General features: G+C 39.1%; 1 protein-coding gene across 1 annotated transcript; it reads left to right on the top strand.

Moving 5' to 3' along the window:
- The first annotated feature begins 37,435 nt into the window (after nt 1-37,435).
- LOC131221232 (uncharacterized) lies at nt 37,436-47,140 on the top strand. Its single transcript, XM_058216427.1, has 6 exons — nt 37,436-37,950; nt 39,189-39,306; nt 45,109-45,172; nt 45,672-45,713; nt 45,802-46,274; nt 46,442-47,140. Exons 3-5 carry the CDS (start codon nt 45,153-45,155, stop codon nt 46,244-46,246), a joined length of 507 nt encoding a protein of 168 aa, XP_058072410.1. The 5' UTR covers nt 37,436-37,950; nt 39,189-39,306; nt 45,109-45,152; the 3' UTR covers nt 46,247-46,274; nt 46,442-47,140.
- The last annotated feature ends 24,949 nt before the right edge of the window (nt 47,141-72,089 follow it).

Here is a 72,089-nt window from a genome sequence, read left to right as displayed (position 1 = left end):
TTAGGCCCATCCAATGATTAGATAGTTGTACGTTCTAAAATAATGCAAATTGAACTCTCATCACTGAAATTTGTTAGGGGCCATCCTGACGATGTATTAGATATTCAACTCATCTAGCCCATATACTGGGTTCCCTTTAGGCCATTGTCCCAAAGATCAGTCAATCTGACTTGAAATGGACTATACAATACAAGGCTTTGAGAATTAATGCCTAACCATTGAATCCAACCTAAGACCACCATGGTGTATCTATTTAATCCATGCGGACCATCCACTTCCCCATATCATTTTAGGATTTGGACTAAAATCAAAGCAGACCTAAGTCTTAAGTGGGTCACACACAACTTAACCTCATGGGAAAACACCATGAGCTCCACCTCATGGAACCCATTGTAAATTCCATTGATGTGTGGGAACAAGAATGTTAAGACCCATTTTAAGTGAATGCCATGTGGGCCCATTAGTGGTAGCTTTGTTTAGGCCAACCATTGGGCCTCTTTAAGAAGAGTTTGTAATCTCCATGTGTTGAATGGATGACGAACTGGTATTGTAATTTTTGAAATAATGATGATTAATCCCTTAAATGGGTTGATTGTGGACAACCCTTGTTCACTTGACACTTTGGTTAGAGTGTGGCCCCAAGTAATAGGATCATGTGACTTGTGTTTAAACCCTTAAGCATACTTAATTATAACAAATATGTAAACTCTGGTGTGAGGGTGTGATGTAACTATTTGGCCCATTAATCATGTGGGTATTCGATGTATGTATAGCCACCTAATCATAGATAACAGTGGAGTATATGTAGTCATCTAACTGTCTGAATTTGAAATACGTACAAGGCCACCTAACCGTATGAAATCAAGTGGCATTGATGGTCATTCAACAATGTAGGTTTGTGCTTATCGATATAAATACCGCCACTTGAATCACATATGACCAAGTTGTACACTAAACCGAATGTGATGTAGGGTTATGTTACCCAAGCTAATGCTATCAAGGTCCTGGATGCTATGCGATGCGATTTCTAAACCGTAAATGGTATGATGAAATGTGGCCCTTGGCCCTTAACCATGCGACACCGAATATGAGTCATTAACTATGTGACGTGTGAAGTGGTTGTAGTATAAGAGTTATCATAATTGGTGTAGCCTTGTATTCGTGTGTGGGATTATGATTGTTCGATTATGTTTGGATATTTTGAAATGTGGACACTAGATCATGATAGTAATCGTATATATAATAAACTATGTGAAATTGTGGTACTTACCGCCTGACCATGTGAAAGTTTAGTAAAGCGGTTGCTCCATTATGTGAGCTGTGATGTAATGAAAGTACATAACCATCTAACCTTAAGTCCCTTATTATGACTAGTAATGTGACATTTGTGTGGCCACTCAACCATATGGACTTCTGATAATGGAGTGGTCATAAGACCATGTGGGCATATGAGAATTTGTGATTACTCAGACTCATGGACTATGCTAATGGTGTAACCTCTTCTGTATGTGAACTTAGGACATGTGTCATATTGATTACGGACCCTACCTTAATGTATGTGAGTTACCTATACTATCTACTTAATGAGACCCATCATAACGTTTGTGTGTGGACCCATCTGCTTGCATGACCACTTGGAAGTAGGACCCCACTACGTTGTATGAGACAAACCCGCATTATCCAACCATGACTAACTCTTATGTGTATATTATATACCAAGTTGTTCAACTTAGGGCTCACTATATCTTATAAAGATTACCCGTGCTTTCCAAACCATTGAAGAACTTTTACAATAAGTATTTGTAAATCTAACCTACTAACAGCTCACTTGAAGGTGAAGCCCTCTACATTATATGAGTTTCACCAGCACCATCCATCCTGTGGCTCATGTTATAATTATGCCTTTCATCTCATAATCACTTGGTGCATGTACTTTGCGTCATAACCACTCATTAACCATAAAGCCCAGTTAAGGTATAACCATGTGGTCCCAATAGAAGAAAATCATGTCAGGCCAAAGTCGTTAATGGAATATTTATCTTGCGAAGGATATGGTGTAACTCTTATTACAATTAATGCTTGTGATTATGATAGTTATGGATGATATTAGTGATGTCAGTGATTATGGTTAATAGAATCATGTGATTTGATACTTGATTAATGTTGTTCCACTCCCTAGCATACTAAATTCATCTACTTAACCATGTTGATATTGATCATACTCATGTACCATGGAATTAATGGTATGTGCAAGTATACTTCAATACATTTGTTCATCTGTAAGATATGCCCTCTTCAGTTTTGTCACATGATCATGGATTGATATAGTTGATAGTGGCATATGATGATTATATATATTTTTTTGCCTTAAAGGTTAAGCAGACCCTATACTCATGACATTATATGCATACCACATGCCCTTGAACATATGCCTTATCATGATTGCTTGAATTCATGTATAATCATGACATATATGATGATCGAAATACCACAATCATGTCGTATAACATGAGTTGGATCTTGACTATGAAATGTGCATCTATAATGATGACTTGGGTTATCCCTGAAAATGAACAGGACACCGAAAGTGTGGAAATAGTAGGGGATGATGTGCCCCTTGGGTTGAAAGTCCCTAAACCCCTATCCTAGCTAGGGTTGCCTCACCATTAGGCTGAGTGGATACATGGGTCATGGATTTGACTCCCACTAACAAGGTCGAGTTGAGAAGAGGTGGGTCCAACCTGCTTAAGGGCTGAGGTGCAAACAGGGACCAGTCTGACTCGCCAGTGAGGAGAAGCGCGAATAAAATCCGCTACTGGCATGCTGGGTGGAAGTCCACCGCAGGGCGGGTATATGAGGTCGATTACTGGTGTCTGGTGCATAGGTATCAACCATGGTGTTTTCCATGATATACAGTTGGTGGAAGTCCACCGCAGGGCGGGTATGCGAGGTTGATTACTAGTGTCTGGTGTATAGGTGTCGACCATGGTGCTTCCTGAGATATACAGTTATGATATGGTATGACAATATGATGATGATGATGTGATTAGAGATGCGTGTAATACGGTTATGACTGTGGTAAAGGAGAAATGAAAACATGACTTGGTGATGCTAGTAGCATTGACTCGGAGTATTTCTATGATGTATATGCATTGCATTGGCATTGACATCATACCTTACGTGCTACACACCTTTCACATATATGATTTCCTTGTAGCATATTTATCTTGCTTGCATGTAGGACACACTGCACACACGTGTGTACTCACTAGGCTTTTTGCTTAAGCTTCCTATTTCTCATTTTTTTCAAGGCTAGAGTAGCTTGGAAGACTTAGCTTTCTCGATGCATTGTATCTATTTTTCGATTTGGCAATGTTGACGTTATGTACCTTTCATAAAGCATTATACTTGTAACCATCAGGATTTATAATGGAGAGTGTTGCTAGGTATTTTGATCATGGATCTTCATGCTCAGGTATTATTATATGTATATACAAAAAAAATAATCAATAAAAAATTTTCCTTATGGTGCGCCGAACTCGAGACTTGGTGTATGAAAATCGAGTGACGGATTTGGAGCATCACGGAAGCTGTCTGTCCCCGGATATGGGGCGTGACAGTCGCTCTATGAAGAAATCGTGTCATGTAATTCATTCGACTCATGTGTTGTGCACTTTGAGGTGTTCACGTAAATCTACGGTAGTATTGGACATGCCCGCGAATATTCGTAGTTATGGGATGCGGGTCGAGTTGGATTCTCTATGAATTATATTTCACATAATATGATCACTACGTATGATGAGCCATACATACTTTGCTAGGCATGCATCTCATGTAAGTTGTTTGCGCATACTGATATCCCTCGTAGTAGTGGAGTATGAGACGTATCAGAACCTTTACATTGCTTTTATGAATCTCTTGAATTATTGATAATCTTAAAAGATGAACATCACTATGAGTAGGGCATTAACCCTCTCCAACCATACAGATGATGCAGGTGATGTACAGAGTAAAGACTTAGAGGACCATCTCCCATGGATGATTATACAGAAAGAATATGAAGAAAGTTTTATGATTTAGTTTTATACTTCCACTGTGAACTTAATAAATGTAATAAGCTCCCATTGAGAGGGCATTTGATTAATTATTGAATTCTTTTACTCTGATGAAAGAATCAATATAGTCGATTTTATTCTCATAAATGTTATCTTTATGAATATATCTAGATATGACCTAAATAAAAAAAATAAGGTGCAAATTTTAAAGCATCCAATTTATACATTATTAACACCCGATTTCTCGGGCATGAGTACAAACTTTAGCCATGAAAATTTGGGATGTTAAACTAGGGGACCATTCTAGATGCCCACAATATTACCAAAAAAGTGGAGATGCAAGTTGATGGAATCCAACTTAAGCAAGTGGGCGGATCTACCCACTTAATACACTCACTTATCCATGCATCTCATAACATCCATGCATTTCTATTTTAATTATGATGTGCATGAACTATGATGGGTTCACTCACTAGCCTGGCCAGCTAACGTTGTACATTGATAGTCGTACAGGGACGAATGAAACAGGAAATTCAAACTAAGTGATGAAAAATGAGAGTCATTTTCCAAATGAATTGCAGGACCATTTTTGGCAAAAGATGAAGTTGCTATGATGGATTAATAACTTATTTATGAGTTTGATTTCTTTTTATATCTATTTGTACATAAATATGATTCACCATTGTTTATAAAATGATCATTTGATTTATTATTATTATTATTATTTGTTAAATGAAGTTTCAAATGAGTGAACTCAAATGATTCCTGATGTGGTTTTGAATATATGATGATGGAAATTGTAGGAAGGTAATACAAACGTGGATGAATGGATGTTAAATTTGGATGTGAACTTAGAATTTATTAAATTGTGCCTCTAGACAATTGTATAGAGAATGAATTAAGTACACTCAGTGTACGTGTCATGAGCCGAAACTCGGGTCTGAGGGTGCACACTTTGTATCTGAATTTCGGGGTGTGACATTTGATGAGTGCCTTGAGTACTTGAGTTTAGTGTTGACAAGGTGTGAAGAAAAGAACCTTGTCCTGAATTGGGAAAAGTGTCATTTTATGGTTTAAAAAGTAATTGTCCTTCGACATTTGATTTCATCTAATGGAATTAAGGTGGACAAGGTCAAAATAGATTTAATTGTAAATTTACTGGCTCTTAAAAGCATATAGGATACCTATTCTTTCTTAGGTCATGTTAGTTTTTATATGAGGTTTACTAACGAGTTCAGTCATATTTCTATACCATTAAGCAACCTCCTTCAAAAGGATGTTCCATTTGAGTGGACTGATGCTTGTCAAGAGGCTTTTATAAATCTTAAAGGCATATTGACAACCACACCAATCATGCAACCACTTGATTAGAGTGTTCCTTTTGAGATTATTTGTGACGTTAGTGACTATGTGGTTAGGGATGTGTTGGGTCAAAGGAATGACAAAAAGTCCTACATTATCTAATACGCAAGTAGAAAGCTCAATAGTGCCCAAATAAATTAGTCCACTGCAGAAAAAGGAATTCCTTGTCGTGGTCTTTGTACTTGAAAAATTTAGGTCCTACCTGATCGGATAAAAAATCATCATCTTTACCAATCATGCAGCCCTCAAGTACCTTCTTTCAAGGAAGGATGCTATGAAATTGCAGCTAAACCGCTACAAGCGAAGCTTAGAGATATGTCTAATCGTATTAGAGGGGAGTGAATAGAACTTTTTAAAAATTAAATTACTCTTTTTTGCTTGCACATACTTCTAATAAATTAAGGAAATTTAAGCAGGAACAAGTGCACAAACAAAATTAAGACAATGATATACATCGTTGCCGCATTTTATCAAACATGCATTGTGCAGGAAATGAATAAAGCATAAAGAACAATCAATTACCACACAACATGAAGCAAAGCAATCTCCACAAAACACAACGATATATAGTGCTTCGGCTACGTGCCTACTCCACTTCGGGCTGACACACACTCTCCTAGAGTGTGTCGGATTTCACTGTCTAATGGTTTTAAATGAGGTTAACTAAACCTTCACAACCTACACAAGGTTACTAATTTTGCCTACACAAGGCACTAACAAGTCGTACACAAAAAGTAACAAGTATTACATAGAACTTGAACTGTCCTACACAAGAACACACCACGTATTTTCACGTCGGAGGCCTACGCAAGGACTTAGCGATTTTGAGGTAAACAAACTCTGAATTCAAATCCTACACAAGAAACGGTTTTCTGACACAAATTAGACTCATATACTTACCTACAAGTGAGTGAGCCCCATTAGGCACATTTGTTGAAGATCTTCCAAGTTGTTGAAGAGTCTTCAACTCTCTTGAACTGCAACCAATTATTGATGCTCCAATGTTGATGTTGAAGTTAGTAGGTCAAGGGTTTTAGGAAATCCTATTTAGGTAATGATGGGTATTTATGAGCTAAAAGGAATTCCCCAAGCTAAGCATTCAATGTATCCGTCCGATAGATTTTTCTTTAAGTAGGTTTGTTGGATCATAAATGAATGTCGGAGTTCATAATTCAATCCAAGCTATGAATGTCATAATGATTGCCTTTAAGACATGGATTGAATGATGAACTCTAATTAGGAAAGAGAGCTAGAGAGGATGGGTATTTACTCCTACAACAACTCTTTTTAAGATCTCTTCAATACTCACTAATTTGTCAAGGAGCATCCTTAAAAGTTATATAAAATGAAATCCCAAGGGTAAAAGACTGGGTAGAAAATAGTTACATTTGATGTCATCGAAGTTGCCTTCTCTGCCTTTGAGCCTTCTTCGATTCCATCGAACCATAGCAACAGGATTTTCAAATAGTTATTGGATTATTTCTGTTCATGCCATCGAGTGTCTTGTTGAATGTTAAATATTACAGATTTCTCCCTGTCTATACCTTGGTTTTATGAACATGATAGCGCTTAATCGATATATTTATGCATGTTTATCTTGCGAGGTGATTTCGAGAGCTTGAAGTGAAAAGAATGCTTAAAGCATTGATTTGATGATTAAGAATTGCTAAAGTAAGGATTTGATATTTGGAGGCCAAGATTGAAGATTTCAAGAGTCCAAGATTCAAGAAAACTAAGTGAAAAACGAAGATAATTGAATTTGCAAAGCGCGAAAATTTAGAACTGCTGAACTTGACTATTCGAATGCATCGAACACGCTTCGATGCCATCGAAGCTAAGTGTTCGATGCCATCAAAGGAGGATCGATCACATCGAAAAATTTTAAAAAATTAAGTTTTTTGCTGGATAATTGGGTGTAAAGTTTGATTTTTTCGAAGACCCTTTGGGTAACATCCTGAATTTTCACGGCCAGAGTTTATGCTCGTGCTCGAGAAAATCGAGTGTTCAAAATCTATAAACTTAGATGCTTTAAAAATCTCACCTTATTTTTTTTTTTCCATTTAGATCACATCCAGTTACATCCAAAGGTAGCCATTCACGAGAATAAAACCAACTATATTGATTATTTCATTAGAGTTAAAGAATTCAGTAAAAAATCAAATGCATTCTCAACGGAAGCTTATTACATTATCAGAGTTCGCAGTGGAAGTATAAAACTAGATTATAAACTATCTTCGAAATCTTTCAGTATAGCCTTCCATAGGGAGATGGTCCTCTAGGTCTTCGATCTGTACATCACCTGCATCATCTGTACAGTTAGAGAGGGTCAACGCCCTATTCATAGTGATGGTTATCCTTTATGATTAACAATGATTTAGGAGATTCATAAAACATTGCAAGGGTTCTGATACGTCTCATATTCCACTATTACAAGGAGTATTAGTATGCACAAACAATCTACTTGAGATGCATGCGTAGCAAAGTGTGTGCGGCTCATCATACGTAGTGATCATCACAATATGGAATATGGTTCATAGAAACTCGACTCGACCCGCATCCCATAACTACGGATATTTGCCGGCATGGCTAACGCTACCATGGATTTACGTAAACACCTTGAGGCGGCACAACACATGATTCGGATGAAATATGTGACATGATTTGTTCATGGAATGACTATTTGTGACATCCAATCTCGGAAGTGATGTAACATGCATTGCGAATTACTTACATCGATTTGTGCACCATACCCAAAAACCCATGGAATTACGTGTCGACCAAGAGGGTCTCTACCTAGAGCGCATTAAGTCCATGATAAAATATTTGAATCACTAGTTGTGATGCCTCTTAATACATCACTTGCACTTATACAGAACCAAAGTCGAAGCATGAGAGTTCTGGAATATCAAGACACATGCCCAAGCCTCAAAGGTAAATAGCACAAGGCTAGCAAAATAAGAAAGAGAGTAGCAATGGCTAACTCACAAAGAGAAGAGTGACAATGGTCAACTCAATAAGAGGAGAGTAGCAATGGCTAACTCAACAAATAGAAGAGTAATAATGGCCAACTCAATAACAAGGAGAGTGGCAATGACCAACTCATTAAAGAGAAGAGTAGCAAGGGCTAACTTAGCAAATTGATGAAGGCAAGGGCAAGACCTGTATCCATCGCTCCACATAAATTCATAAAGAACATTGGTAATTAACATCATATCAAAATTCCCAAAAGGGTAGATAATTGTTGATGATAAGATATTTACAGGAAGAAAATCATAGCAACATGAAAACATAGTATGTAACAGGTAAGATAAAGCATATCAACTTAAATTACTGTAAGCTTAACGGATGAAAACCCTCACATAAATTCTAAAAGGCCATGAATGATTATTATCACTCCTTATCACTATTCCCAAAGGATAACTAGTTGGTGTTGATAAACAAATACAGGGAAAGTTCAAGTGTCATGAAAGCTTGTAAATGCTAGTATAATATTAACTCTAAATCACGTAAGCTTAAGGGAGAAAGCCCTCACATTAGTTTGATCTCAACTTGACGTTGCTAGATCTGCAATATCATATTCAAGCCTAGCGTAATTAGTTTGTTTCCTTAGATTGTAACACTAATTAAGGCCATGTGATCAAATCAAGTTAGATCTGGTTCTACTACAACGATAAGAAAGGGATTTAGATGGATAAGCAAAATATGGAATTTTAGTAGTTTTTGGGAAGGTTTTAAGAGGTTGTTACTTCACCTCTTAAGTTTGTATAGGACTGATTAAACCCGCTGTCCTTGGTGTGTTCCCGGCAGCTGCAGCAACTAGTCTCCTCTCCTCTCTCTCTCTCTCTCCTCTTCTTGTGGTGCTTTCTTGAATCACTGGGTGAGGGTACCCTTTTATAATAGTGTAGTGTGTCTTCCAGACTCTTCTTGCGAAAGCTCTCACAAGTCTGGTTTATGCAGCCTTATTTCCTGCACAACGAATACAGGGAGGATATCTTGCATTCAATCGAGATTGGAGTGATATATGATCCGACCCTTCTGATTCGACTTCTTGGAAGTGGTCAGAATCCTCCTTGCTTAGATCCATAGATGGGTCTTCTAATGTGCAGAGATGTCCGGTTTGCTCTAGAATTCCTGCCGTTCTTGTTCGCTGTAAACGGATTGATCTTGTGCAATCAGTGGGGTCATAATCACAGACATCTGGAAAATCCACTCCTTCCATTAGCTTCGTCATGACATCTTGGCCTAAGAGTAGGTGCTTTTGATTTAGGATCAGTGTGGCCTACCACATTGATCTAGCGGTGATGATCCAAACGTCTAGCAGGGTGGGGACGATCTCTGATCTTTTCCCGGCGGGGTTTGCTTGGTCTTGGTCGGTGATCTCATTCGCTTCTGATGGACGACTTAGATCTTCTAGGGTGGTTGTGATAGTGGCTCCCAATCGCGTCAACCCGAGAAGTTTCCATTTTCAGAACCCATCACATGCACCACTGTTGGCTTGTGTTTGTGCACATGCAAGTGTGCATGAACTCATATGGATGACATGGTTTTACTCGGACCGAGCCTCTCAACATGATGGACGGTTCAGATTGAATAGATGGGTGGTTCTGATGGGCCACAACATCTTCTAAACGGATGCTATCCATTCGTTGCAGACGGAAAGGAAAAATCCCTCCTTTTTTTCAGGATTTCATCATGTCAAACCTAGTTTGACCCGATGACCAGTTCAGTGCACCCTCGATGAACATGCACTGTGCACTTACATTGCAAGTGGGGTCCACTTGTGATGTTTACGAGTAAATCCACTTTGTTCATATGAAGGAAAATGCCCAACTACAACTATCTATGAGGTTTGTTCACTCGACAGACACCAAAACCAACAGTTACAGGATGATTTGTCAATTGGGTCACTTTTACAATGATCTAAGGGCTAAAATTCGACGTGTATGGCTAATTTATGATACATAGGCATGGTGTAGGATTTCACATTAAATGGATCATGGGAATCATATGATCTAAAATTTAAGGGTCTAAGTTAATGACATTTCGTAATTATTGTTGATCTGAGAGTTTTATGAAATCTAGTGGTTCTACATGGTTGTAGGCACGTTTCTAAGTAATTCTTATAAAAGAACTTATGTCTAAATTATTATGGATGAAGGGTTATTTTCCAATTCATTTAAGGGTTGGTTCATGTGTCAAATCACATGATGGAGGGTCTTGTCTTAAGATTAGTAGTCAGATGGCTTGATCTATTAAATGGAGATCATTCCCAATGGTTAGATTTGTGTCAGGAATTAGATGTAAGGTTAGGATAGTTAGATTGGTATCGTGCACATGTATGTTTTACGTTAAATTTCATGATAACACTCGAGAGCTTTCAATACTTGGGTATTGAAAAGTTTAGGTTGTTACAATTCGATCCCATCGAAGGGAAGGTTCGATGTTATCGAAGCCAATTCCATGACATGGAGAATTTTAGATTTTCAAGCTTAACTTGCTGGACTATTCCAGACCATTTTTTATTGCATCGAACACCTGTTCAATGACATTAAAGACTGTTCGATGACATTGAAGGCTGACGATGATATCGACAACTTACGCAGTGCGAAAAAGTGTGGTTTCTAAATTCAGATTGAACTTGGACTTCTACCTTCGATGACATCGAAGGTGCGTAGAGTGCGTAAATTTGAGGCGGTTTCCAAAGTCGGCCGAACAAAGCCTATATATTTAGGTTTTTCAATGGATTCTAAATGCAAATTAGGGTTTGAGGAATAGAGCCAAGGGTGTAGCATCTTCCAAGGAGTTCTTTCTTCTTTGTTAGTTGGTTTTTCATATTTTTCTTTAAGAGCATTAGATTAATCATGTCTTTGGTTGGTTAATCTCTTAGATAGAGCTAAGAGGTGAAGCTTATAGTTTATTTTGATTTAAGTTTATGTTGAACTTTCATTGATTTCTAGTTTAAATAAAGGAGTATTTTTTAATTTTCTATGATTTATTATAACAGAAATTACAGTAGATGTTGTGAAAGCTTTTGATATCTTCTTATCTATTTTGCAATCGTATGATCTGTAAAATTCATGATCCATATCGTCTATGGGCATGGTTGATGCATGAATTCCCTGCGATCATAAGATTGGTATTTCATGAGTGAACTAATTCAATGAAGTTCAGCACCACATTATAATTTAACTGCTCCATCTTCCAGCTGGATAGAATAGGACTTTGATTCCAGTTATGTTCGATTGAATTAAGTATAATAACATCATAGTAGCTGCAAGTGGATCCTTAACACTCTAGTTTTCATTACTTTGATAGATTCAATTTACAGCAATTTCGCTTTAAAATTCTAGATTTTAGTTACAAGTTCTAGTTCTAGTTATTTTTAGAATATATATATGTTAAATCCTTGTGGATTCAACCTTGGTCTCACCGAGTTATTACTATAGCGCACCCCTCCACATGGGGTTGCCAACATGTCCTTTGATGACATCGAAGGATGACTCGATGCCATCAGGATTTACCAATTAAATCACCTAAGGTTGCTGGACAAAATAGATCCAATTACGATGACAGTGAACTAACCTTCGATGTCATTGGGCAAGTCACAATATATGGCTTTAACTTGCTGGAATGATTCTTCACTTTTATGATGTCATTGAATCTAAGTTCGATGTCATCGAAGTTTATATGAATTTACCTGAAAGCTTGCTGAAGTAATATAATCCCGTTATTATGTTGTCGAACTAGGTTCTTTGTCATCATTATCCAGAATATATGAGTTTGGTTGTTGGACAGATCAGGCTCACATTCGATGTTATCGAGTTGTCTTTGATGATATCGAAGACAATTCGATGACTCCAATTTCCACTTACCTAAACATTTTTGCATACTTAACAAGGGTTATGCCTGGATATTTTTGGTCAAGTAAGGGTATGTTATGTGGGTTTTAAGTGTGGGGTTTGGCTAGTTTTGTGAAGCTAACTTACCTTATCTTGTACTTGACTCTAAGACTTAGAATTCACATTAATTGACAAACAAGGGCACTTTCAATCTCCCCCTTTGTCAATTACATGACAAAAAACCTAACAAACCATATACAACTCAAGGTACGTACTAATGTACATGACTCTAAAATTGAAATTATATTGCTTTACATTCATGAACAAAAACATAAATGGTCTTGGCTTGAGTTGGTTGATGCTCTGTAAGTGCTATAATGTTTAAAGCATACTTTGTTTGTCAAATTTCGTTTAGTCAAAGCATATTATCAAGTGATCTTCAAGTATGGTTAAATATCAAGGTTTAAGCCAAGTCTAAGTTCTAATAAAAGATCAAGCTCAAGTTCTAGTAGAAGATCAAGCTAAAAAGACAACATGAAGTCAAGATCAAATGATGTTCTAGTGAAGATCAAGCTCCATAAAGAAGTTCAAGTCTTTAATCTACTTCAAGATAAAGAAGTTCAGTCATTTTAGGTATTATAAACCTTAGAAAGACCTTAGGTTTAGGTGCCTTTAAAAACTATTTAAAATTGGGTTTTTATGCTTCTGTTTGGTTAAGTTTCAACTAACCTAAGGTTTGAATCAACAACCCTAAGTTTTACTCGGCCAGTCCTAGAACAAATCAAAGTAAAATAAAAAATCTTTTGCATTTTTGACCAGTCGAGTGGCGTGCTTGACCAGTCGAAGGGCAATCTTTGACTACCCCTAGGTTTATCGACTTGAACGCCAGTGTCACGCCTCGAACTCGGAAATTGGTTCATAGAGTTCCCGATCGCCGAATCCGGCACCAACAGCCTTCGCAGTACCCCATTCTCGGCTCCCAGCGCCTATACGCCAGATTCTGATCCTCAGATCCTACAAGGAGGATTTGTAAGTGATTTTTTTTTTTGCATAACCACAAGTGTACCCAATTCATAATGGCAACATCATCATCATATATCCACTAATAATAAATCATTGGTTACAATATTGAAAGGTAATACATGTATGTAACAGAATCTCCACAAAGCTCGACCACACGTTCCTGCTCTTTCTTAGCTACAATTGCCCAAGCGTCGCCTGCACGCATCTATCATGCATAAGCTTATAGAAACCTTAGAGGGTGGTGTAAGTGTGTGCACAAGATAAGTGCCAAGCACACAGATATCAAAGTAAACGAAAGTACTAGCAAGTGTAAGACCCGTATCCTAGCCCATACCGTTCTGTAGGATCCCGCGGTCCTCCCTATCAAATTACGACAACCCACGATGCGTAGATAACAATTGCGCATGCTCTGGAGTCACATCCTGTAAACCCGAGCTGACTCAACCCGAGAACTATGTCATTTCGACCGTATCGTCGTCGCAGTTCTGACACCATGTCTCATGCGTCAATGCGAAGCTCAGATTATGAGATCCGGCCCATGCATTATCTCGGCCATTGATCTCTTGATCGCGAGACCCACCTATCCTTGTTATTGTATTTCCCTAGAAAACCATAATTACGATGATGTCACCTAGGGGTGACATCACCCTACCCTACCCTAGCCATAACTCCTTACAAGTAACCACCCCTTCCCTTTTCCCCATAAGTCAAATTCATTAATTGCCTAGAAACCATCACCTCTCTCTCTCTCTCTCCTATCTCTCTCTCCCTCTCTCTTTCTTCCTCATTCTCCATTGCAAGAGCCATGGATGTCCAACCCATCCCAAAAATCCAACCACCGTCTACCTTAGATCCCCACCAATTCAACCTCTAAATCGTCATCTTCACCATTGAAAGAGCTTCATAGAAGCATTGGAGTATATGGGAAGAAGAAAAAGAGTAAAGTGGGTGCTTCTCTCTCTCTCTCTCTCTCTCTCTCTCTTTCCCATGTTGTGGCCCACCTTGATTGAATGAAGTTTATCCATGTTGTCCATCTAGTGGGGCAGCCCCGCTGTCCACAAATGGGACCACATTGCTGTCCGTTTGGGGCTGCATGGCCGGTCAGCCACACAAGCCCAAATGAAGGGAGAAACACAAAGATCAGTTTGGCCTAGGGCTGTGTGGCCCACCCATGTGGACCCTACCATGATGTATGTGTTGCGTATCCTGCTGCTGTCCAGGTGGCCCACTGATTTTATCCCCTAAACATGGGCCATGGATCGTCCAAACCTAGGAGATTCAGCCTTATGAGGAGCGCACTCTCCAGCGTGTCCTCCAATGCCCAACATTGTGGGGCTCACTGTAGGGTCCCATCTTGATGTATGTACCCTGTATGCACACCGTCCATCATCTGGCCATCTAACCATGGGCCAGATGGGCCGTTAATAGTTGAACTTGCTGCTGTCCAGCAGCAGGTGCTGATGAAGGAAAACACAAATAGTTGTTTGATTCAAACTGGTGGGGCTTATTGACGTGGACCCCACTTGCTGGATGTATCTCACCCACACCGTCCATCTACAACGGTGAAGATCTGGTGTTTGAGGGCTGCACTAGTAGTAGCAGCGCCGTCCGGATGGCAGGGCAAGCAAAAATCAGCTTACTGTTGACCGTCCGTTTGAAAGGAAAACGCAGATATCAGCTTGCTTCAAAGCTGTGGGCCACGTACACGTGGACCCACCTGATGTATGTTGTATCTCCACCGTTCAGCAGCTGGATGGTGGGACCTACCTTGATATATGTGCTTCATCTCCACCATCCAGTAGGGACGGTGGGCGCACCTTATGTATCTATTTCATTCCTACCGTCCACATTGACATGGACCTCACCCTGATGATTTATTGTATCTGCTCCGTCTGTCCATGGGGAGCTAGCGGGCCATGAGGGGCCGTGAGCTGCTGGACCGTCTGCTGTCCAGTAGCAGACGTTGAAGATGAAGGTAAGACGCAAGTATTTGTTAAAATAATAATAATAGTAATAATAATAATAAGTAAATAAATAAATAAATATTAAATGATATTATATATTATATTATATATATATATATAAGATGCATTGATTGGAAGCAGATTGGTTGGCGTACCTCACACCAGCGGACCGCTGGTGTGATTGATGTCAGGAAGTTCTGGTGGGCCACACCTTGATGTACGTGATATATTTGCTCCGTCCAGCAGATCTGGACGGTGGGCCACACCTTTATGTATTTATTATAACCACATCGTCCATCCCTCGATGTGGGTCCCACCTTGAAGTCATGTATTTTATATTCACACCATCCATCACAGATGGACGCACCCTGATGTATGAGGCCTGCCTTGATGTGGGTGTTGTATTCACACCGATCTGTCCACTTTGATAGACGTATGGCCCACCTTGATTGCATGTATTTTAGCCACGCCGTCCATTGAGGTAGGACGGTGGGACCTCACCATTATGTAGGTGTGTTTCACACAGTCTGTCCACGACATGGCCCACCCTACACGTGTGGGTGGGACCCTCTTGAAACACATATCCTGTATCCTCACCGTCCGTCTGAACAGTGTGGTGCACACGTGAGGCATGGGATATGTCCCAGCCATTCGTCCATCCTGGACAGGTGAGACCCACCTCGATGCAAGTGTTTTCTACCCACACCATCTGTAGCCCACCATGATATATGTCGTCCAGGGCCTCCACCTGATGCATGACCTTTATCCTTGTCGTCCGTCCCACGCACCTGCACGCTGGGAATTTATAAAATATCTTATTTAATATAATATTATGGTGGGCCCTGATGTACATGGGACCCACCTTGGAAAGCAAATTGGCTAGTGTATTTCACACCAGCTATATAGCTCAGCAAGACCCGTGGACACCACCATTATATATGTGATATTCCACACTGTCCATTGTCTGGACGGTGGACACCTCACAGTGATGTATTTGTTTCATCCACACCGTCTAGACTGTTTGGACAATGCTGGACATGTTTGGATGGTGCTGATTTACATGGGAAGTGTTGGAATGGTGCTGATTTACCTGAATAATGTTTGGACAGGGCCGATCATCATTAGTGGGCCATGTGCCCCATGGAATGATGGTGTACAGTTATACTCATGTTACACCTACAACTATTGAAATGATTTTTAGTGTGGTCCAAGCCAACTTAAGACCCATGGGTGCGGCCAATTGATACGACCCACTTGATGTGTATGAGGCCCATTAGTGCGGCCCATCGATTTAGCCCACTTGAGGCCCATTGGTGCGGCCGTTGATTTGGCCCATTTTATGTTTATGAGGCCCATTGGTGTGACCCATTGATGCGGCCCTCTTGATGTATATGAGGCTCAATGTAATGTATTTATGGCCCATGTGTCAAGGCTCATGTGATGTATGTGCGGCCCATGAGTGAGGCACATAAGTGATGTGTATTGAGCCATTGTGTGAGGCCATGGGCCCACTATATATTATATTTGGCTCTATGTGGGCCACTCCTTGGGAGCGATGTTGGTTAAATGGCCACATTGATGGGCAATGATGGTTTAATGTCCACGTTGTGACCTTCCCTTAGGCCTTGTTCGGCCCATTCTCATCGAGGCTAATTATCGATTATCGATTCCGATTATCGAGGCCGATTATCGATAGATTTCGATTGTTATGGCCGATTGCCGATTCTGATTGTAGTGGCCGATTGACCGATTAACAATGAGGTCGATTGTCGTGACCGATTGCCAATTCCAATTATCGAGGCCGATTATCGATTGATTCCGATTGTCGTGCCCGATTGCCGATTCTGATTGTCATGGCTGATTGACCGATTAGTGATCGAGGCCGATTATCATGACCGATTGCTAATTCTGATTATCGAGGTCGATTATCGATCGATTTTGATTGTCGTGGCCGATTGTCGATTTGGATTGTCGTGGCCGATTAGGATCGAGGCAGATTATCGTGACCGATTGTCGATTCTGAGTATTGAGGCTGATTATTGATCGATTCCGATTGTATAGGCTGATTTCGATTGTCAAGGCCAAGTATCGAGGCCGATTCTGATTTGTCAAGGCCGATTGTATAGGCTGATTTCGATTGTCGAGGCTGAGTATCGCAGCCGATTCCGATTGTCGAGGCCGATTGTATAGGCCGATTCCGATTGTCGAGGCCGAGTATCGAGACCGATTTCGAGTGTCGATTGTGATTGTTGAGGCCAATTTCGATTGCCGAGGCCGATTTTGATTGCCGAGGCCAATTATCGAGATCTATATGATGTATATAAGGCCCGTGTTTGAGGCCTAATGTGACGTACATGCGGCCCGTATTTGAGGCCCATTGTGATGTGTATTCAGCCTGTGTTTAAGGCCTAATGTGATGAATAGAGGTCTATGTGATGAGGCACATTGCGATGCATTTGAGGACCAGGCAATGGAGTTCATTGTGCTGTATTGTGCTATATATTAGGCCCATGTGAGAGGCCCATCTTGATTTGTATTAAGTTCTTAAGTGAGGCCCATGGTGTTGTATATTAGGTCCTTGAGTGAGGCCATGAGTCCACTATATGTTAGGCTCTATGTGGGCAATTCCTTGGGGGCAATGTTGGTTAAATGTCCACATTATCAAGGCCAATTGTTGATGTCGGTTATTGAAACCGATTATGAGTATGTGATAGCATAGCATCATGATTCATGCCCATACGCATCATCTGCATATTTGTTATGAGACATGATTGGCCATCGCATATGCCATAGTGCCGGTTGTTATGAGACTCCCTAATAGGCGGAGAATGTCTCACATGAGCGTACGGTATGCGCGGGATTGATGCATGATTGGATTGTATGACTCATGCATCTTGCATTGTGAGCTGTGATTACTGTACGCCCTAGTGGCATCAGGGTCGTAGCCTCCACAGGCATATCGTGGATGGCCAGACGGGACACCGAAAATCTGTTCTAGCATCGGGCTGCCATAGATGGCCCTGGGTGAAAATCCCTAAACTCTCTTGGTATCAGAGGACGCCCCAACGTCTAGACTAAGTGGATATATATGAACCCATGAGGACCGTATACCAGTAGGTCGCATCTTTCACTGTGTCATGGTCGGTTGGGAAGGGGTGTGACCTTACCCGCCTGAGTGAGGGGACAATATCTAGGTTGAGTTTGACCAGCTTGAGGAATGGGTCCACTATTGACGAGCCGGGCCCGATATTGGCAGGCGGATAGTGAGGTCTCTTCCACTTACCCAGTTGTGTGCTCGGATAGGGGCGACAAGCTGGCGTAGAGTGTAATAGACCCCAGTGATGATCTTAGAGATGAACTGTAATGATATGTGGACTTATTGAGTAGGAGTTGCATACTCATTCATTCATTCATTCACTATCCACTAGGGTTGGTGGTGCACAACTATTTGTTACGTATACCTTCGCAATGACCAGGATTTCAGTTGGGGCGCGCAACTAACCGAGATTAGGAGTTTACCACATTCAGTCTGACTATCCAAATTTAGGTATGAGATTGGTTTGGATAGAAGTCCCTTGTGATGGAACCCATAGCCTGCGATACTACGTACTATCATCTCGACTTCACACTCCAGCATGGTCATTCCATTCGCACCGCATATTGCATTACATCTGTGTCATACGCCATTTTGGGTTACAGTGTTTCTGCATTTATATTGTATAGATATAGCTGATGCTATTTGTGGACTCATCAAGAATTACATATTGCATCTTATCCTCAGCATCTGATATCTGGCTCTTTGTGACTCCTCATTTACATAGCTGTTCTATATTGCGTATTCTGATATTGATTGACTCATCGAATTGTCCGTATTTTTGCTTACTCTGTTATCGTATGATTTATGATCTTGTCAGTATTTCTATTTACTCTGATAATTCATGATCTTGTCAGTATTTCTGCTTATTTTGATATTGTACGATTTATGGATTACCAGTATTTTCGGTATTGTATGACGATGGCATTGTATTATATACTTGACACTTATCTTGTGCACACACTTACACCATCCTCTAAGCTTTCTATAAGCTTATAGATGATAGATGTGTGCAGGGGATGTTAGGGTGTAGCAGTGTTGAGTTTGGAGCGTGCAGCGGTCTTCTGGAGCTTGATTTTCATTTTATGTATTTCCCTTTCAGCATTGTACTCAAAAGATTATATTAGTGGATATGTGATGATGATGTTGCCTTTGTGAATTGGTAATCTTGTGGTTATGCTTATTACGAGTCAAATGTACATGAAAAAAAAATTCCTCCTTGTAGGATCCCAGGATCGGAATCTAACATATGGATGCTAGGAGCCGAGAATGGGGTACTACGGAGGCTATCGGCATCGGATTCGGTGATCGGGATTCCTGTGAATTCGATTTCCAGGTTTGGGGCATGATAACAAGTTTGTAAAAATATTACAACAATATCCAGGATATGCAATGCAAATACATAATAAGCCATTGCCGTGAACTGAGAAAGTAATGTTGATCAGCTATGCAAATGCAGAGACATAGTAAGCCAAATATTAATCACCGAGAATACAATACAATATGCAATACCTAACGAGCCACAAATACCATCGGCCTCATCCAGGCCATGCAAAAACATAGTAAACCAAATGCTATGTGCTGGGAATAGATTATATGATGTTAGAGTATGTATTGCGGATGACCAAGCTACAATGTGTAATCAAGAGGATAACGCGTAATATCGCAAGCGATGGGGGTCCATCACAAAGGACTTTTATCCAAACTAGTCCCATACCTAAATTTGGATAGCTAGACTCAATGTGTTAAGCTCTTGATCTCAGGTTAGTCGAGCGCCCAACTGAAATCCTAGTCATGGCGAAGATACACATAATGATTTAGTTGCGCATCACCAGCCCGAGTATATGGTGAATGAATGAATAAATGGATCAAGAGCTAAGTATGCAACCCCTTCTAGCAAGCCTGCATGTAACCAACGCAGTGTCTGATGTGGGACAAGGTTCCACCTCACTGTATGCACAGTAGCTTGCCAGCAAAGTAGCCTGTCAATCACTGGTAGCTCGCCTAGGCCCTTAGGCCCTGCCCACATCAGTGTCCGCCCATGTGTACCTGCCCACAAGTGTAACAGTTACGAGTCATCAAAATATCTAAAACCGTACATCTCTGGGATCACCACGGGGGTCTAGTACACTACCTGCTGACTGCCGCTCTCCAAACCGCATAGCCTAGCGAGTATAAGAGACCTCACTACCCGCCAGTGGACAACCAATCATCAACAAGGCTCGACGGTAGTAGACCCATTTACGAGCTGGTTAAAATCAGCGTAGCTATGCTCCCCTCACTCATGCGGGTAAGGCCACACCCCCTCCCAACCGACCACGCTATAGTGGGAGAGGCAGCCTAATAGTAAAGGCATTCGGGCGCTCATGTTTTCCACTCGGTATCGGCATTGGGGCATATCCTGGTACCATGGAGGTTTAGGGGCTTTCACCCAAGGACATCCTAAGTGTCCTAAATGCTCAAATAACATTTCTAGTGTCCCAATTGGCCATCCACGATATGCATGTGGAGGTCATGACCCTGATGTCGCTAGGGCGTACGGTGTTCATATCACAAAATGCTGAGGTATATGCGTCATATCGTCCAGTCATGCAATAATCCATCCAATGGCATGTGCTATGATCACTCCTCATAACACGCATATATATAATGTGTATGGCATGAAACATGAAGCTATGCATGATTATCGAACTTAACAATGATTGATCACACAATCACAATGGGCCTCATCTAGTCACAATGGGCCTCACACAATCACATCGAGTCTCGTGCCATAGGCCTCATACAAACACAATGAGCCTCATTCAAACACAATGGGCCCCATATAATCGCAATGAGCCTCAGATAAACACTATGAGCCTCACATAGTCATGATGGGCCTCATACAATCACAATGGGCCTCATATATCACAATGGGCCTCACATGGTTACGATAGGCCTCAAGTAATCACAGCAAGCCTCGTGCAATGGGCCTCATAAACTCGCAGTAGGCCTTATACCATCACAATAGACCTCACAAATCACAATGGGCCTCGTACAATCTTGATGGACCTCATGCAAACATAATGCTATGTTAACACATACCTAGTGCATATATTAACATAGTCGAAATTAATGATCGGCCTATATATGGCAGGGTCCTTAGAAGGGTAGGGGATCTAATTCATAACATGAGGATCGGTCCTCAACGATGACTATACCAAATCTGATAGCACCGATCCTACCATCTACAGTGATGATGTACTGGCCTCATAACAATGGTAAATCTAGATGGCCTACTCATGGACCTAATGATCGGCTTTTAGGTTTGGGTACTCCTACTAACAACAATGGGGACCCAAAGAATTGGGATATCCTAATAAGGTGTGGTGGATCATACTAATAATAGTGGGGGCCCATCCGTTTGGGTTAGCCCACTAAGGAGGGAATGAGAATAGGCCTAATCAATGGGCCCTGGGAGAGGATCACAAGATGGACATTTAACCACCATTGCTCTTACAATGTAGAGATTTAACCATCATTGCTCCCAAGGCTTGACCCATAGAATCTATCTCATGATAGGCGCCCAAGGCTTATACTAACCAAGAGAATGATTGGGCAAACATAGTTATAGTGGATTTACACATTACAAAGGCCTTATCACATGGGCCTCTCATATATCACATTGGGCCTCTACAAGGGTCATAAATACATCATATCGGGCCTCTCTCAAGGGCCATAAACATATCATGTTGGGCCTCACACAAGGGCCATAAACATATCATGTTGCGCCTCACACAAGGGCCTCATATACATCACAATTGGGCCACATCCCATGGGCTTCTTACAAGGTTCTCATGAAACAGCCCATGGCCCACACAAAAGCTGAAAAAAATAAATAAATGGACACAAAAGCTGAAAAAAATAAATAAATGGACATTATCCATAATATTCTACACACCATGTTAGGCTCCAAGTAATGGCCGAAGGCCTAAATACAACAAATGGGCTTCATGAGGGGCAGTCCATGGCCCAAAAACATCATGGCCATGGGGAACATTCTGCTCATGCATTATGTTGGGCTTCATGGGCAACCCACATGCCCCAATTAAATAGCCGAGGTGTAACCAACATCAACCAATGTGTGCTTTTCAATTCAGCCCAAAACTAGGCAAGTTGGGTGGGCGGCAAAGATTCAGTCACTTATATCATATTGGGCCCTGATGGGGTGGTCCATAAAATCCAACAAAATAGATGAGCAGCATGTGCAACACATACATCATAAAAAGCCCTCATGGGGCAGCCTGTGGCCAGGGAACTGATAAACAATGTGCTTCCAATACACACAATAAGGTGGGCCTCACAACTGTACAATGGGCGGCCAATCATACAACAAATGGGGCCCCTGCACATCATAAATGGCCTCACCAAAGGTGGCTGGCATGAATATGGTTCTTTCAACATGGTACGACCCAATTGGAATATGGAATCTAACACATAATGGGGTCCTCGGCCCATATACAACTGGTAAATAGATGGATATCATGTACATACTTCTTATTTATATGGCGGGCCTCACGAGGTGGCCCACTACTCCCAAATGGATGAGTAGAATGGATATAACATATTCGTTATAATGGGCCTCATAAGGCAACCCATGGCCCAGGAAAATAGATGGGCAGCATGCATATACACATAACTCATGGTGGGCCTTATAAGACCATGGGGCCCACGACCCTAAGGTTAAAAGAGCAGTGTGTGTGACACACATACATCATGGTGGGCCTGCATAAGCCAACCCATGATTGGGCACATACGTAGGGTGGGCCTCTCAAAACAGTGGGGCCCATGGCCTTAATGTAACGCCCTGAAATTCGGGGGTCGAGCATAACTCCGCTCCCGAGTTCCAAAACATCACTTATGCAACATATTTAATGGTGGATGTATGTTGACTGTATTAGTGCATAAAACATGGAATAGATTAAGCCAAAACACAGATATGATTCAGGGATAAGTGAATAAAGCAAGCGGAAGACTTATAGAAAAGTATGTGTACAAGTGTAAATCCCTGAAATACATATACAAGCCAGATCGTATGAAAGTGTTATTTAACAAAATTATAAGTATCAAGTTACATCATTTAAATTCCCAAAAATAATCCCAGAGATCCCGCGCATCAGACCAAGGCTCGCTAAAACCCGTCTGAAAACTGCATATAAGAGAACGCAGCCTCATCATCATCCAACTCCCGCTCTGCCTCAGAAGTCGATCCACATCTACAACATTAAAACCTAAGACAGAGTCTAGTGGGTGTTTAACACCGCCCCAGAAACGTGGGAGTGAGTGATCAACTCAGTGGAACAATAAGGCACTGGTTAACATGTTATCAGTTCAATCAAACAGTAATGATAAAGCAAGACAATTAAATAAATCCTAAGTACTCTTGTTAATGCAAGGATGTATGCAATATGATGCGTGCCCTCACGCGTACACCCTCAGCGTCTTCATCTTACGTTACGCATGACATCGCCTCAAAGTGCGCCACATCTACAAAGCACATGCAAATGCGGTGCATGGATATGATCACCAAGTTGTTATTAGTCCATTTCACACAGCCGGATTGGGAAGCTAAGATACCTTCCTCATGTCACCATCCAAACAATGATTCATTCTAGGGTCGTCAATCCTAGTAATCTCATACGATCATATGTTTGAGGTCGTAGCAAAGGGCTCGTCACCAATCAATGCACGCCTTTCATGCCTTTACTACCACAATTCGGCTCGTCACCTCCTTGCGATATCCAGGTATGCTCGAGGTCACTACAAAGGGCTCGTCACCAATCAATGTAGGCCAACAGCACAAATATAGTGTCCCATACCACCATAATCGGCTCACAAGTTTGATTGCTCACTGGTCACTACGGGGAGGCTCGTTACCCCAGCGTAGGCCGACAGCTCGACCACGGTGTCCCATACCACCATGTCCGGCTCATGAGTCTTAGCGGATCAAGTACCATAGTTAATAGGATTCCACTGGTAAGTTCGGTACCCTAGATTCAAACAGTAGCGTCCAATATATGGTGAACATACATCGGACAATCGGGTTACTTGACGAACTCGACTAGCACCAGCGCACGTTGAATTGAACGACATAGAGTGCGCAAACACTCCGCGTGGCCAAACCACTGCCGACAACTCTAATACGGCTCGGGTTCGTCTAATGCGTCCTACGTGGCGAAAGCAATCTCAGCCACGAACATATGGTCAATTACTGATTTCCTGGACTAGTGCATAGTCCCACACACCTTACACTACAACAGATATTAATATGGAATGTAAAACAGTAATGGAACAACAACGTAAATCATGGTACATAAGTACTTGAGGAATATCAACTTAACATAAATGTAAGCATAGGAGATGCTTGAATTTAAATAACTTGGAATGTAACTTGCATAAAGGAAATCATGCACATCAATAGGAGTGTTGAGAATCACTTCTCAACGCCCACAATTAGTGTAATAAATTACACTTTAGATCATTCATGCATTTCTACAAACACTTAGCATACATGGAACAATATACATGATGTATGTTGAAATACATGCATTTAGACAATTCCTTTTTCCAATGAGTTGTCATACAGGCATCTAGCATACATACATGACAAATAATCATGGCAAACATAAGTGCATATTTTATACGTATACGGTACTTTATAAATACACATAGAATACACAAATCTCAATATAACGCATGCATATCAGGAAAGCAACGTAAACACAACATTTGGCATGCGAAATCTCATCCATAACAAGAATAAATCATTCACTGGGATTGAAAGCCTTGAAAACCATAACCTATACACTTAAAGTCCGCACCTTAAGCAAAGAAAGAAACACCGAACTGATTTAGACGAGTTGTCTTCGTCAACGGCGGTAGGATACCCTAAAACAAGGATAGAAATGAGATACAACAACACCAAGACTAATCTAAGCTCTAACACAGGTTAGGGTTAGGTTAACTTACCCAAGATGAACTCAGAATCGTCAGAAGAACGATTCAAAGTGAAGGTTCAAAGATGAAGAAGAACAAGGAAGAATCCAAGACGATTCACCAACTTATCTCTCTCACTTTCTCTCTCTTTTCCACTCTCTTTCCAAGCTAGGGTTAGAGAAAATTCGTATGGAAAAGAGGGCTAGGGTTTAAGGACTATAAATAGGCCTCAAAATGATGGAAATAACCCTAGGGACAAGGTATACTTAGGTTATAACTAAAGCATGCCTTTCTCGATCCAACGAAGCACTTCTGGTGGGCCTATAACCACGAAAGGTCGGACTTAAGCTCCTTGACCATGGATCTAGGTCAAGCGAGTTTTCATAGCGACCGGCTCTTCAGATCAGCCGTGGCGGACCACACTCAATTCAATGGTCACGGAATCTCGATCAGGTCCACAAGCACTAGGATATGCCTCGGCCAACTATCCTGATCAGAGGGTGAAATTAGGTCAGAATCCAACGGTCAGATAGCTTAAAATCGTCGCGCAAGCGACACGACTCAGATTCCATAAAAACTTATTAAATTCCAACCGTTCTCACACTCTTCACTCCGAACTCAATCAAATCGACCCAGAACATCAGATGGACTTGATTTTCGAGGTGATGGTCAAGCCCAACTCGGTGACCGCAACAGCCTAAGATCATCGCTATCGGACTTTCGACGCGCGGTCCAGGTCCGATCCAGATCTTCCAAAAATTTCCCAGAACAACTGGATTTAGCGATGGATCTCAGATTTCAGAGTAACGTAGCGCTAACTAATCTACAAGTTTTGAGCCATGTAGATACAATTTAAAGTGATTGATGCGAATTTCACAAGCAATCAAGTATAGCGCTAATTACCCCAAAAACAACTACTTAAGGAAAGATTAGCACAAAAATTCCAAGGTCGTTACACTTAAATATGGATGAACGGTCTACATTTATCACATACATCAGACTGGGCCTTATAGGTCAGTCCATGGTCCGACAATTTGGATAGTAACCTATACATATTATGCTTACAACAAGGTGGGCTCAATGACTGGACATCCAACCCATCTGTGCCTGCTGGACACCTAACTAGGCCCATATATATGGTGGACCTGTCATGACAATGGGGGCCCATGGCCTTAGAGGTAAAAAAAAAATGGTTGGGTATTGAGTATATAATCATATTCATTATGGTGGGCCCTGAGACTTAAAATCAAGTTAATCTGTGGCTTGTGTGGGCCACACCATGCACAACAGTTGAGAGGTTTACCCTCTATTGAAGCATTCATAATTATTTATTAGGCCCACCAAGCCATAGTTCACAAATCCAGCCCATCAATTATGTGTGTCCCACTAGGTTAAGGGGTCAGACTAAGTTTTAGGTGCATCCAAATCTCAAATGGACCCCAACAAGTGCTTTTATATGATTTAGCACGTCTTCAGATGATTTTTGATGGTGTGGGCTCCCTGAGTTCCATGTACGACTGATTTTTAGGGTTTCCATCAAATGCACGATGTGGATATTTGACATACATCATGGTGGGGCCTGCTGCTTGGGTCCCACGGACCCAGCCATCCCAAGCAGCGGGACGCTACTTGCTGCAGCGTCCTCTGGACGCTAGAAGCAGCAGCATCTGACACGTATTATTATTTTTTATTTATTTTTTTCCGTGGTTTGTAATAGGTGGCGCCCACATCAGGTCGATCCACTCCGCCGGTTAGGTTACAGGGCTCGGGACAGGTTTAATGAGCCCAATATTGGATATGTTTTAAAGTATAAAAAATCACGGAGGGCGCTGACATTTTATCACTACTGAAATGATCTTTTGATGGTGTGGCCTACCAGAGATTTGGATTAGCTCCATTTTTCGGCTCAACACCTAAAATAAGCTAGGAAATAGGATGGACAGTGTGGATCAGATAAATACATCAAGGTGGGGTCCACGTGAGTCGCCCACCAGAATTTTTTTGGATCCAGCTGATACTCATGTTTTCCTTTCATGCGATCCAGTAGGTGGACGGTTCAAATGTTGTTGTGGTGCAGCCCACGAGAGAGTTGGATCTAGTCCCTTGCATATGGACGGTGTGGGTACAATACATTCCTCAAGATGGGGTCCACGTCAGTGTGGCCCACCATGTTTGAAACAAAGCTGGTATTTGAATTTTTCCTTGTCCAGACAGTCAGCAGGTAGACGGTACTGCTGCTGCTACTGTGCAGTCCACAACATGCTGGATCTGGGCCATGCAGATGGACGGCTGATGATATAGGACACATACATCAAGGTAGGGCCCCACCCCACACGTGCAGCACTTGTGGGTGGGTCCCACCATCAGGAAAAGGGGACGAATAGCATGGGTATAACGCATACCACATGATCAGCCCCAGAACTTGTTGCCGTTAAAACAGCAGCACTTTGCTGCGTGGGGCCCACTATCCCAGTCTTTTAGCTAATGTGGATATACATTACATCAAGGTGGGCCCCACCGCCTGAAATGGATGGATGAAGAGGCTAGATCACATACATCAGAGCGGGTCCCACCATCCAAGGGTCTAGACGATGTGGACGGTACATGCAGGCAGGGTGGGCTCCACCGTCCATAGCTGGACGGTGGATGAGATGGATGAAACACATACTTAATGGTGAGTCCACACGTGTGGACAGAGCACATTCATCCGGTGGATCCCACCATCATGGCTAGATGGCGTGGACTGCAATGCACACAACAAGGTAGGCCCCACAGACCAAGCAGATATTTGTGTTTCTATCTTCCAGGCTTGCTGGACATCCTCAGACCGACGACCTGGATGATCCATGGTGCGTGGTGGGGTCCATGCGGGTGGGCCACTGGCTTGAATGCAAGTTGTTATTTGTATTATTTATTATTATTCTGTTTTTAAAAAAACTATGTTGGGGCCGGTCGAAGCAGGCCACTAGTCAGTGTCAGCAATGGGGCCTACTCCTTGGACGGTGTGGATGTACATCAAGGTGGAGTCCACACATTAGTGGGCCACCCCACCTTAAAAGGTCAAGCTGATATTTACATTTTTCTCATCCGTCCAGGCCTGACCAAAGCATACAGCCAGGAAAAATTGTTGGACGGCCAGCAAGATTGGGCCGACTGGACAGTACCCCACATGATGGACGGTCAGGATATAATACATGCATCATCAAGTGGGCCAGATGTCATCACCAAAAGAAAGAAAAGAAAGAGAGAGAGAAAGAGGTACCCACCTTTCCTTCTTCTTCCTCCGTAGTGCTCCAAAGCTCCAATGAGGCTCCTTCAATGGTGGAGATGGGCTTTTAATGGCTGAATTGAAGGAGATCTAAGGTGAATGTGGCTCGAAATGGGAGGGCTGCCATGGACGTTTTTAGCTCCTTCCTTGCTAGGGAAAAATGAAGAAGAAGAAGAAGAAGAAGAAGAAGAAGAAGAAGAAGAGAGAGAGAGAGAGAGAGAGAGAGAGAGAGAGAGAGAGAGAGAGAGTGAAAGGATGGGTTGTAAGAGAGTAATAATGAGTTGTAAGGGCATAGGGAAGAGAACCTCATAAGGACTTGTGAGAGAGAGTTGACTAAATCTCTCATGAAAAATAGTACAGATAGGGTGGGTCCACCTAGAAAAACATGTGCACCCCCCAAAGTGGGCCCCGCATCAAATCAAGGGCTCAAATATTGCAAACGATACATCTTTTGAGCTACTCGTCGGATCGGTGCACGAGATGCGGCGTTGGAACTGCAGCAACGATGCGCTTGCAATGACATAGGTCTTGGGTCAACCCATCTCGAAATTACAGGATGTGGCTTAGAGTCATGCGCAAAAACCGTCTACACGTCACAGGTCATCGGAATTCGACTGGGTGAACTGCGACATCTTACAGAACGGAATGGTCATTAGGACACATGCCTGACAGCTCTCCCCTCCTAATAAAAATTTCATCCTCAAAATTTTTAACTACTCACAGGACAAACAGAAAAGAGAGAACAAGGGGTCTATCAGCCTTGAGAACCCTCAAAAGCACATACGATAGGGAGCTATATCAAAAGTTTCTATGTTATTCAAACCCGTGGATCTAATCATTATAAGTTCTCAACAATCATGCAGTGAAGGGTACTTATCAGTAGATATGTGATGTTATCCTCAGGTATTCCCAAGTTATGCTCTGATAACAACAACTGTCACGCCCCGAACTCGAAAATCAGGCTTACAGAGTTCTCAATCACCGAATCTGGCGCCAACAGCCTCTGTAGTACCCCATTCTCGGCTCCCAGCGCCTATACGCCAGATTCCGATCCTCGAATCCTACAAGGAAGATTTGTAAGTGATTTTTTTTTTACATAACCACGAGTGTACCTAATTCATAATGGCAACATCATCATCTTATATCCACTAATAATAAATCGTTGATTACATTATTGAAAGGCGATACATGTATAGAACAGAATCTCCACAAAGCTCGGCCGCACGCTCCTGCTCTTACTCAGCTACGATTGCCCAAGCGTCGCTTGCATGCATCTAACATGCATAAGCTTATAGAAAGCTTAGAGGGTGGTGTAAGTGTGTACGTAAGATAAGTGTCAAGCACACAAGTATTAAAGTAAGCGAAAGCACTAGCAAGTCTGTAGAAATATTACAATAATATCTAGGATATGCAATGCAAATACATAATAAGCCAGTGCCATAAACTGAGAAAGTAATGTAGATCAGCTATGCAAATGTAGAGACATAGTAAGCCAAATATTAATCACTGAGAATACAATACAAAATGCAATACCTAACGAGCAATAAATACCATCGGCCTCATCTAGGCCATGTAAAAACATAGTAAACCAAATGCTATGTGCTGAGGATAGATCATATGATGTTAGAGTATGTAATGCGGATGACCAAGCTGCAGTGTGTAATCAGGTGGATAGTGTGTAATATCGCAAGCGATGGGGGTCCATCACAAAGGACTTCTATCCAAACTAGTCCCATACCTAAATTTGGATAGCTAGACTCAATGTGGTAAACTCCTGATCTCAGGTTGGTCACGCGCCCAATCGAAATCTCGGTCATTGCGAAGATACACATAATGATTTGGTTGCGCATCACCAGCCCGAGTGTATGGTAAATGAATGAATAAATGGATCAAGAGCTAAGTATGCAACCCCTTCTAGCAAGCCTGCATATGACCACCACAGTGTCTGATGTGGGATAAGGTTCTGCCTCACTGTATGCACAGTAGCCTGCAGCACAGTAGCCTGCCAATCACTGGTAGCTCGCCTAGGCCCTTAGGCCCTGCCCACATCAGCGTCCACCCTTGTGTACCTGCCCACATGTGTAACAGTGACGAGTCATCACAATATCTAAAACCATACATCTCTAAGATCACCACCGGGGTCTAGTACACTACCTGCTGACTGATGCTCTCCAAGCCACCAGCCTAACGAGCGTAAGAGACCTCATTACCCGCCTGTGGATAGCCAATCACCAACAAGGCTCGATGGTAGCGGACCCATTTACGAGCTGGTCAAACTCAGCCTAGCTATGCCCCCCTCACTCAGGTAGGTAAGGCTACACCCCCTCTCAACCGACCACGCTATAGTGGGAGACGTGACCTAATAGTAAAGGCATTCGGGTGCTCATGTTTTCCACTCGGTCTCGGCATTGGGGCGTCTCCTGATACCATGGAGGTTTAGGGGCTTTCACTCAAGGATATCCTAAGTGCCTTAAATGCTCAAATAACATTTCTGGTGTCCCAACTCGCCATCCACGACATGCATGTGGAGGCCATGACCTTAATGTCGCTAGGGCGTATGGTGTTCATATCACAAAATGCTGAGGTATATGCGTCATATCGTCCAATCATGCACTAATCCGTCCAATGGCATATGCTATGATCACTCCTCATAACACGCATACATATAATGTGTATGGCATGAAACATGAAGCTATACATGATTATCGAACTTAACAATGATTGATCACACAATCACAATGGGCCTCATCTAGTCACAATGAGCCTCACACAATCACATCGAGTCTCATGCCATAGGCCTCATACAAACACAATGGGCCCCATATAATTGCAATGAGCCTCAGATAAACACTATGGGCCTCACATAGTCACGATGGGCATCATACAATCACAATGGGCCTCATATATCACAATGGGCCTCACATGGTTATGATAGGCCTTAAGTAATCACAACGAGCCTTGTGCAATGGGCCTCATATATTCGCAATAGGCCTCATACCATCACAATAGACCTCATACAATCACAATGGGCCTCGTACAATCCTGATGGACCTCATGCATACATAATGCTATGTTAACACATACCCTGTGTGTATACTAACATAGTCGAAATTAATGATCGGCCTATATATGGCGGGGTCTTTAGAAGGACAGGGGATCTAATTCATAATATGAGGATCGGTCCTCAACGATGGATATACCAAATCTGATACCACCGATCCTACCATCTACAGTGATGAGGTATTGGCCTCATAACAATGGTAAATCTAGATGGCCTACTCATGGACCTAATGATCGGCTTCCAGGTTTGGGTACTCCTACTAACAACAATGGGGACCCAAAGATTGGGATAACTCAATAAGGTGGGGTGGATCATACTAATAATAGTGGGGGCCCATCCGTTTGGGTTAGCCCACTAAGGAGGGAATGAGAATAGGCCTAATCAATGGGCCCTGGGAGAGGATCACAAGATGGACATTTAACTACCATTGCTCTTACAATGTAGAGATTTAACCATCATTGCTCCCAAGGCATAGCCCATAGAATCTATCTCATGATGAGGGCCCAAGGCTTATACTAACCAAGAGAATGATTGGGTAAACATAATTATAGTGGATTTACACATTACAAAGGCCTCATCACATGGGCCTCTCATATATCGCATTGGGCCTCGACAAGGGTCATAAATACATCATATCGGGCCTCTCTCAAGGGCTATAAACATATCATGTTGGGCCTCACACAAGGGCCATAAACACATCATGTTGGGCCTCACACAAGGGCCATAAACATATCATGTTGGGCCTCACACAAGAGCCATAAACATATCATGTTGGGCCTCATACAAGGGCCTCATATACTTCACATTTGGGCCACATCCCATGGGCTTCATACAAGGTTCTTATGAAACAGCCCATGGCCCACACAAAAGCTGGAAAATAAATAAATAAATGGGCATTATCCACAATATTCTACACACCATGTTGGGCTCCAAGTAATGGCCGAAGGCCTAAATACAACAAATGGGCTTCATGAGGGGCAGCTCATGGCCCAAAAACATCATGGCCATCGGGAACATCCTGCTCATGTATTATGTTGGACTTCATGGGCAACCCACATGCCCCAATTAAATAGCCAAGGTGTAACCAACATCCACTAATGTGTGCTTTTCAATTCAGCCCAAAACTAGGCAAGTTTGGTGGGCGGCAAAGATTCAGTCACTTATATCATATTGGGCCCTCATGGGGCGGTCCATAAAATCCAACAAAATAGATGAGTAGCATGTGCAACACATACATCATAATAGGCCCTCATGGGGCAGCCCTTGGCCAGGGAACTGATAAACAATGTGTTTCCAATACACACAATAAGGTGGGCCTCACAACTATACAATGGGTAGCCAATCATACAACAAACGGGGCCCCTGCACATCTTAAATGGCCTCACCAAAGGTGGCCGGCATGAATATGGTACATTCAACATGGCACGACCCAATTGGAATATGGAATCTAACTCATAATGGGGTCCACGGCCCATACACAACTGGTAAACAGATGGATAGCATGTACATACTTCTTATTTATATGGCGGGCCTCACGACGTGGCCCACTACTCCCAAATGGATGAGTAGAATGGATATAACATATTCGTTATAGTGGGCCTCATAAGGCAACCCATGGCCCAGGAAAATAGATGTGCAACATGCATATACACATAACTCATGGTGGGCCTTATAAGACCATGGGGCCCATGACCCTAAGGACAAAAGAACAGTGTGTGTGAGACACATATATCATGGTAGGCCTACATAAGGCAGCCCATGATAGGGCACATACGTAGGGTGGGCCTCTCAAAATAGTGGGGCCCACGGCCCTAAATATGGATGAACGGTCTACATTTATCATAAACATCATAGTGGGCCTTATAGGTCAGTCCATGGTCCGGCAATTTGGATGGTAACCTATACATATTATGCTTACAACAAGGTGGGCTCGATGACTGGACGTCTAGCCCATCTGTACCTGCTGGACGTCCAGCAATCTGGACACCTAACTGGGCTCATATATAAGGTGGACCTGTCATGGCAATGGGGGCCCATTGCCTTATAGGTAAAAAAAAAATAGTTGGGTATTGAGTATATAATCATATTCATCATGATGGGCCCTAGGACTTAAAATCAAGTCAATCTGTGGCTTGTGTGGGCCACACCATGCACAACAGTTGAGAGGTTTACCCTCCATTGAAGCATTCGTAATTATTTGTTGGGCCCACCAAGCCATGGTTCACAAATCCAGCCCATCAATTATGTGTGTCCCACTAGGTTAAGGGGTCAGACTAAGTTTTAAGTGCATCCAAATCTCAAATGGACCCCAGCAAGTTCTTTTATATGATTTAGTACGTCTTCAGAAGATTTTTGATGGTGTGGACCCTTGAGTTCCATATACGACTGATTTTTGGGGTGTCCCAATTTCTGAAGGGGACCCATCAAATGCACGTTGTGGATATTTGACATACATCATGTGGGGGTTCTGTTGCTGGGTCCCACGGAGCTAGCCATCCTAAGCAGCTGGACGCTGGAAGCAACATCGTCTGATACCTATTATTTTTTCCATGGTTTTTAATAGGTGGGGCTCACATCAGGCCGATCCACTCCGCCGGTTAGGTTACAGGGCTCGGGACAGGTTCAATGAGCCCAATATTGGATATGTTTTGAAGTATAAAAAATTTGAAAGGCCCTGACAGTTTATCACTATTGAAATGATCTTTTAATGGTGTGGCCTACCAGAGATTTGGATTAGCTCCATTTTTCGGCTCTATGCCTAAAATAAGCTAGGAAATAGGATGGACGGTGTGGATCAGATAAATACACAAGGTGGGGTCCACGTGAGTGGCCCACCAGAATTCTTTTAGATCCAGCTGATACTCTGTTTTCCTTTCATGCGATCCATCAGGTGGACGGTTCAACTGTTGCTGTGGTGCAGCCCACGAGAGAGTTGGATCTAGTCCCTTGCATATGGACAGTGTGGGTACAATACATTCCTCAAGGTGGGGTCCACGTCAGTGTGGCTCACCATGTTTGAAACAAAGCTGGAATTTACGTTTTTCCTTGTCCAGACAGTCAGCAAGTGGACGGTACTGCTGCTGCTACTGTGCAGTCCACAACATGCTGGGTCTGGGCCGTACAGATGGACAGCTAAGGATATAGGAACATACATCAAGGTAGGGCCCCATCCCACACGTGCAACACATGTGGGTGGGTCCCACCATCAGGAAAAGGGGACGGACGACATGGGTATAACGCATTCCACATGATCAGCCCCAGAACTTGTTGCCGTTAACACAGCAGCACTTTGCTGCGTGGGACCCACTGTCGCAGTCTGACAGACAGTGTGGATATACATTACATCAAGTTGGGCCCCACTTCCTGAAATGGTTGGACAGAGAGGCTAGATCACATACATCAGAGCGGGTCCCACCGTCCAGGGGTCTGGACGGTGTGGATGGTACATGCAGACAGGGTGGGCTCCACCATCCATAGCTGGACGGTGGATGAGATGGATGAAACGCATACTTAATGGTGAGTCCACACGTGTGGATAGAACACATTCATTTGGTGGATTTCACCATCATGGTTAGACGGTGTGGACTGCAATGCACACAACAAGGTAGGCCCCACAGACCAAGCAGATATTTGTGTTTGTATCTTCCAGGCTTGCTGGACATCCTCAGACGGACGGCCTGGATGATCTCATGGTGCGTGGTGGGGTCCACGCGGGTGGGCCACCGGCTTGAATGCAAGTTGTTATTTGTATTATTTATTATTATTATTGTTATTATTATTATTATTATTTTAACTACGTTGGGGCCAGTCCAAGCAGGCCACTGGTCAGCGTAAGCAATGGGGTTTACTCCTTGGATGGTGTGGATGTACATCAAGGTGGAGTCCACACATCAGTGGGCCACCCCACCTTAAAAGATCAAGTTGATATCTACATTTTTCTCATCCGTCCAGGCCTGACCAAAGCATGCGGCCAGGAAAAACTGCTGGACGGCTAGCAAGATTGGGCCGACTGGACAGTACCCCACATGATGGACGGTCAGGATATAATGTATGCATCATCAAGTGGGCCATACGTCATCACCAAAAGAAAGGAAAAAAGAGAGAGAGAAAGAAGCACCCACCTTTCCTTCTTCTTCCTCCGTAGTGCTCCAAAGTTTTAATGAGGCTCCTTCAATCGTGGAGATGGGCTTTTAATGGCTGGATTGAAGGAGATCTAAGGTGAATGTGGCTGGAAATGGGAGGGCTGCCATGGACATTTTTAGTTCCTTCCTTGCTAGGGAAAAATGAAGAAGAAGAAGAAGAAGAAGAGAGAGAGAGAGAGAGAGAGAGAGAGAGAGAGAGAGTGAAAGGATGGGTCGTAAGAGAGTAATAATGAGTTGTAAGAGCATAGGGAAGAGAACCTCATAATGACTTGTGAGAGAGAGTTGGCTAAAGCTCTCATGGGAAATAGTACAGCTAGGGTGGGTCCACCTAGAAAAATGCGTGCACCCCCCAAAGTGGGCCCTGCATTAATTAAGGCTCAAATATAGCAAACGATACATCTTTTGATCTACTCATCGGATCGGCGCACGAGATGCGGCGTTGTAACTGCAGTGACGATGCGGTCGCAATGAAATAGGTCTTGGGTCAAGCCGTCTTGGAATTACAAGATGTGGCTTAGAGTTATGCACAAGCTCCGTCTACGCGTCGCAGGTTACCGAAATTCGACTGGGTGAACCGTGAGATCTTACGGAACGGAATGGTCATTAGGACACATGCCTGACAGCCAGCAACTAAATCAGTTCAGATTTGGCACCTTCGGCCAGTCGAAGACCACCTTTGACTAGTCAAAGCCCACACTCGATCAGTCGAACAGGGCCTTCGACTAGTTGAAGATTTGTTAAATCTTATCCCGCTCAAATCTGAAAATCCGTTGGAACTAAATCCGGTGCTTGGGCCAGTCAAAGACTTTCTTAGGCCATTCGAAGAACCAACTTCTTTACCTATAAATTGAGGTTCTCTGTCAATCCGAAAATTCATTCAAGACTATCAAAATCCTTCTGCTAGTGAGAGAGATGCTCCATTTATATTCAAGCTATTGAACGGTATTTATAAATTACTTTTTATACCTTTTTATTTAATTTCTTAATCTCAGACTCTGTCATTCTGATTCTAAAAAGAGTGGATATTACTCTTCTTATTGAGAATTAAAGGAATTAATATAAGTAGCCATTGGTTTAATCTTAATTAAAAATCAATAGAATCTTTGATCTTTTTTATCGAACTGAACATTAAACATTTAACATTCAAGAAAAAAGTTTTTTGGCAACAACTTCTTCTACGGTGAAGATAAGTATACATTTATCACTACACCAAAATCATTAAACTGGTACGGTTGAGATTTTGGTTCAAAAACGGCTTTAAGCCATTTCTGATTTGAAACGGTAACAAACCGTACTGGAATCGCTGCTATTATACGTTGTTATTTCCACTATTTTGTTGGTGTGTCCCATTTGAGCTTTGGATCTTCTTATTTATTATTATTGTTTATCGTTTTATTTTAAAACAGATGGATGGAATGGATTCAATTAGTAACCTCTGTGTGGACCCCACAAGGCCCAAGAGGCACATTGCATCCATCTACCACAGACTACCGATTATTTTTAACCTTTTCTAACTCCAAAAGCCCTATAATCCCTCATTTCGCTTCCATCATCGCCTCCCTCTCCTTCTCCCTCTCTCAATCTCCCTCTCTTTCGATCTCCTGATCATCTTCGAGGACTACGTTACCCCTCCGTCTCCCTATCTCAATCTCCCTCTCCCTCTCTCAATCTCCCTCTCGCTCTTTCGATCTCCCGATCATCTTCGAGGACTACGTTATCGGATTTTCGAAGGTAGATGACATGGTCTTAACGTGCGCTACTTCAAAATTCAAAGTTTCCGATCTTCTTCCCTTTTTACTTCCATTTTCGTCCCAGTTTCTGCCTGATTTGCTTCTTTAATCGATCCATTTCCGATCTTTTCATCGGGAGAATGCAGAATCATTCAGAACTCGCTGCGTCGGCATCTTTCTCAATGAGGAAGCTTAATCCCGAGGGATCTTCTTTGATGAAGAAGCCGAATTTCGAGATGCGCAGTGTCAGCAGTGCGGGAGAACGGCGGGAAGCTGCTATGGAGAGGAAGGAGTATCCGATCAGGGCTGATGAATATATGCTGATGGAGGAGGTGGGCTAGGGCGTCAGTGTGTCTGTTTACCGTGCGCTTTGCATCCCATTTGATGAGGTTGTCGCAATCAAGATCCTCGATTTCGAGTGGAATAACAGTGATCTGGTAAATTCATGGGCCTTCATTTTTCGTTGCTGCCGCCAATCTGTTTTGTTTTGATATTTTCAGCTTCCAAGTGGTGGTTTTATATACATTTTATTTAAGTTAGGGTTTCTTGAAATTACTTTAATTGGAGGTTTTTTTGTGACCAATTGGAATTTTACTGGATAAAAATGGGTGGTGAAATCTTCAGCCGAAATTGAAAATTGCAGATTTTATTTTATTTTTTCCAATTTTGCTTGATTGTTTTGGGATAATGTTGGGGTGTCCCTAAGGATATTGATTCAGGCCAGACAACGAAGGTAGAAATATCGCATATAGGGGAATACACAATGTTAGCTGCCCAAAAGGTTCAGTTGAATGGATAGCTGCCCATTCTGCTAGAATATTCAGTTTTCCTGAGATTCGGGGCATCCCCAAACTCACCCTCAGGCCCTGTTTTGTTTCCACTAAAAAATGGTTTAGTATCATTTTAGTTAACATTGTGTATTAGAGATCATAGTTTATATTAATTATGGTTTATCAATATTATTTTTAATCATTTCCAAGATCTCTAATACATAATCAACGTTAAAAGAAGAAGAAGAAGAAGAAGAGATGAACTCATTTTAAGTGGGAACCAAACAGCACATAGGCAATTTTATTTTATTTTTTGACATTCCTAGATTGGCATTGAATTTGGTCTCCGTGGTGATTCCAAGAGATTTAGATAAACATAAAGCAACAAGCGTGTTTGTGTTGGGGTTTTCTTTAAAGCTCATCTGGTAACGTATAATTTCTGCCCCTAATTCAACATTCATGTGACTATGGAGTTGGAATGTAGTCCTGCCTCATGGGCTCAGGCATGCCTCAGCCTATCCTGTCCTGCCTCTATTTTCCAAGAAGCTACTGGTCAGTGCTATGTGGGACCCACTATGATGTACGTGTTTGATTCCACACTGTCCATCAATTTTGCCAGCTCATTTTAGGCTACAGGCCCAAAACTGAGGCGGATCCAAATCTCTCAGGTGGACCACACCACAGTAAATAGTGATGATTGAACACCCACAGTTAAAAAACTTCTTGGGAGCCCGAGAAAGATCTAAATCTCAGGTGGACCTTACCATAATATGATGATCATATTTTTTTAATAATAATTTATTCTTTAGCGATTTTCTCAATAACATGATGAAAATACCCTCTTTCATGGTCCTAAGAGGTGGCTATTTGTCATTTGCAATGTCTTCATTCTCTTCCTATTGCAGTTCATCTAATCGCCCTGTTGAGTTTGCTACACTGCATGCATGAATGATCTGGTCTTGCGGCGATTGTGGGAGTGGTTGCCTATATCCATGACAAAGATCTCTTTTTTGAGTTCTGCAAGTAAGCTTCTTGGATTTTCAGGCTTTTGTAGTAGTATGGACCTCATGCTGACCTATATGCTTGTTCAAATTTTCAAATTCATTTTATATATTTTTAGTGATGCATAAATTTCAAATTCATTCTAGATATTGTCAATTATGCAAATTCAAGAGCAAGAGAGCTAGCTGTATCAGGCCTCATTTCCAATTACTAGATATCTTAGAACACATTTCAAAATAGTGTCCTCTTCATTCCCTAATCTGATTGTGAGCTCAATATGTATAAAAATTAACAAAAGCATGGCTCTATTTTAATTTTTAACTTAACTGTCACGCCCCAGACTCGGTAACCGGACTTACAAGGAACTCGATGGCCGGTTCTGGCCGCAACAGCCTCCGTAGTACCCCATTCTCGGCTCCTGAGGTAGGTTCCGATCCTGGGATCCTACAAGGAGGATTTTCATAACAGTATAATCATTTCCAATGCGAGCATACCCAAGATCACAGCAAGTACATCTGAGAATAACAAAGGCACACATCACAAAATCCACTAAAAATTTAAACTTTTACAATCATCCAAAAGGTCCAAAAGGACATACATGAGAATAAAAGGAAAAGAGAGAGAAATCAGCAACACTGGAGTCTTCACTGCTCAACTGTACTCCACGCTCTGCTGCTACGGCGCCTGCCTAGAGTCTCCTGGATGCATCAATCGTGCATAAGCTTATAGAAGCTTAGAGGGTGGTGTAAGTGTGTGACAATGGTACACAGAAGAATAGTAGGAGGTATAAGGAGAGAAGCATAATCAATGAACATATCACTAGTCTTACCAAGGCTTACCATGAACGCGATGCAATAAGTAATGGGTGCCATACCAAGGCAATGTATGAAAGGGGGGCTTGTACAGCCAATGCTAATGCGATGCAAGTAATGTTAGTACTCATATCCAAACCATAAGTCAAATACATTTTCAATCATAAGGAAATCACCGTGGTCCATTACACTGCTGAATGACTGCTGCTCTGCAGACCCCACACAGTCAAACGAGTGTAAGAGACCTCACTACCCGCCTGTGGACAACCAATCACCAACAAGGCCTGAAGGTAGCAGACCCATTTACGAGCTGGTCAGACTCAGCCTAGCAATGCCTCCTCACACCAGGCAGGTAAGGCCACATCCCTATCCAACTGACTACACAACAGTGGGATCGCGGCCTAATGGTATAAGGCCCTCGTGTGCTCATGTATTCCACCCGGTCACAACGTTGGAGCAGATCCTTGGTATCATGGAAGTTTTGGAAATTTCACCCATGGGCCTCCTATGCACCCGGTATGCTCAACTAATATTTCTGGTGTCCACACATACGACCATCCACGAATACCCCTGTGGAGGCAAGGCCCTGATGAAGTAAGGGTGGATATCCATAAGCTATGCAATGCCAAATGCATGAATCACACAATCACCCATGCATCAATTCTAAGCATCCATCTCTCGAGGAGATAACAATATGTCCTACACAATGACACAGCCATGGCCAATCATACCTCAACCAAGCATGCACATGATGCCTATGGGAGTGGGCCATGAAGATGAATAGGGGTGCCAATGAGGTGAAGATGAACTCTCTACCTAACCATGAAGGGTTTAGGTACTTAACCAATTCCTCATAAGGAATACAACCTCTAGTGGGGGCCCATACACCTGAGGTAGCCCACGAGACTAAGGAGAACAATGGTATGGCCTAAATAGATGAAACGGGCCTAGCAAGGGTCTATGGTGGACCTTTAACCACCCATAGAAGCTCGTGGGCCTACCTTAGGGCCACCAATGTGGACATCCAACCACAATTGCTCCCCAAGAGGTAGCCCATCTCTAATTGATCATGGATCAAGGCCCAAGGCCCACACAACATCAGAAATAAGAAACGGGCAGCCATAATCATATCACAAATACTCATGTTGGGCTTCAGAAAGGCGGCCCATGGCATATCTACAACATGGGTCCAAGGGAAACACACATAGCCCAACCCATATATACCGCTATGGGCCCATAGTGGAAAGGTTAGGGCCCAACATAGAGGCCACTAATCCCATATATTGTGGTGGCCTAGTGGGCAACCCATTGCTCAAACCACATGGGCAAATGTCATGCTCTTAGTCAAGTAAGTTGGGCCTACAACCCGGTCCAAGTATTAAAGTTGATTTGGTGGGCAACCAAGGGCCCATCTACTTGTATAATCCGGCCCACTAACCCAACACAATATTATGGTAAAAATGGCCCATGAGTTTAATGGGCCTGTCTGAAAAGTCCCAGCCCAATTGGGCCTAAAGAGTTCAACAACTAGCTACATTCACAGACCCAAATTAAAATTCAACTGTGGTGGGCTTCAAAAGTACATTTATTAAGCCCAACATTTAAGTAACCAATCATAATTATAACAAGTTGCTGGATTTTTTAACCCAACAGGTTTATGGGCTTATTGGAGTCCAATAATTGTTTCATTTGATTAGGACATCAGCCCAAGTGGTCTAGCTATCAAGTCAGAGGGCCCCACCACATAAGGTTACATCATACAACACAAGGGAGTAAGTGAGCCACACTGCTAGACCAAAGTCCAGCAGGTAGCCCACATGGGGCATCCCATATGGGCCTAGGTATTTGGCCCAAACTGACCCAAATTTACAGGCCACACCACAGTCAGCTCGAATGTCTTTTGGGCCTAAAATTTTGTAGAGTGACACTTCTATAGGTGTACCATACTCCTATAAAATTTTAGAATTTTTGGATACTTAAAAATATTTTAATTTATTTAAATGAAACAGACTATCCAGAAAATCGGACTGATTTGGACACCATATTGTAATAGGCCGGTCCAGCCACCACCATGGTTGTACAGGTGTCCATTGGCCCCCAAATTTTGTAGGTGGGTCCTAACATTAGTGAAACACCCCTCTGCAAAATTTTATGATTTTTGGATACTCATAAATATTTTAATTAAATTAGAAATTTCAATCTGTCCAGGAAGAGATGTTGCTGTCCATGCATTGTTTACCCAATAAGGTGGGCCCAACCTTCATCCAAGAGGGGGAAAATGGAGGTTTAGTATTTTCTTCATAAAATAAAGTAAGGTGGGGTCCATAAAAGTGGCCCATTCTTCAGATAAACCAAGCTGAAGTGTATGTTTTCCCTCCATACATGTGGGTTGGACAGCCCAACAAGGTGGACCGCCCACCCCTATGGGCCTCCTTTTTGGGTACCATATCATGGGCCATCTGAGGTATGACCCATCACACCTCATGGTGGGGTCCACACCTTCTCATTGCACCCCATACTTATAAAGAAAATAATGGCAATCATGATCCAAAAATTCATGCCAAAGATTGAACATGACAATCCATGCAATAGTCCAGGTTTTTGGACAGCAATACATGGTTGGACACATCAGCCTATATTTCAATAATCTCAGCCATAAAAAAGGTGTGTGGCCTTCCTCAGTGGGCCCCACATAAGTCCAGATCACATACTAGGACTAGGACACTTGCATGCATTGATTAAGGTGTCCAATGATCATGGAGTTGGGTGGTAAGGGCATCCCACCTTGCTGGATTTTTATTTTTATTTATTTTGGGACATCCAAGGCCCACTAAATGGGCCACACACACATTATCATCCATACATCAGAGAAAAGAGAAGAAGAAAAGAGAGTAATTCAGCCATGGGAGTAGGGCCCCGCCACTAGTGGGCCCTCCCAAGAGTGAATCATACCCATACAACTATATTGATTGTACATGCAACATAAAATCACTACATGCATGATCTATAATTGCTGTGGATGGTTGGGATGCCATCCCAACATGATCCTTAGGGTCTACATGATCTTAAGATGGAGTGGATCATTAAATACATCATGATGGGGTCCGTGGAGAATGACCCCATCATGGATCATGACATGCATGTAGGATGGGCCAAAGGGCCACATCCATGGGATCAAATGGGATCCCCACCATGGATTGGTAGGTCCCATATGATCTATCTAGAAAGAAAAATAAGATCAAAGGGTAGAAAAGAAGATCAACAATTATAATCACCGACCTTAATGGATCCCACTCCAAAGTTACATCAATCTTCTCTTTATGCTCCAAAGGACATGTTTCAATGGGTGAGATGGATTATTGATGGTTAGATAGGAGGGGATTTGAGGGAGAAGGGACTGGAGAAGAGGGAAAATAGGGCTGGATTTTTTCTAAGAGAGAAAGAAAGAGAGAAGAGAGTAGAGAGAAATGAGAGGGAGAGTATGGAAATTTGCTAGAAAAGAGAGAGAGGAAAAGTAATCATCACTCTCTCTCCTAGATAAGAGAAAAATCATTATAGCCTATGGTGATATAAACTATGTTGCTAGGCTAGAGTAGGGATGGGTAGTGTGTGGGTAGTGGGTGGTGTAGGATTTAGGGGTTTAGGTAGTGTATGGGTTGTGTGTGTTGGAATTTGTACAAAAGAGGGTGGCCACCTTGAAAAATGTGCCCTCTACACTAGGTGGGCCACATGATCATGCTCAAAGGCTACAAATGAGATGCACATAACTTAATCCACACATCAGATGGACACACAAGACGCATCGTTGGAACCGCGGCGACGATACGATCACAATGACATAGGTCTCAACTCGATCCGAGTCGAGTCTTCATGACTGGGCTCACGGATGACCGCAAACACTATCCAAGGGTTACAGGTCACCGGGATTTGACCGGTAGGATCACGGGATCAAGATGGACGGAATGCATACTCACACACATATGCACACCTGCGAACTCGGGTCGGGTCTCACACAGGCTGCATGCGATTGAATGTTCATCCTCAGGAACTTCAATATATGGCTTGCATAATTTATTTCAGTTGATAGATGTTTTTATTTATTTTTATTTTTTATTTAAGGTTTCTGGATGCAAGTTTAGTATTCTAATTTCTAAGATCAGTTGTACCCTATCGCATAGTCAAGATAGTTTCCATCTTCTTCTGTCTATATTACCATAGATTCCAAGTTTTTGCAAAGAACCATCTAGCATTTCCCTTGGTGTTTCTTTCTCTTGCGAAAGGCTTTGTGCTTTTGTTGAGTCCACCAACAAATCTGTATTGTGAGACACACAAGCATTTCTCCCTATGAGCTGAAACTCACTCGTGGACGTTTATTGTAATTCAAGATTCAATAATGCATCTGATGAAGGCCTTAGTTATTATTTCACTACAGATTTAAGAAAAAGGTAATGGGAGGATCCAAGAACCTCTAACAAACTTAGTTCCATACCTGTAATGGCAAGGAACCTCTAACATTTCTAACAAAGCCTTGATTGTTTATTATTTTTTTTAGCACATGCTATACCCATTAGCATTTAGCGCCATTATGCTAATTGTAGTAGATGATTTAGCTGCAAACTACGATGTTATGTAGATAGTAGAGGTACCAATTAAGAAGATTTATCTTTTTAAAACTAGTTTGTTGCAATTATTGTGATCTATCCTAGATGTTTATTTGTGTGCTCTATGGCTATGGCGCAAAATTATTGAGTTTCTTGGAATTTTGAATTGAGAAGCTTTTTAGGAGTCTGAAACTAAATTGAACTGCAATTAGCATGAATTGTGAACAACTCATCTACTGATTATTTTTGGTTCTTTCATGGTTTCAAAGCAATATGCCACTGAATCTTTTATGCTTTTAGAGAACTAGGCTGTTATATCCATAACTTTCTTAAAAAAAAAAGAAGATGAACACGAGGTGATGCCGAGGGGAAGCTTTGCTAATATTTGCATTGTTAACAAGCTCTTGAAGGGAGAAGCCAAAGACAGTTCACATTCTAATAGGCGAGAAGCTCTATGTTTTTTATACGGCGATGGTGAGTTCATTGATATCAAATTATGCTATTCTTTTCACTTAGCTACATTTTTTCTTCATTGCTTCCTTTCACTTTTTACAATGACTGATCCCCTGAAACTACTGTAGTTTACAAGTATTTTCCCTTGAAAATTGTTTTTAAGGGAAAAAATGGAAATAGATTCTTTAGGCAAGAAAAGGTTGTAGCATACAACCGCCTATAGGTGATTGGTTCTCTTTAAAATTTAGTCCTATTAGGACCTCTATCTGTTACTTATGGTCTATGAATGTAGATCACGGATTGGTCGGGTCACGGGAAACAAGGATCTGCAGAAATAGCTCATTTGTTGGAATTGGCTCATTTGTTGCATGGCATCATTGCTTTTCTGAGTTCACCGATTAGCGACAATAGTCTAATACTTTTTTGGACACTTAACCTTTTTGGACTGTATATATGTTTTGATTGTATACCTTACTTGATTAGTTGTTTCTATAGACTTGACATGATAGATGTAATGCAGGTTTGTGACAAATGTGTTGATGGCTTCGATCATCACTGCATGGTAAGGAATTATATGACAGATAAAACACTTTACTGAAAGTAGACTCTACCAGTTTGGCTAACACTGCATTGTTGTTGCCTATTTTCAGGTATCTATATGGGAGAGATTTGCTTCTTGCATTAGAGTTAAATATCATGAATGATTATATGTTGTCAGGTTTTTTACTGAAATGGTTGGCTCTCTACAAGGCCCAAGAAGTCACTGGGAGGATTCTGGCAGTCCATCTGAGAGGAACAGTGTTCCTGAATTACTGGTTTGAGATGCTGGGAGCTAGGGTCGGATCATTGGTTCTGCTTGACACTGTCGATATTACGGACCCCACTCTAGTTTTGATTGGAAATGGAGCTGTGATTGCAGAAGGGGCGATGGTTCAAAGCCATGAGGTGAGGGATGGAGTTTTAAGCTTCATGCTGGTAAAGATTGGACAGAATGTTTCGGTCGGTCCTTACTCTGTGATTCAGAAAGGAAGTGTTTTGGGAGATGAAGCTGAGGTTCCTCCCTTGCAGAAGACAGAGAGGAAAAACTGTGTTTAGAAACCAAAAGGCTGGTAAAATTCGGAAGGTATACATCTGAAGAAACATCTTAAAACTTCAAAATTTCATCTTTTTTAGTTACTGCATTTTCTGTATCTGTTATAAACATCAAATAAATAGGTCATATTCAGTCTTTCAGCTGAATGTGAGCATTAAAATCCTACCTATGAAACCCATTCTTCCTTCCACTTGTAGGGTGAAATGCACTGAGAGCTCCCGGTTACATTTACTGCCTTTTACCACGTCATGGGCATCTATGCGGTTGGTTTCCTCAGTTCCCTCTCTGCAGCTATCCTTTACTTCCTCTACATCCATTTATACAGAGTTTCTTTTACTTCAACATTGATATGGTCGTTTGTCTTTTTAATGCTACTGTATTCATAAATTTGTCACTATAACTCCAAGATAATGGTGGCTTAATGTTGCTAAGGTGAACTACTATGATCTATTTCTCAGTTGCAAGTATTGCTCATTATTAATCTTTTGTGCAGGTTGGAGTGGCTACCTTTGACCTGAGGTTAGCCTCACTTCATCTTTCACAGTACATTGAAACAAGCAGTTCGTAACAAAATACGAAGACTACTACATTTTTATGATCCCGTGGTGATCATTTCCCACCCGAACAAGCTCGCACCAGGTGGTATGGTTGGAGTTTCGGAGCTGGCTGATAGATGTTATACATCAACCAAGAATGTGCTGATTCTTGATGACATTCTGGGTTTTGATAGTCTTCTTTCAAATGTTCACCTTAACACTAAATTGCGCAGGTTATCATGGCTCGTGGGTGCTTTGATGATACTAAGGTTGCAGAAGAAACCTCTTGTTCTTTTGATTTTTTTTAAAAGGATTTTGGATGTCATAATTATGTTTATAAGTAGCTTTTCATCAATGTTTCACAGGGAGCTATGCTGGTTAAAAGTTTGGCTGCCAAGGAACCGTCTGCTCTTGCCTTGGATACTTATTACAAGCAGTATTATCTCTGTTTGGCTGCTACTACTGCTGCTGCTGCTACTATCAAATGGTAATCCAATTCTGCATGCATTTAAGTTCTACCTATTTTTTTTATTCATGTTGTAACTTCCACTCAAGAGCGTATCTGATATAGAGTGGATGATCCCAACCAACAATGAATGAGATAAACACTTGCAAAAGAGGAAGAGTTGATTAGTGTGTGCATGTAGACAATGAGTTGAGAAGTGTGTGCAGGGTTAGGCATGCAGGACTTGGTACCGAGTCGGGTCGAGTTCGGGTTAGGTCGATTTCAAAACCGGATCGAGTCAGGTCAGCCCTAACTCGGTCTAACTCGACTCAATGCCCAGCTCTAAATTTGAGTGTTCTAGTTGTAGCACCTACTTTGCTTTCAATCTGTGTGTTCTACATGCTAAATAGGAAATTACTGTGTAATCCGCTGCACTTTAGTAGTCAGGATCCCACTAGAATACTCATATACATGAGGTGAGCATTGAATATTTTTAGGGTCCATTTCTTTACGGATGAAATGGTGATGATCACTGATCTGGGAACAATCATTTCATCTGATTACAGCCCAAATGGGTTGCATCAACATACCTGCCCCTGTCACATTGCTTTTACCTTAACTGCAGAAGTGCTACCCCAGTTTTGTGGGGTTGGATCTAATTCCAGGTGCAACAAAATCTTCCTATGCACTGAAATGATTGGTGTAATTTCCTATGCAATTACCTTAACTGCAGAAGTGCTCGCCAGTTTTTTTTTTCATTGAAAAGAGAAAAGCAGGTTGCAGAGTACAACCAGTTATAGGTGATCAGTTCTCTCTCTTTATGCTGTCACTGGGCCTGTTGGGCTTCTAAGTGGCCCTTGTTACTATGGGTTGATTGAGGTTTCATAACTATCTCCACTAAGGCCTAGCCCATGCCGAGTCCCTGCCCATTTTTGGCTATTGAGAGCTCTATTCCATGATTTTGGGGTTTGCAGGCCAGGCCTTGGTCTCAATTTCTAGTGACCAAATAAAGAGCCTGGACAGGGGCTGATAACATTTTTACCTGTGCAATTATTTTTAATATAAATATGGTATTTTTGCAGATGGAATACCAGGCCTGAAGAACTAGTGGAAGAGATCGCTCAGGTTGTGGGGGATGGATGAGGAGGATTTGCAGCGAATGTCATATCTGAAGGCAGAGTGATCATTCTAGAAAAGAGCAAGGAATTGTTGGATTATAGAAGCCTGGAAATGAAATGTTGTATTGAAATTGGATTTTAAATTGAATGTGTACTAGAAGGAAAAAATTGTTGCGTGCTAATCATTCTACTGTCTTTTTCTTCTATTTGGGTAATTATCTGGCATATGATACAAGTAGATTACATACCCCACTCTCTCTCATACAATTAACCAAGGGGTTTAAAATTGTTCTTAAAATTCCATCCTAAAATCTGACCGTTGGCAACCTTCATAAGCATTCAAAACCGTTTCTAAAATTTTTTGCCCAAAATGTGACCGTTGGCACCAGAACGGTTTAAAACCGTTCCTAAAATTCCGTTTCTAAAACCTAAAATGGTACCCAAAACGGTTTTGAACCGTTCTTGATTTTCCGCGACGCCTCATTCAGAAACGGTATTAATCCATTCCTGAAGCATTTAGGAATGGTTTAAAACCGTTCCTAAATGACGATTTTGGTATAGTGTATTTACTTTCTGTATTTGGCTTTTCTGAGATAGCCAAAAAATCTCATTGTTGGTTTTTATGAGATAGCTAGAAAATCTTAAGTGAGGGTTTTTGTTTGGGATAGCCTGGTAAAATCACAACTATATCAGGTTTTAAGGTAACCCTGAGAAAATCTTATTCATGTGAAAGTCGAGATTACTTGGAGAGTAATTTTGGGAGTGGAGTAGGTGTGGTTGTTTGAGAACAATTGTTGACACACCGAACCACTATAATTCTTAGTGTTTGTGGTGAATGTTTTTATCTTTCATGTGGTGAATGGTTGTAATTTCTTTTCGGTACAAGTGGTAAATGATTGTAATATTTATTTTATTTACTTTTGCATAGTTTGGGGTTTTGATTCTAATCACATTCATGAAATAATGTTGTCCTACCTAAACTTGTTTGGGTGAAGGTTGTCCTACGAATCAGTTGGAATCATCATTTCAATACTAAGGAAATTGAGATCTCTAATTCATTTATTATTTAGTACTTAATTCGATTATTTAGCATAGTCCTATTCTGTCACGCCCCAGACTCGGTAACCGGATTCACAAGGAACCCGATGGCCAGTTCTGGCCATTTTTGGATTAACTTCCTTGAGTTTAGATCTAGAGCTTTATTATATCAAATTTTGACAGTTTATCTATTACCAGGCCACCTCCTTTTGATGGCTCTAATTATTCATATCGGAAAGCTAGAATGAGGATTTTTCTAAAATCCTTAGATGAAAGTGTGTGGCAAGCCACTATGGCTAAATGGAAACCTCCTATGACTGAAGTAGTAGCTGAGGATGGATCCAAATTTATGAGAGAATTACAATATATTTATGGACTGTAGGTTAAAAAAGTGGAAGCAGTGTTAATGCCAAAAGCCTTAGATGCCATAACTTGCACTCTATCGCCCGATGAATTCAAAAGAATTATTTCATGCGATATAGCTAAGCAAGTATAGGATATTCTTGGAATGATACATGAAGGAACTACTATAGTCAAGAAATTAAAAGTTCCAATTCTCACTACTAGATTTGAGAAAATTTGTATGGAAGAAAATGAAACTTTCATGAACTTTTATACGAAATTAAATGACAGATTCAAGGTTTGCACAAGGTTTACGGAAAAATACTGCTCTTCCTGACAGATTTAACTCTAAGGTTACTGCTATTCAGGAATTAAGAGATACTGATCTTATGAAGGTTGAGGAGTTAGTTGGATCTCTTCAAACATATGAGTTAAATTTTAAGGCTCTTAAAGTTAAGTCTATTGTTCTTAAATCTTCTAAATCTGTTTTAAAAGAAGATATTTCTAATTCTGATTTTGAAGAAAATGAAGATGATATGGCAAGGTTAGCTAAGAAATTTTATAGAATTTTTAAAAACAAGAAAAAAATAAATATTTAAAAACCATATGATAAACGAAAAGGAAAATCTAATTCTTAGAAATCTAAAACAAAGGACAGTCAATGTTTCAACTATCATAAATATGGGCACTTGGCTAATAAATGTCCTAAAAAGGATAAGTAAAAAAGAAAGGGCATGATATCTACATGGGATGAATCATCTGACTATGAAAGTTCTCCTGAGTCTGATGAATCAAAATAAAAAATACAAATGCAAATGATGTAAAAGCCCTTATAACTATAGCTAGAGTCACTTCCTCAAATAGCTGTAATATATCTAACTATGAAAATCTCAGGAGTGACCTTGAAATGAAAATGAAGACGATCTTCAATATGCCTACAATGCCTTATACAGAGAAAGTTGTAAAATTGCTGTCAAGTTGAAAATTCAAAAGGAAAAATATGTTAAACTAAAAGAAGAACTTGAAAAAGTAGTTTTAGAAAAATCTCATTTTTCTGATTGTTTTGAAAAAACAAAGTTAGATTTGAGTTTTAAATCTTTTGAATTACAAAAACTCAAAATAGAAAATGAGAAACTAAAACTTGAAGTTTCGTCCCTTTTGAGTTCTAAAGACACTTGGAAATATGCCCATGGTAACCAAAAGCTTGAAAAATTGTTAACCTTATCTAAAAAATGTGATGACAAGTCAAGTCTGGGTTATATTAAAGGTAATTCTTTAAAATTCAAGGATTCTGCTCCTATCTTTGTAATAGGAGAGTCCTCAAACTCTAAAGGTAAGACTTTAAGAGATTTCAATCATAATAATTTCAAAAGCTTAAAACCCTTTCAAGTTCCTAAAATTAATAATAATACCTTCAGCTATAAACATTAAAGAAATAATAAATCGCCTTTAGCGGAAAAAATTATGGACTTGCTTAAAGAGCTTTTGAAATCCAACTCAGATGAAAATGGAATTCATAGAAGAAGGAGAAATCCTAACTCTCAAATGCAGCGAAAATCAAGAGATATTCCTAAGCCTAGAACCGTAATGAAATGGGTTCCAAACGTTATGTGTCTTGTTGCCCACACAACTTTCAAATCCATTAGCCACTTAAGATGGTACCTGAATAATTGATATTCAAGACATACGACAAGTAACAAGGCGATATTCATGAATATCAAAGAAGTAAATGTCAGCTCAGTTACTTTTGGAGATGGAAGCAACTGCGAAGTAATAGGCCAAGGTATTGTACAACTTCTAACTTACCTCTCTTTGAAAATGTACTTTATGTTGAAGGATTAAAACATAACCTCTTAAGCATATCTCAGATCTGTGATAATAAACATAGTGTGATATTTTCAGATCACGGATATGAGATTATAAATGAGAAGGGTAGTGTAATATTAAATGGTCCCAGGACCTCTGAAAATTGCTATATGATTGATAACTCTTGCTCATCCAAACAGATGAAACTAAACTATGACATAAATGTCCTAGACATGTCAACTATAGAGATCTGTATAAATTGAGCAAAAGAAATCACTTACATGGCTTACCTAAGCTAAAAAAGATAGAAAAAGTTTATGACGCATGTCAAATTGGTAAACAAAATAGGAGTAATTACAAGAAAGTGAACTCCCTAGCCACAGCCAAACCTCTAGAACTACTCCATATGGACTTAGTAGGACCAACAAGAACGGAGAGTAGAGATGAAAAGAAGTATTTTCTGGTCATTGTTGATGATTACACCAGATATACATGAGTAGCCTTCTTAAGAGAAAAATCAAATACTTTCGATGAAGTCAATTTTTTTTAAAACGTATCCAGACTGAAAAAGAGTTATTTGTGGTCAAAATTAGAAGTGATTATGACACCGAATTTGAGAATAGAATTTTGAGAAGTACTGCAATGATCATGGTATGTTGCATGAATTCTCTACTCCTAAAACACCTCAACAAAATGATTGTTGAAAGAAAAACAGAGTTCTATAGGAAATGGCTAATGTAATGCTAAATAACATGAAATTACCAAAAAATTTATGGGCTGAAGCTGTTAATACTACATGCTATATCATAAATCTTATTTACATTAGAAAAACTAAAAATAAAACAACTTATGAACTATGGTTTAATAAAAAGCCTACTGTTAAATATTTTCAAACTTTTGGAAGTAAATGTTTTATTTTATGAGACCGTGAAAATTTGAAAAATTTTGAAGCTAAGAGTGATGAAGGAATATTTCTAAGCTATGTAATAAATAGCCATGCATACCGGGTTCTTAATAAAAGAATTGGGGTGATTCAGGAATCTATAAATGTAGTAATTGATGATCAACAAATCACACCCACTCCTTATCAAGATGATGATGAAGTCAATATAATTGATATACCTCTAAGTCTTCATCTAAATCAGTCAATATTGAGACAAGATTAGTCAAAGACCATCTGACTGATCAAATTCTTGGTAACCCTCATACTGGTGTACAGACAAGAAAATAATTAGAAAATATTTGTAATTATGTCTTCTTCACTTCCCAAATTGAACCGACAAATGTAAATGAAGCACTTGCTGATGAAAGTTGGATAATAGCCATGTAAGAAGAATTTAATCAATTTATTAGAAATGATGTATGGTACTTGGTTCCTAGACCTTCTGATAAACATGTAATTGGAACAAAATAAATTTTTAAGAATAAAACTGATGAATTAGGTAATATTATCAAAAATAAAGCTTGACTGGTTGTACAAGGGTACACTCAAATAGAAGGTATTGATTACGATGAAACCTTTACACTAGTTGCACGCCTTGAATCAATAAGATTATTTATTTCGATTGCATGTTATAAGAAATTCAAAATAAAATGGATGTTAAAAGTGCTTTTCTAAATGGTGATTTACATGAGGAGGTATATGTTGAACAACCAAAGGGTTTTGAAGACCCAAAATCTCCTAATCATGTATATCATCTTAAAAAAGCACTTTATGGTTTGAAATAAGCTCCGAGGGCATGGTTCAAAAAAATGACTAAATTTTTTACTTAGTCATAACTTTATTATGGGCAGTGTTGATAAAACTTTATTAATCAAGAAATATAATGATCACGTACTGATAATTCAGATCTATGTTGATGATGTCATTTATGGATCTACATACACTAACTTATCTATTGAGTTTACAGATTTGATGAAATCCAAGTTTGAAATGAGTATGGTTAGTGAATTAAATTACTTTCTTGGATTATAAGTTAAGCAACTTGAAGATAGCATATTCATCTCACAAACCGAATACACCTTGAACCTTGTAAAAATGTTTGGGTTTGAGAATGAAAAGAATTTTGAAACTCCAATGAGTACAACTCTTAAACTCTCAAAGGATCAATCAGGTAAAAGTGTAGACTCTCGTCTATATTAAAACATGGTTGGTAATCTCTTATACTTAACTACTAGTACACCTGATATTGCTTTTAGTATTGGAATATTGTAAGTGCTATAGTTTATATCCCTTTCTGTTGTCAAATTTGTGGTGCCAAAATCACTGTTATATATAACTTGCATAAGTGAAGTTCTCTCAAGGATCAACATTCATGAACAAGCTAAGCTCACAACAAGCAAAGCTCACAAGTACAAGGTCAATCTTGAATGCAAGAACTGCTCACAAGACAAGACTCAAGCTGCAAGACTTCAAGAAGAGTACAAGGCAGTTTGTAAAGAACTCAAGACACTTTCAAGATTGAGCTACATCAAGATTTCAAGATTGAGCTACATCAAGATTTCAAGATTGAACTACATCAAGACTTCAAGGCTCATACTTCAAGGTCACTAGTTCCTAATGTTTCAATGTCCTTACTTCATGGTTAAGGTTTGACTGACCTTAGGTTGACCTTAGAAGTAGGTCACTTTGGATACATAAATCGAATGTTTATTTTACATAAGTTTGGTCTGTTCTTCGACTAGTCCTAGGCGTTCTTTGACTAGTCCTAGAGTTGCTTCGACCAGTCTAAGAAATTCCTCGATCAGTCGTGAGTTTGTTACAAATTTCGGATAAAATCTGTTAGGCTTTGACTAGTCCAGGAATCTGTTCGACCAGTCGAAGGAACAGTGTCGACTGCATCTTCGACCAGTCGAAAAACTTTGACTCAAAATCCAGGGATGTTTTTCAGGTTCTTCGACCAATCGAAGGAGACCTTCGACCAGTCGAAGGTGACCTACGACCAGTCGAAGGAGACCTTCGACCAGTCATAGAACGGTCAAAGCTTATCGCGCCTGATTTTTCAAATATCTGTTATTACTTCAACTAGTCGAAGAGCTCCCTAGACCAGTCGAAGACGCGATCTGCTCACCTATAAATAGTGCACGAATCTCAAAAGAAATCATCGAATTAATTAATCCATTCAAGCCAATCTTCGTCGAACTTCTGAGAGATAATTCTGTGCTCCATCTAAGCTAAGTGTGCTTATTTAATATTCTCTTTCCTTAGCTTTATTTAATTGATTTTGTTTCTGCTATTCTAATCTAATTTGATAAGAGGAATTGTTATTTCCTTTCTTTGGAATCAAAATCAATTAAGGCAAGCCCTATTTGGTTTAATTTAAAATCTATTAGAATTAGAACCATTGTAATTGAGTACTGGACATTGAACTTGGACATTCAATCATCTACTCTGATTTGGTTCTACCGGGCTGCTATAATGAAGGAGATAATCAGGTATTTTACATTTAATTGTAAATTCCTTTCTGTTTTGGTTTCTTTCAAGATTTGCCAGAAAAATCTTGTTGTATTGGTTATCTAAGGAGAGTCAGGAAAACTCAGAAGTGGGGTTTTTTAATTGTGTAAGCCCACAGACAAAGACACAATTGTAAAGGTTTTGGGTGAACTTGGGAAAACCTATTTTGTTAGTGAACGCTAATATCCCCTGTGTGAGGATATTAGGAGTGGAGTAGCATTCTGTGTGGCTGTTGTTTAACAGTTGGTGAACACACAGGCGAACCACTATAATCCCTTGTGTTGTGGTTGAATGATTTATACTTCTGATCTTTAATTATTCTTTTTGTGGGATGTATGTATGGTGGTGAATGTTGTAATCATTTAATTCAAGCATTGTGAGAATTTTGTAATAGTTTAGAATTTATTTTCTGCTATTCCTTTATCAGCTTGATATTCAATTTCCTTTAAAAATTGTTCCAGCAAGGTTGCCCTACCATTTTTATGGTGTATGGCTATCCCTAGAATAATACATTTGTGATTACAATTTATTTGAATTCACTTTGTATTTATTTCTGTATTCCTCTTTGGTTTGAGATTTGATACAAAGATCTTTCTAGAAATAAGGTTGTCCTACCATAAACTCTGGTTTTTGGTGTAAGGTTGTCCTTAGAACAACATTTGTATCAACCTCTCAAGATCTGAATTTTGAGGTTATTTTACTTTCTTGCATTGTGATTTATTTTGGTTATCATATTCTTTTTAATTCCGTTGTTATAAGTTTTATTTGGCATTGTCCTATTCACCCCCCCTCTAGGACATATAGCTAGGCCTTTTCAAGTGGTATCAGAGCCTAATAGCTCTTTTTTATTCTTGGATTTAATTCCTGAGCTAACGATTTAAGCTATTTAAGATGTCAAATTTTGATAGCCTTTCAGTCACTAGGCCTCCACCCTTTGATGGCTCCAACTATGCCAATTGGAAAGCCAGAATGAGGATCTTCCTCAAATCAATGGATGAGCGTGTGTGACAAACCACAGCAACTGAATGGAAACCTCCTATCATGGAAGTTACTGGGGTTGATGGTTCAAAATCTATGAAAGTCACACCATATTACCAATGGACCACTCTTCAGAAAAGTGAGAGTAGTGCAAATGCTAAAGCACTAAATGCAATTACTTGTGCACTATCACTGGATGAGTTCAAAAGAATCATTTCCTATGATACTGCAAAGCAAGCTTGGGATATATTAGAAATGACACACGAGGGTACTACAATTGTAAAAAAAATCTAAAGTCCAACTCCTCACAACCAGATTTGAAGAAATTCATATGGAGGAAAATGAAATGTTTATGGACTTTTACACTAGATTGAATGACATTGTAAACTCAATGCGGGGTCTTGGCGATAAAATCCCAGAAAGTAAAGTGTGTGCAAAAATATTACGCTCACTTCCTGAACGATTCAATTCTAAAGTAACTGCGATCCAGGAACTTCGTGATACGGATAATATGAGGGTAGAAGAACTAGTTGGTTCTCTACAAACCTACGAGTTAAACTTTAAAGCTCCTAAAGGTTAATCTATCGCACTAAAATCTTCTAAATGTAATTCAGAAGAAAATTCTGATTTAGAAGATGATATGGCTCTTTTGGCTAAGAAATTTTACAAGATTTTCAAAAGCAAGAAAAGGGTTGATTTTCAAAAATCAAATGATAAAAAGAAGTTTAGACCCAAATCTCGAAAATCTTTGAAAGATAGTCAATGTTACAATTGTCAGGAATATGGGCACTTAGCAAATAGATGTCCTAAAAGGGACAAACCCAAGAAGAAGGGTATGTTGGCTACATGGGATGAATCATCTGATTCTGAAGGTTCTTCTGAATCAGAAGATTCTGCTGAGTCGGGCAATGAGGTTAAAGCTCTTATGACTCTAGCCAAATTCACATTTTCAGATAATGACTCAACAAGTGAAGAAAATCTAAGTAGTGAATGTGAAAATGAAGATGATCTTCAAGACGCTTACAATGCCCTATATAAGGAAAGTTGTAAAATTGCTGTTAAACTTAAACTTCAAAAAGAAAAGTTTTCTAAACTCAAAAAATGTTTTGAATCACTTGTCTTAGAAAAATCACAAATTTCAGTTTGTTTTGAAAAATCAAAATGCGATTTGGAATTCAAAAACTCCCTAATTATTGATTTAAAATCTGAAATTGAGAAACTTAAAACTGAAGTATCTTCTCTTTTGAGTCTAAAGGACACATGGAAATATGCCCAAGGTGATCCAAAGTTAGAGAAACTTTTATCTGGATCAAGAAAATGTGGTGATCTATCTAGGTTGGGCTATGATAAAAATCTACCTCCTAAACAAAAGTATACTCCTCCTATGTTTGTTAAAGGAGAGTCCTCAAACTCAAAAGGGAAAAGTACTTATCAATATTTTTCTAGAAATTCAAAAACTTTTCAAAAACCTAGAAGCAGCCATGTCAACTTTAATCAGAAATGAAATCCACTAGCTGAAAAGATAGTTGATTTACTCAAGGAGCTCTTAAAATCTAACTCTATAGGTCATTCCTACAAATATACACAAAAGAAGACCAACTATGTTCCTAAACCCAAAACAGTTATGAAATGGGTTCCTAAAGTTACCTGCTTGGTTGCTCACACTGCTTTCAAAGCAACAAGTCATTCAAAGTGGTACCTAAACAGTGGATGCTCCAGGCATATGACAGGTGAGAAAGCTTTATTCACGGATCTGAAAGATATGACTGATGGTTCAGTCACATTTTGTGATGGTAGAAACTGCAAGATTATAGGCCAAGGTACGGTTCAACTTTTTAATCTTCTTGTGTTTAAAAATGTTTTATATGTTGAAGGCTTAAAACATAGCTTGCTTAGTATATCTCAAATATGTGATAATAACCATAGTGTTTGGTTTTCTAATCAAAGCTGTGAGATACTAAACAATAAGGGTTCTGTAATATTAACTGGACGTAGAATGTCTGAAAATTGCTATATTATTAGCGAATCCAGCTCATCTAATCAAACATGTTACATGGTCCATACAGACGAGACTAATTTATGGCATAAACGTCTTGGACATGTACATTATCAAAATTTATATACATTGAGCAAACGAGAACTTATAAGAGGTTTACCCAAACTTCAGAAATTAGATAAAATATGTGGTGAGTGCCAGATAGGCAAACAAACAAAGAACTCACACAAAAAGGTGAATTCAAATACCACATCAAGACCACTCGAACTTCTCCACATGGATCTGATAGGACCTACCATAACAGAAAGTCGTGGTGGGAAAAAGTATATCCTGGTAATAGTTGATGACTTTACCAAATTCACTTGGGTAGTCTTCTTAAGGGATAAATCTGAAACCCTTGAAGAAGTAAGAAAAGTTTTTAAAAGGATTCAAACTGAAAAATCTTCTCAAATCAGTAAAATTCGTAGTGATCATGGATCTGAATTTGAGAATAGCAATTTTGAGAAATTCTGTACCGACCAAGGAATATTACATGAATTCTCTGCTCCCAAAACTCCACAACAAAATGGAATTGTAGAAAGAAATAATAGGGTGCTTCAAGAAATGGCTAATGTCATATTGAATAGCATGAAGCTCTCTAAAAATCTTTGGGCTGAAGCAGTCAACACAGCTTGCTATATTATTAACCGAGTCTACACTAGCAAAGATAATAATAAAATGGCTTACGAATTGTGATTCAATAAAAAGCCTACTGTTAAATACTTTCGAGTTTTTGACAGCAAGTGCTATATTTTACGTGATCGTGAAAATTTAGAAAAATTCGATACGAAGAGTGATGAAGGTATTTTTCTAGGATATTCCTTAAACAGTTGAGCTTATAGGGTTCTGAACAAAAGGACTGGTGTGATTCAAGAATCCATTAATGTTGTCATTGATGGTCACTTAAACACGCCAATTTCTAATTCAGATAATGATGAAGTACTAATCATTGATAAACCTGATACTTCATCGAATCAGACTGATTCTGAGTTGAGGACTGTTAAAGATCATCCAACCACACAAATTCTTGGAAACCCTCTCACCGGTGTTCGCACCCGTAGACAACTTGAGGATATATGCAATTATGTATGTTTTACATCCCAAATAGAACCATCTAACGTAAAAGAAGCTCTTGCTGATGAGAACTGGATTGTTGCGATGTAAGAAGAACTCAACCAATTTGTAAGAAATGATGTTTGGTATCTCGTACCAAGACCTAAAGATAAACACATCATTGGAACAAAATGGATTTTCAAAAATACGTCTGATGAGTGTGGAAATATAATTAGAAACAAGGCTAGACTAGTGATATAAGGTTATACTCAAATTGAAGGGATTGATTTCGATGAAACTTTTGCGCCAGTAGCACGTCTTGAATCTATCAGACTATTTATATCCATTACATGTTTTAGAAAGATAAAGATCTACCAGATGGATGTGAAAAGTGCTTTTCTAAATGGCGATTTACATGAAGAAGTCTATGTTGAACAACCAATGGGTTTTGAAGATTCCAAAAATACTGATTATGTGTATCAACTTAAAAAGGCACTTTATGGATTAAAACAAGCACCTAGGGCATGGTATGAGAAACTAACGAAATTTCTTTTAAGTCATAATTTTCAAATAGGATCTGTTGATAAAAATTTGTTTGTTAAAAAACATAATGATCATATCTTAATGGTGCAGATTTATGTTGATGATATCATTTATGGATCAACTTGTACTGACTTGACTACTGAGTTTACAGATTTGTTGAAATCATAGTTCGAAATGAGCATGGTTGGGGAATTAACTTATTTCCTTGGATTGCAAGTAAAGCAACAACCTTAAGGAATATTCATTTCTCAATCTAAGTATGCTTTGAATCTAATCAAGAGATTTGGATTTGAGAATGGCAAGAATTTCGATACTCCTATGAGTACTACCCTGAAACTCTCAAAAGACTCTAATGGTAAAAATGTTGACTCAAAACTTTATCAGAGTATGATTGGTAGTTTGTTATATTTAACTGCTAGTAGACCTGATATTTCTCTAAGTGTTGGTATTTGCGCAAGATATCAATCTGATCTAAAAGAATCTCACTTGATTGCTGTCAAGCGAATTATTAGATATGTCGCAAGTACTGTAAATCTCGGTCTCTGGTATCCTCATGAGACCAGTGTCAAATTAGCTGGGTACTCGGATGCTGACTGGGCTGGTAATTTAGATGATAGAAAATCAATCAGTGGTGGTTGTTTTTACATTGGAAATTGTCTAGTTTCCTGGTTTAGTAAGAAATAAAATTCTATATCACTTTCAACAGCTGAAGCTGAGTATATCGCAGCGGGTAATGCATGTACACAGCTTGTTTGGATGCAACGAATGCTAAGTGATTATGGAATTAAACAGGATTCTATGTTATTACATTGTGATAATTCCAGTGCGATAAATATTTCAAAAAATCCTATTCAGCATTCTTGTACTAAGCACATTGACATTAGATCTCATTATATAAGGGAATTAGTAGAAGAAAAAGTTATATCCCTAGAATATATTCCTACCGAAGATCAACGAGCTGACATTTTCACAAAACCTCTCTATAAAAGCAGGTTCAAAAAGATGAAATTTGATCTTGGCATGTACATTTTAAAATGATTATTTATGCCTACTTCGACTCAAAATCCAGCGATATTTTTCAGGTTCTTCGACCAGTCGAAGGAGACTTCGACCAGTCATAGAACGGTCAAAGCTTATCGCGCCTGATTTTTCAAATATCTGTTATTGCTTCGACTAGTCGAAGAGCTCCCTAGACCAGTCGAAGACGCGATCTGCTCACCTATAAATAGTGCACGAATCTCAGAAGAAATCATCGAATTAATTAATCCATTCAAGCCAATCTTCGTCGAACTTCTGAGAGATAATTCTGTGCTCCATCTAAGCTAAGTGTGCTTATTTAATATTCTCTTTCCTTAGCTTTATTTAATTGATTTTGTTTCTGCTATTCGAATCTAATTTGATAAGAGGAATTGTTATTTCCTTTCTTTGGAATCAAAATCAATTAAGGCAAGCCCTATTTGGTTTAATTTAAAATCTATTAGAATTAGAACCATTGTAATTGAGTACTGGACATTGAACTTGGACATTCAATCATCTACTCTGATTTGGTTCTACCGGGCTGCTACAACGAAGGAGATAATCAGGTATTTTACATTTAATTGTAAATTCCTTTCTGTTTTGGTTTCTTTCAAGATTTGCCAGAAAAATCTTGTTGTATTAGTTATCTGAGGAGAGCCAGGAAAACTCAGAAGTGGGGTTTTTTAATTGTGTAAGCCCACAGACAAAGACACAATTGTAAAGGTTTTGGGTGAACCTGGGAAAACCTATTTTGTTAGTGAACGCTAATATCCCCTGTGTGAGGATATTAGGAGTGGAGTAGCATTCTGTGTGGCTGTTGTTTAACAGTTGGTGAACACACAGGCGAACCACTATAATCCCTTATGTTGTGGTTGAATGATTTATACTTTTGATCTTTAATTATTCTTTTTGTGGGATGTATGTATGGTGGTGAATGTTGTAATCATTTAATTCAAGCATTGTGAGAATTTTGTAATAGTTTAGAATTTATTTTCTGCTATTCCTTTATCAGCTTGATATTCAATTTCCTTTAAAATTTGTTCCAGCAAGGTTGCCCTGCCATTTTTATGGTGTATGGCTGTCCCTAGAATAATACATTTGTGATTGCAATTTATTTCAATTCAGTTTGTATTTATTTCTGTATTCCTCTTTGGTTTGAGATTTGATACAAAGATCTTTCTAGAAATAAGGTTGTCCTACCATAAACTCTGGTTTTTGGTGTAAGGTTGTACTTAGAACAACATTTGTATCAACCTCTCAAGATCTGAATTTTGAGGTTATTTTACTTTCTTGCATTGTGATTTATTTTGGTTATCATATTCTTTTTAATTCTGCTGTTATAAGTTTTATTTGGCATTGTCCTATTCACCCCCCCTCTAGGACATATAGCTAGGCCTTTTCAAATATGTGCTAGATATCAATCTAATCCCAAGGAATCACATCTAATTGTTGTTAAAGGGATAATTAAATATGTCGTAAGTTCTACTAACTTAGGACTTTGGTATCCTCATGATACATCTATACAAATTGGCAGATATATCGATGCAAACTGGGCAAGAAATATTGACGATAGAAAATCTACCAGTGGTAGAGGTTCTTACATTGGAAACTGTTTAGTTTCGTTGCTCAGTAAGAAATAAAATTTTGTATCTCTCTCTACAGCTAAAGCTAAATATATTGCAGTTAGAAATGCTTGCACTTAACTTATTTGGATGAAAAGAATGTTAGCCAATTATGGTATTGCGCAAGATATAATGACACTATACTATGATAATTCGAGCGCAATTAATATTTTAAAAAATCCAATCCAACATTCTCGTACAAAATATATCGATATTCGATACTATTATATTCGAGAATTAGTTGAAGACAAAAGTATCGTGCTTGAATACATTCAAACTGAGAAGTAGCTTGCAGATATACTAACTAAACCACTCGACAGAAATAGATTTTCCAATTTAAAGCATGGTATTGGTTTTTGTATTATTAGTTAATCATCTTTCTTATTCATTTATTTTTATTATATGTTCATATTGTTTAAATGCATATCTTGATAATAAATAATAATAATAATAATAATAATAATAGTAGTAAACAAAAATCAGATTTGTTAAGGCATCTTCGATCAGTCGTGTACACACTCGATCGGCCGAACCTTCGACCAGTTAAGTGCATACTCGACTGGCCGAGGACTGCACAATTTCACTATATAAAGGCAAAAAACACCTTTTTCATTTCATTTTCCACCTTCTTCCTCGACTAGACGGTGCCTCTCTCGACCAACCCAACTTCCAATCTTAGTTGTAAGTGTTTAGTTTTCAATTTCCTTCAAGTTTTGAGTACATCTTTGCTAGTTAATCTCATATTTGGGTTGTATTTGTGATTTCAAACCCTCTTTGTAGTGGGTTTTGTTTCAAATATGATCTAGCTTCAATCCTCTCTCTCTCTCTCTTTGATTTCTTTCTTGTGCTATACTTAATGGAGCACCATTCCAAGAGAATGACAATACGAAAGAGCCATGGTAATTGTTCTTCTAGATCCACTCCATTAGGTGTAAGAACCCTACGGGCCATCGACGAAGATCCAGAGCACATCAAGGATTTTCGCACTAGAGACATAATCATAGAGAGATCATTCAATATTGATCACATTATGCCCTTTGGTCTTGTTCCAATTTTGACCGAAATCAGTTGGGAACGCATCTTTGGTTGGGGCGGAACGACTCACCATTCCATAGTACAAGGAATGTACGCTTCCATTTGTGACGTGTCTCTTAAGGATCTTATGTTCATGATTAAATTTGTGGAAGGGACCTTCACAGTAAATCGATATACTACTTCGGCATTGACTGAGATTATCATTGCGGAAGATGCAATTCCTATTGCAAATCTGACTGATAAAATGACTAATACTGAGCGGCAAGTAATTACACATAAATTGTGTAACTTTAATGCCGATTGGAAGTTAGTTAATGCCCTTCCAATTAACCAAATGTTTCCCAAATTTCATGTTCTTCATAGGATTTTCACTTCGAATGTCTATCTTAAGTCAGGGAATAAGTCTGAACTTACTCCCTTTATGACTCGATTTCTTCATTCTATAGTGTCTGGTATTCAAGTCTGTCTTCCTTCATTAATATGTTACAACATTATTCTGTTCCGTTTACATCCTGGTCATGGTTCGATTCCATTTGCTTATCTCATGACTTGCATTGCTTTACATTGTAATGTCACCATTCCTTCATCTGAGGCACCAGAATCTGTACTATCATTTAACAATACAAACCTGAATAAGATGAATCTGAAACCTCTTCCTTGCCAAACTGAAGAAGAGGAGGAAGCACATGCACCTGCAGACACCACTATGGAAGATATTTTTGCTGAAATGGATGAGTTCGATGATTTATAAGATGTTGATTATCAACACTCTCAGGTAGATGATTGTCTAAAATCTTTGGAGGAGAAGGTCAGTGCATTGCAGGTCTCTCAAGACAACTTGGTTCAAACCTAAAAATCTACAATGAAGTACATGAAGAAGTACTTCCATCGCATCAGTCGGAGTTTGAATTAGCTTGACCCTTTTATGCCTGCTCCTTCATCATCTGGATTTGATTGGGATCTTATCTTCTTAAAGTACTTTTTATTTCAGTGCTGTAAACTCAAACTTAACTTGTTTCTTTGGATGATTTCTTAACACTCTCTTAACATCTTTACTGTATTTCCTTAACACTTTCACATGCTGATTTAAATCCTTAGTACATATGCTTAGCTCTTCTTCTATCAAGTTAAATTACTGATTATTTACTTTCCTATCTATCTTAATTGATGGTTTTCTAGTCCTTCCTTTGTCAACTTGTGACAAAAAGGGGGAGAGTTAGTTAATATTTGAAGAATGCATATTAATTGCATATTGATTGCATATGGAGAATGATGGTGCATGCATGAAGGTGAATGCTTACTTGGAATGCTATTATATACTATGGAATGTGTTTTATGTTATGAATGATACAGGGGAAGTATTAATTGAGGGGGAGTGGAAAATATTTTGAAATCTTTAGCAATCTTCTACAACATGAGTATAAGAATACAATGCTTCATTCTTATAACTGTAATATTATGTGTTTTGTCACGAAATTGACAAAAGGGGAGATTGTAAGTGCTATAATGTTTAAAGCACACTTTGTTTGTCAAATTTCATTTAGTCAAAACATATTATCAAGTGATCTTTAAGTATGGTTAAAGATCAAGGTTCAAACTAAGTCCAAGTTCTAGTAGAAGATCAAGCTCAAGTTCTAGTAGAAGATCAAGATAGAAAGACAACATGAATTCAAGATCAAATGATGTTCTAATAGAAGATCAAGCTCCATAAAGAAGTTCAAGTCTTTAATCTACTTCAAGACAAAGAAGTTAAGTCATTTCAGGTATTATAACCCTAGAAAGACCTTAGGTTTAAGTGCTTTTAAAAACTATTTAAAATTAGATTTTTATTCTTACGTTTGGTTAAGTTTCGACCAGCCTAAGGTTTGGCTCGACTAGCCAAACTTTTACTTGGCCAATCCTAGAACAAATCGAAGCAAAACAGAAAATCTATTGCATTTTTGGCCAGTCGAGTGTCCTTCTTAGCTAGTCGAAGGGCAATCTTCGACCTGCCCTAGGTTTCTCGGCTCGAAGTCCAGCAACTGAATCAGTTCGGATTTTGGCATCTTCGGACAGTCGAAGCCCACCTTCGACCAATCGAAGCCCACCCTCAACTAGTTGAACAAGAACCTTGACTAGTCGAAGATTTGTTAAATTTTATCCCGCTCAAATCTAAAAATCCGTTGGAACTGAATCTGGTGCTTGGGCCAGTCAAAGAACCAACTTCTTTTCCTATAAATTGAGGTTCTCTCTCAATCCAAAAATTCATTCAAGACTATCCAAATCCTTCTCCAAGTGAGAGAGGAGCTCCATTTATATTCAAGCTATTAAATGGTATTTATAAATTACTTTTTATAGCTTTTTATTTAATTTCATAATCTCAGACTCTGTCATTCAGATTCTAAAAAGAGTGGATATTCACTTTGGCGAATTTGCAACGGATTTTGCGATGGATTTGGTTCGACGTAAAAAAGGCTTGGTTTAACGACAGATTTAATCCGTCACTAATGGAAAAAGTTTGTCGCCCAATATGTTTTTCGCCAAAAAACGTAGGTGAAAAGTCACGGAATTTAGCGTCGGACCAAAAATCCATCGCTAAAACATATTTAGGACGGATTTTGGTCCGTCGCAAATTTGCGACGGATTTTGGTCCCTCACTAAATTCCACCCAAGTAACGACCGATTTTAGTTCCTTTTGCGATGGATCAGGGTCCGTCGTAAAATGACTCTTGCCTTGATAACATTTGTTTTCTTCAATTTTTTTTTTTTAATAAAGAAGATGGTGAAAATTTATGATTTTTTGTAGACTAAGAATTGTTTCTTAATAGAATTTCATTGGTTTAATTGTACATATTTATATCTACGATAATTTTTTAACAATTGATTAAATGCAAAGAACTTTTTATTGTTTTTATATCAAATAAGAGGAAATTATTACTAATTTTTATTAATTAAAATAATATTTAAATGATTTGTAATATCACATGAAAAAGAATATTGAGAAGCTTAAAAAATTTAAGAATGTTTGAGAAAATTTGAGAATTTGAAAAATAAAAACCGTGATTTAATAAAAATCTATTTTTTGGTGAAAAAATATAGAATAAAGTTGATAATTTCAAAAAAAATAATAATTTGATTTCGAGAAAAAAAAAATGATATCTTGAAAAAGAAGATTAAAAAGATTTTTTTTTTTTAAATGTGAAAATTTTGACAACTTTGAAAATTGAAAATATTTTGAAAAAGAAAAATAGAGTTTGTATTTTGAAAAATAAAATAAAATTGAGAACTTCGATAAAAATTGACAAGTATGAAAAAAATACTTTAGAAAAAATGGAGAAGTTTGAAAGAATTTGAAATTTTCAAGATAAAACGATATTAAAAAATTGGTACTTCAACAAAAAATGGACATTTTTAAAAGGAAAAAAAAGTTTAAAAAATTTATGATATTGAAAAATAATTGAAAATGTTTGAAAATTGAAATTAAAAAAAAAGGTTATTTATAAAAACACGAGATATATATATATATATATATATATATATATATATATATATATATATATATATATATATATATATATATATATATATATATATATATCGTTTTGAAAAAGAAAATTGAAAAGTAGAAAACGAAATGGTGTTTTTGAAGAAAAAAAATCAGCATTTTGAAATTTTTTGAGAAAAAAAAAGATTTTGGGAAATTTTTTGAGATTTTGGAAATAAAAATTAAGAATTTGTATTTAAAATTTTTTATAAAAAAGTTTGATAATAAAAATGATATTTTGTTAAAAGTTTTGAGAGAAAAATTAAGATTAAAAATTTGAAAGAAAAATTAAGATTTAAAAAAATATACATTTTGAAAAAAATGTGATTTTTAAAGGGAAATTGAGATTATCTGTAAAACCCGATCATGACGAGTGACTTGTTAAATCTAACCATTAGATCACAAGATATGGCCCATCATATTGTTGATCAATCTTGTCCATCTAATATCTTTTTCATCCGAAACCCGATCATGACAGGTGACTAGTTAAATCGAAGTTTTAATATGAAAAAAATTGACTTTCCAAAAAAGTTGAGAAATTTCAATAAATTGAGATCTTGAAAAAAAAATGAGATTTAAAATAGACAATGATTGAGAAAGATTCAGATTTTGGAAAAAGAAAATAAAATTTAAAAAAGATAGATTTTTGGCAAAAATTTGACATTTTAAAAATGAAAATTGGGATATACACATTTGTGTTGCAAGGTGAATATGAGAGCTTAGATTGAAAAGAATACTAAAAGCATGGATTTAGTCTTCAAGAATCACCAAGGCAAAGGAGGGATCTTAGGAGATGAAGAACGGAGAATTCTCATGCCAAAGATCTAAGGAAACCAAGTATAAAGGAACTAAGAAAAGATTGGCAAAAGCACAATTTAAATAGTAGAAAACAGGACATTTCGGTCCCACTTAAGCCAATTTCGGTGCCACTTAAAGTCCATAAAACAGTCCAGTAAGAAAATAGCTTAATTCGGTGCCATCGAAATCAATTTCGGTAGCAAATTTGGTGGGAAATTTTATTGCCTGAGTACTCTGCACATAATTTCAGATGTGATAAAATGCAGATTTTGGTGTCACCAAAATCAGGCAGAGTGTAACGTGGTGTCTACGCGGATTGCATAAATAAAGTTTTTTTTTTTTCGAAAGTAACCGAGCTAGGCTATAAATAGAGGTTTCCTACAGACTTCTAAAGCATACCTAGGGTTTTTTGAAGTAGATCTAGGGTTTTTGGAGAGCTTTCTAGTTTTTTTATAGAAAAGTTTTAAGTTTCATAGTTTTTGTTTTTATTTTTCTTTATAAGTTTGTTTAGATCTTTATTTGTTTATGTAATTGCTTTTTTTTTTTTTGTATTTCTATTTTTAATTATGTCTTTCTAGTTCTCTCTAGCCCAAACTAAAATGGAAACACACACTATGCCAAAATAGTAAAAAAAGGACGGGCCAAAACCGTCTCAAATGACCAAAAAGGATGGTCATGGACCGTCGCATGGGCCGTCAAATTTTGACGTATCGTATTACTTAAAAGACGGTCGAAAACCGTCATTCTTATTGACAAAAAAAAGACTGTCATGGACCATCCTTAAAAAGGACGGTCATGGAGCGTCTCTAATGAGCCTTCAAAGGACGGCCATCGACCGTCCTTAAAAAGGACTGTCATGGATCGTTTATTATGAGCCTTCAAAGGACGGCCATGGACCATCCTTATAAAGGACTGTCATGGACCGTCTCTTATGAGCCTTCAAAGGACGACCGTGGATCGTCCTTTAAAAGGACGGTCATAGACCATCCTTAAAAAGGACTGCTATAGACCGTCTCTTATGAGCCTTCAAAGGACGGTCATGGACCGTCCCTTATGAGCCTTCATAGGACATTTTCAAATTTGAGAGGGTCAATATACACCTGTTACAATATATTTCATCGTATTCTTCCTGATATACACCCGTTATATAATATATTTCATCATATTCACATTCACATCTATCTAAACCCAAACTACGTAAATCCAACATAAACTACAATCATCCAAACATAAACTACATCCATCCAAACACAAAAAATCTTATCCACATTACATTCATCCATGCATAAATACATATAAGTTTAACATCATTAAAAAAAAAAGAAAAAAAATCAGCAACAATTTTCTTTTTGTCTTTCATCAAAAAAAAAATAATATTAAACCAACAGAACATTATAATTCAGAATCATGAAGAATTGCATAAACTTCTTCCAAAAAAGTGGGCACTTTTTTAAAATAAAACTGATCATTAAAATAAAACTAATGCAAGCAAATAATACAAAAAAGTGTTTCAATTCAAGTAAATAGAAACAACAATAAAAATTAAAGCTTCGTAAAAAGGGGCAGGTGTTAAAAGGGATACATTCTTGTTTGTTGCCATGTGATTGGGCTACAATTCAAGTTAATAGAAACAACAACAAATATTAAAGCTTTGTATAAAGGGATATATTCTTTTTTGTTACCATGTGCTTGGGCTACATTATTACAGTAATCGGGTTTGGGATCGGGTTTAGGTTTGAGTTTTCAAGTTTAGGTTTAGGTTTAGGTTTAGGTTAGGGAGTTGAGATTAAGATTAGGTGTAGGTCTAGGTTTAGGGATTTGAGAATACATTTAGGTTTTAGGTTTAGGTTTAGGTTTAGGTTTTAGGTTTTAGGTTTAGGTTTAGGTTTAGGTTAAGGTTAAAGTTAGGTTATAGGTTATAAGTTTAGGTTATAGGTTATAGGTTAAGGTTTAGGTTATAGGTTTTGGTTTAGGTTATAGGTTTAGGTTTTAGTTATAGGTTATAGTATATAGGTTATAGCTTTAGGGAATTGAGAATAGGTTAAGGTTAAGGTTTAGGTTTAGGAAATCGGGTCCGGGCTCGGGATCGGGTTTAGGTTTGGGTTTTCAAGTTTAGGTTTAAGTTTAGGTTAGGGAGTTGAGATTAGGATAAGGTGTAGGTTTAGGTTTAAGGATTTGAGAATATATTTCGGTTTTAGGTTTAGGTTTAGGTTTTAGGCTTAGGTTTAGGTTTAGGTTAGGTTATAGGTCAAGGTTTAGGAAATTGAGAATAGGTTAAGGTTTAGGTTTAGGAAATCGGGTTCGGGTTCGGGATCGGGTTTAGGTTTGGGTTTTCAAGTTTAGGTTTAGGTTTAGGTTAGGGAGTTGAGATTAGGATTAGGTGTAGTTTAAGTTTAGGGATTTGAGAATATATTTAGGTTTTAGGTTTAGGTTAAGGTTATAGGTTATAGGTAAATGTTTAGGTTATAAGCTATAGGTTTAGGGAATTGAGAATAGGTTAAGGTTTAGGTTTAGGAAATCGGGTTTGGGTTCGGGATCGGGTTTAGGTTTGGGTTTTCAAGTTTAGATTTAGGTTTAGGTTAGGGAGTTGAGATTAAGATTAGGTGTATGTTTAGGTTTGGGGATTTGAGAATACATTTAGGTTTTAGTTTTTGGTTTAGGTTATAGGTTATAGGTTTAAGTTTAGGTTAAGGTATAGGTTGAGGTATAGGTTTAGGTTATAAGCTATAGGTTTAGGGAATTGAGAATAGGTTTAGGTTTAGGAAATCGGGTTCGGGTTCGGGATCAGGTTTAGGTTTGGGTTTTCAAGTTTAGGTTTAGGTTTAGGTTAGGGAGTAGAGATTAGGATTAGGTGAAGGTTTAGGTTTAGGGATTTGAGAATACATTAGGTTTTAGGTTTAGGTTTAGATTATAGGTTATAGGTTTAGGTTTAGGTTTAGGTTATAAGCTATAGGTTTCGGGAATTGAGAATGGGTTAAGGTTTAGGTTTAGGAAATCGGATTCGGGTTCGAGATCGGGTTTAGGTTTGGGTTTTCAAGTTAAGGTTATGGTTAGGTAGTTGAGATTAGGATTAGGTGTAGGTTTAGGTTTAGGGATTTGAGAATACATTTAGATTATGGGTTATAAGTTTAGGTTATAGGTTATAGGTTATAGGTTTAGGTTTAGGTTAAGGTTTTGGTTTAGGTTTAGGTTATAATCTATAGGTTTAGGGAATTGAGAATAGGTTAAGGTTTAGTTTTGGGAAATCGAGTTTGGGTTCGGGATCGGGTTTAGGTTTGGGTTTTCAAGTTTAGGTTAGGGAGTTGAGATTAGGATTAGGTGTAGGTTTATGTTAAGGGATTTGAGAATACATTTAGGTTATAGATTTAGGTTATAGGTTTAGGTTTAGGTTTAGGTTAAGGTTTAGGTTAAGGTTATAAGCTATAGGTTTAGGGAATTGAGAATTGGTTAAGGTTTAGGTTTAGGAAATCGGGTTCGGGTTCTGGATCGGGTTTAGGTTTGGGTTTTCAAATTTAGGTTTAGGTTTAGGTTAGGGAGTTGAGATTAGGATTAGGTGTAGGTTTATGTTTAGGGATTTGAGAATACATTAGGTTTTAGGTTTAGGTTTAGGTTTTGGTTATAGGCTTAGGTTTAGGTTTAGGTTATAAGCTATAGGTTTAGGGAATTGAGAATAGGTTAAGGTTTAGGTTTAGGAAATCGGGTTCGGGTTCGGGATCGGGTTTAGGTTTGGGTTTTCAAGTTTAGTTTTAGGTTTAGGTTAGGGAGTTGAGATTAGGATTAGGTGTAGGTTTAGGTTTTAAGATTTGAGAATATATTTAGGTTATAGGTTTAGGTTAAGGCTTAAGTTTAGGTTTAAGTTTAGGTTTAGGTTATAAGCTATAGGTTTAGGGAATTGAGAATAGGTTAAGGGTTAGGTTTAGGAAATCGGGTTCGGGTTTGGGTTCGGGTTTAGGTTTGGGTTTTCAAGTTTAGGTTTAGGTTTAGGTTAGGGAGTTGAGATTAGGATTAGGTGTAGGTTTAGGTTTAGGGATTTGAGAATACATTTAGGTTTCAGATTTAGGTTTAGGTTATAGGTTATAGGTTTAGGTTTAGGTTAAGGTTTAGGTTTAGGTTATATGCTATAGGTTTAGGGAATTGAGAATAGGTTAAGGTTTAGGTTTAGGAAATCGGGTTCGTGTTCGGGATCGGGTTTAGGTTTAAGTTTTCAAGTTTAGGTTTAGGTTTAGGTTAGGGGGTTGAGATTAGGATTAGGTGTATGTCTAGGTTTGGGGATTTGGGAGTACTTTTAGGTTTTAGGTTTAGGTTTAGGTTGAGGTTATAGATTTTAGGTTTAGGTTTAGGTTTAGGTTTAGGTTTAGGTTAAGGTTAAGGTTAGGTTATAGGTTAGAAGTTTAGGTTATAGGTTATAGGTTAAGGTTTAGGTTATAGGTTTTGGTTTAGGTTTAGGGTAAGGTTTATGTTTACATTATTGGTTTAGGTTAAGGTTTAGGTTATAGTTATAG

The sequence above is a fragment of the Magnolia sinica genome, chromosome 12, assembly GCF_029962835.1.
Source record: "Magnolia sinica isolate HGM2019 chromosome 12, MsV1, whole genome shotgun sequence".
Classification (NCBI taxonomy): domain Eukaryota; kingdom Viridiplantae; phylum Streptophyta; class Magnoliopsida; order Magnoliales; family Magnoliaceae; genus Magnolia; species Magnolia sinica.
The sequence above is the reverse complement of the archived record's forward strand: the minus strand, read 5'-3'. Positions and strand labels throughout refer to the sequence as shown.

Coding starts and splice junctions, on each gene's coding strand:
- LOC131221232 (XM_058216427.1), top strand. CDS start 45,153: ATGTTTTTTATACGGCGATG. Junction 45,173..45,671: donor ATGTTTTTTATACGGCGATG/GTGAGTTCATTG, acceptor GATGTAATGCAG/GTTTGTGACAAATGTGTTGA. Junction 45,714..45,801: donor GCTTCGATCATCACTGCATG/GTAAGGAATTAT, acceptor GCCTATTTTCAG/GTATCTATATGGGAGAGATT.